At 38.4% G+C, this 72089-nt stretch overlaps 2 protein-coding genes across 2 annotated transcripts; both read right to left on the minus strand.

Annotated features, from left to right (window-relative positions):
• Window positions 1-16722: 16722 nt before the first annotated feature.
• On the minus strand, window positions 16723-19007 carry LOC139126851 (uncharacterized). The gene is made up of 2 exons (XM_070692781.1): window positions 18311-19007; window positions 16723-17739 (listed from the first exon to the last, which is right to left on the minus strand). Exons 1-2 carry the CDS (start codon window positions 18956-18958, stop codon window positions 17722-17724), a joined length of 666 nt encoding a protein of 221 aa, XP_070548882.1. The 5' UTR covers window positions 18959-19007; the 3' UTR covers window positions 16723-17721.
• Window positions 19008-21325: 2318 nt separating this feature from the next.
• Window positions 21326-27317, minus strand: LOC139126853 (uncharacterized). The gene is made up of 7 exons (XM_070692782.1): window positions 26573-27317; window positions 25294-25468; window positions 24167-24350; window positions 23148-23691; window positions 22656-22842; window positions 22078-22338; window positions 21326-21504 (listed from the first exon to the last, which is right to left on the minus strand). The coding sequence occupies exons 1-7, from the start codon at window positions 27011-27013 to the stop codon at window positions 21326-21328; spliced, it is 1971 nt and encodes a 656-aa protein (XP_070548883.1). The 5' UTR covers window positions 27014-27317.
• Window positions 27318-72089: the final 44772 nt, after the last annotated feature.

Below are 72089 nucleotides of genomic sequence, written 5' to 3' on the forward strand. Positions count from 1 at the left end.
TGTACCGGATGCGGGAATTAACATGAGCAACAGCTATTGCGAGTGATAGTGGCGTGATAGTCGCGCACAGTGGATCTTGACGGAGAAGTTCATCTTCCACTTCTTGGATCGCTCTGTCAACAACTGGGTTTTATTACGATTCTTGATGCGGCCTATCTCAACTGAAAGTCTGTGCTGCTTGAGTAGAGCATCATTACGGAGAGCAGTGAATCCTGGGGCAGGGTCGGTGCGGATGACGGCGGGGGGACCATCTAGTGGTCGCATCTCAATACACAGTCGCACAAGAGCATCAGGGAGTGAAGTATGGCGTTCATCCTCCACAAGGCAAGCTGTGGTGAAAGAGGTGACGCATTCACGAAGAACGAGGACAAGTTGGCGTTCTCTTTTGATAACATCAGCAGCGAAGGAAAATACCAACAACCTCAGGTGGATCCGTGGTAGACTGTTCGGCAAGTGATCGTGGAACCTTGCGCAGGGAGGCGCACTGGTGACATGATGAGCATACCTGCTGAATGGACCTATCTAAGTCAAGGGCATAGAAGTAGCGACGTATGATCTGTTTCATCTGATGACAAGATGGGTGGCTTAATCTGATGTGCATCGCTGTCAGGAAACCATCCAGAACCTGGCGCGGGATTACAATGCATTCACGGGAAGGTACAAATGGGTCAGAGCGTTTAACAACTAGTAATCCATCTTTTGCAATGGTCACAGTGTTTAAATAGCGCTTGATATCTTTGATGTCAGTCATCTTTTTGGATGGACGAGTTCCTTGGGTCAAGTGTGCATGCGTTCTGCGTAGATCGGAGCACTCTGACTGTAAGTCGTGCCATGCACCCCTATTTGTGAAAGGAAGTCGAGCATTGCCTGAGACAATATCCTGGATTGACAGGGATCTGACAGTGCTGTCCTCAATGCGTTCAACAAAGGAGCAAACCTGACAGGACGGAGTGGAGCATGGTTGTGCGTTGCGGCTGGCAAAGTCCGAAGGAATATTCTCAGTGCCTGAGAGATGGCGAACCGACGCTTGGTATCTGCTCGCAGCCGATAAGAATGTAGTCACTCGCGGACTGGCAGAAAACTCTCCACGGCATAACTTCTCATAGGCTTGCACGCAGGGCTTGCTGTCTGTGAGGACACAAGGCTTGTGGTGAGACTGGATAATGTATGGGCTGAAGTGCGTCACAGAGACAGCGATACAGAGGGCTTCGACTTCACATGGAAGCCATGTTGCCTGGCGTCCTCGTAATTTGGCGCTGAAGAAACCTGCAAGGTGTAGTTTGTTGTGACGGGAAATATACAGAGTAGAACCAATACCATGGCTTTTGACGGCTGCGTCAGTAACAATCCATAGTTGGTCAGACGGTCTGGGAAGTGCTATTGCCCGATTGGTTGACAACGCTGATTGCGCTACATGGAAGGAGTCATAGAGGGTATCAGTCCACAAAATGTTGTCAGCTGACTGGAGGCCGGCAGTTGCGTCTTCAAGTGGGGTGAGGAGTGAGGCACAACCTGGTATAACCCTTGCTAACACTTTATAGGCACCAATAAATGAGCGAAGACCGCGGACTGACTTCGGAGGTTGGCAAGACGACAGAGTTGCGATGCTATGCCGGCTTGCTGAGAGAGTGCCTTTGTGCCAAATCCAACCGAGTATTGTTGCAGTAGCGGGACATATGGTGGTCTTGGTAGCTGAAAGACATAGGTTGTTCAGGTGTAAGGCCTGTAATACATGCTTCCAGTTGACTAAAAGCTCTTCAACGGAATTAGCGCCACAGTAGAGGTCATCTGCTATCTTGGCTACGATGCCATCGGCAAGAAGGTCACCTAAAACTCGGCACATTAGCTCTTCCAGGGCTGTTTCGGAGCCTGGCATCCCCATGGCAGACCGTGTATACACTCGAACACCGCGAAATGGGGTGGCTACACCACAATGCTTAAGAGATTCGCGGGAAAGGGGGATCTGGTAGAATGCCTTGGTGAGGTCGGTGGCAATGATATACTCCCATTGTGCTATCTGGTTCAGTGTACTGTCCACACTAGGTAGTAACGATGGTTGTGGCTTACTATAGCGCCCTACATCTGCAAAGGCAGTGACAAGTCTCGAACCACCACTGGGTTTCTTGACGAGGAACGACGGGTTGATATATTCAACATTAACCTGGATATCCTCCGGGCGAGCAAAAACACCCATTTCCTCTAGCTCATCGAATTTTTGTTGCAACTCGATAAGCTTGTTGCGAGAGTATTGAGGAAGACGGCCCTTGCGTTGCGGCGGCTGGACTGGACCCATGTTGACGACCGCCTGAAATGGACCGGATGCGCCGTTATAACCTTGATACAAGGGTTGAAAACGTCATCAAAGTCCTGGTGTATCTTGCGAAACTCAGCTAGCTGGCTGTGCGAGAGTTGGTTATCCGGGTCTAGTCTGATGGAGGTAGAGTGGGTAACATCTGTGTGTGTGTTCCTTGGTTGGATAGGTGGACTGGTCACACTACAGTCATCTGTGGCTGGGATGAACACCGGGCGGATAGTGCAAAAGTGCTCACTGCGCTTAAGTGACTGAGGAGTACTGGACAAATTCGGTATGCGAATTTTCCCGGACAGACTTTGGTATACGTCTGGCAATGGCCATACTTCTTGTGTACCACGAGTCTGTGGGCTTCTATGAGGCTCAAGAGCAAAGGTTTCATCAGGTCGGTAAAAATCGCCAGTAATGTCCATTTCAATAAAGTCTCCTGGCCAGATAGTAGTGGGTTGGGTAGGAGCTCGTAAGACACAGGCACGACGAATGGTGTTGAGTGTAGTCTGAGGGTTTGAGCCATACGTGTAGGTCGAACCATCGCCGAGAGTAACTTGTCGTCTTGCAGGACGAATGCTGATGTCGTTAGCTTCCATAAACGGCGTACCTGCTAAAATGTCCACATCGAGGTTTTCGACAACAAGACCTTCGAACGTAAATTTGACACCATTGCGGGTTAGAAGAAACTTTGTCTCTGCAGTGACATTTAGGGGTGATGAACCGTCAGCTTGGTGGGCAGACTGGGAACTTGCTTTGGTTGGTACACCCAGTCGTCTGGCAGCAGCCAGGCATATCATATTACCTGTAGCACCACTATCAATGGTTAGTCGGGCTGTCTGATGGCCATAGAATACATCAAGATAAGGAGACTGACGAACCTGGACCCTCATGGCAGTTGGGGTGTCGCCAGATGGGGCGATGTCATTGTCCACTTCGTCAAGGCATCGGGTTGACAGTCAAACTCAGTATCGTCATCTATGATATTGACAATCTGCCTCGCCTTGGCCATATATTTACGGTCTTTGGCTGGTAAGAAGCTGCACTCGCTAAGAAAGTGGACATCAGGACGGCCTGCTTGTTTACATAGAGGACAGGAGCGGGACGATCGCTGGTCTCTGGAGCGTGTCCTTTGTTTGGCATGTCTATTGTGGTTGGCATCTTGGTGTCGTGAGGACGTGGTGCGCATCACAGCAGCATCCTCCATGGAACGGATTTCATCCAGAAGGGAAGTGAGGACTGAGATATTTCGGGTTTTATTGACGCTAGTGTGCGTGTGCGGAGCTCTGTTCCGTATCGTTGTTTTACAAGCCGTGGCAGGTCCTTATGGACCAACTGCAACCATGTCAATACAATATAGTTCTCAAGGGAAGGAGACAGCTCCTCATCGTCGACAATTTTCTCGCCGTTATGAGTAATGCCACAGTCCTTACGAAGCAGGTTGTCTTCGACAAATGCTGTCAAGCGTTGGAAAAGGTCCTCTGGGCGCTCGTCAGGTTCAAGATGAATGTCACAAAAGTCCAGAAGGTGTGCTCCAGTGGACTGAAAACCATAGTGGAGACGTATGGTTTGCCAGATATGGTCCACTGATGTTGACTTTCTAACTATAGTGTTACGGGAAATGATTGGGCAATAGTTAGCGATCTGACCTAGCATGAGTTCAAGAGCGTTGACCTTTTGTTGTGCTGTACGGCGTTTGGCAGCGGGGGTGTCTTCGCCATCGTCAATAAATCCTCTAAGAGGGGAAGACTTGGTTTTGGCTTTCCATGTGGCGCCCTCACTCAAGAACAGTTCAAAGTTAGGGTCTAGTGACAAAGTGTAGCTGAGATTTCGGCGCCAGCTCTCAAAGGAAGTAATGGTTTCTGACTTACTTAAGCACCATTGCTTTGGTGCGCGGTGAAGGTTCGCCATGTTGAGTGTAGCTTGAGAGTGTCCGAGCGTCCGTGATACCAAGTAATATTATAGTTACTATACTGACTGGTTGTCCACCTATACGTGAAGTCTGGACGGCTGCTGGTATGGGAAAGGTCTGTTCGAAAAGCTTCGTTATTTCGTAAATGGCGTATAGGTCCGTAAATCGCTGCCACCACGCCAATGAGGAGACAATCCCTGTTTAACCATCAGGTCAAGACCACAACCAGACACAGGATGTCGGAGATAAACGTCGAACTTTATTACGACTGGTACAAGACTAATACAACTACAACATGGCGATGCGGAGGGCGAGAGAGGAGAGCATGCGCAGAACAACTAGTCCAACAAAGTGCCCATCGCGAGAGGGCGATATAACAATGCAATAACACATAGTGGCGCTGTTTTTTGATTAATCACAAATGTAGTACCTTGAGTAAGTCATGTGTTTACTGTTGACTGTATATTGATGTGGTGTGCAGAAGCATCTGTATGTGGGCCTATTTTGAGAATTGAGAGATTTAAAATCTCAGTGCATCAGCAATGTGTACAGTCGTCAAATATTGCAGGTAAGAAGAGAAAGTTTTGTATTATTATAGCGATTATGGAATGTTAAAAATCAACTGAAGGACAGTGTTTGCTGTTGAAGTTAACCTGAGAAATATTTTTATCATAAGTGCTATATGTTTCTTGGTAAATACTGCTGTGTTAAGAAGGCATTGCTGATTTTTAGCAATTCTTCTAGAATGATGCTGAGTGTAAGGGGGATTTTTGAACAGGTGTGTTACATAAAAGACAAAGAAAGTGACAAATAAATTCAAATGAATTTTTGTAAGAAATTTAAGGTCAGAAGCTGTTGATTTTTTGTGAGGGTAACTGTCATTAAATGTGATGAATACTGTCGTAGTTGCCTTTTTTGTTGGAAATTGTGTGATAAGACATATAATGCTTTAGCATTGGAGTGTGAAAAGTGATCTTGAATTGCATTTATCATAAAGTAGTGTGTAGTATTAGAAATGTATGTATGGTAGGGACAACATGGTAGTTTCAGTATGTTTTTTGTATGTAATACGGCTAGTTTACAATCGGATTCGAACCCACAACATACAGCATCAGTCGCCTAGCGGAGAGGCCACAGAGAGAACCACTCGTAATTTGTTATTTGTAATTTGAATAATTTGTAAGTAACTTAAAAAAAATAGTGTCAAGGACAATGTTAATTGCTAATATCACACTAGGAATACACAAATCAAGTTTCAAACCAATCAGATGAGGAATTATACAGAGAAAGATTCATTTGAGAGAAAAGAGCAAAAACTTGACAAAAGACTGTACTTACGTAAATTTCAAGAATCCAAGTTTGAACAAACCAAAATGAATTTGTGTGTCAACTACTTGTATTATGGGTTTGATTGCTGTTTATAAGATATTGTGATGATGTGAAGATATATTAAATACACTATTGTACGGCTTTTATCCTGAATGTATCAGTATGTGTGAGAAATGTATTTGATATACTGGGAACGGTTTGAGTGATGTTGTGATGTTTCTGTGTACTATGATATTGAACAGTGTACTACAAAGTGAAATTGATGATTTGATAATTCTGTTGCTTTTTTCTGTGTACTATGATATTGAACAGTGTACTACAAAGTGAAATTGATGATTTGATAATTCTGTTGCTTTTTTTTGTCTTGCAGTTTTTGGAAACAAAAATTTGTCACGGTAAGTGTTGCTGATAGCTACAGCTCAGTCTCCTGCAGGCAAAGTGAGAAACGGGATGCAAATGTGTCAATTAAACCTTAAGATATTTTCAGTTTACATTGTGTCATTTTCATGTTAATTCAGCTGATTAATTGTAATAAATTGCATTGATTGTAAGGGCTTGAAAATGTATCTGTGGCTAGTATTACACTGAATGATGTAATGAACAGGACAGGCATGTTTATTTAGGCCATCGTTTAATCAGTAGAGGAAGATGCATTGGTATTGTTTGTCTCTTTGTCTGTGATAATAGTAAATGTGGATGATCACAGCAAAATAGTTGTAAGGAGTGTTTACACTATTGACTGCACATAGGCCTTAGTGTATTGCATGTAATTGTAACAGGGCTTGTTGCTGTTGACATAGATGAAATCAACTTCATATTTATTTTACCATGTTGATAACAGGCACTGATGAGCTGTTGCGCTTGTGCGGGGGAAAAATAATTCTCTGACAGGTGTTCAAAACGTTGGAGATAGAATGTTTTTCACATTTTTGTATGAAGTCTGTTAATGCATGCAATACATAATTTCATAATATCTGACACTGTGACCTACAGGTTTTGTATAATCACATTGTGTCAAATTTATATTTATTTTTGAGTATTTATGTGATCTCATGTACAAGATGTACATAAATTAGCTGAATCTGTCACATGTTATTCTTCACAGTACTGTTTGTACAGGTATGAACTACAGGTACAGTACATTTACAACTTAGTAGTTCTGTTCTGGGTGGGTTAGGATAAGGTGACTCTTACTTTCAAGGGCACTATGCTACTTTCCCATTAAATATGACTCTCTTAGCAATAGAGCAGGAATTTAGAGAACGGATATGCTGAATATCACACTGACACTGTGTTATCACTAGAATGACAGACAGCAAGCCCACTGTCAGCTCAGTGCATGTGCAGTGCTCCACTACTAAATAGGAACTGTTGAAGTACACTGCCCTGTTACCTGTGATGTCACACTAATACCCCTTTTCCTGCCAAGTCCATATTTCACCATCAGGTCAAGATGGTTAAAATTAATGAAACACAACACATTCCGTATGGTGTATTTTAACATAATACTGTACGTTTAAAGCTGTTGAAAACATAAATACTGTAAACTTGATTTTTTTTGGACTAAAGATGATATAACACACCAAGCCAAGCGGATGAAAATACGTCATGTTTTGGCTCAATACCACTTGACTTGGCTGACTAACTTGGCTGATGGGGAAGTAATAGTCTTAAAACTGTCTGGCAGAAAAAGGGATACATTTTATGTAGAGCAAATTCTGTTCACACTCACACAGACAGACACACACAGACAGACAGACACACACACACAGACACACACACACACCACACACACACACACACACACACACACACACACACACATACACATATGGGGATCCGTCTCAATCTGCCCTCCCCATCTGTTTCTTATTTTCATCAGGACGGGTTAACTTGTTGCTATGAACATGCATACAACTTATATTTCAATTGTGATTGCTTCATGAAAGATTGCATATTTCAGTACAATATCTATTTTAGTTGTGATTCCTTTTCCGTAAACATGGTCAATCCAACAGCTTCAGAAAATGGTATATCTACAGACACCTTAAAACCATATCTTGCATTAAGTTCACAAATGATGGTGATATCATATTTTCATTGGAATTATGAGTCACTTGACCATTTGCATATTTACCCTTTTTCTCTATCATACAAGGAAATGTTTCCCTGAAAACTTCTACTTTGTACAATACTAGTCTGTATACTACCCATATACCACATACAGCATATGTAGCACTAGCTCATCTTGTCCCCAAGGGCATCGTCCACCTGGTACTTGTACATGATAATGAAGGACTGTATAAGAGATATATTCATACCAGCTGGGACGTCGCCCAGGTTAACAAGGTCCCGACCAGCTACACGGGACACAGTAGCTCAAAATCCGTGTGTCCCTCGGATTATCCTTCGGGATGTTACTAAGACATCATACGTGCAATCAGAGGGCAATTTTTATCACAGAAATGGAGAAAGCTACCAGACAATTAAACCATGCAAATTGCTACTGACGGACTGTTTAAAGTCATCTCCAGCTTTTGATTATACAGGTTCTATCACAAAGTGTGGTATTAAAAACTGCAAAACTTGTAGTATGCTCATCACGCCAGAACAGTTCAGTAGTAGTTTGACAGGGAAGACCTATTCTACCAAATGTCTGGAACCTCTGAATTGCACAACCAAAAACGTAATCTATGGAATTGAGTGTTCATTGTGTGGGCTCATTTATGTTGGTGAAACAGGAAACAGCTTACGATCTAGAATGAACGGACATCGCAGTGGAGTGAATCGATCTTTGGATGTGCAACTTTATAAGCATTTTAACCAGGATGATCACTCCACTTTGTCTATGCGTGTCCGTATTCTTGAAAAAATATACCATCCAACCAACAGCCCCACACTTAGTTCACCATTCCGTAGACAGAGAGAATACCACTGGATTAGACAGTTAGGTGCCGCAGTGCCTTATGGTTGTAATGACAACATCAAAGATATAGGCAATCTCTCAAGTCCTGGTTGTTCAGAAGTGAATGTGATGGGCCTATTTGAGTCTTCTGTCCGTACAAGACGTAGTCATGGACATAGGCGTTACCATCGGCGTTACCAGCCTAAATTGGATACATCAGCTACCTCCAATTGCCATGACAAATTTCATGAACTGCTTCTTTTATTGCAGAAGCCTTTAGGTCTCCATCACATTCGTACTTCATTATATGCTCTTTCCATCAGGGACTTGAGAAGGTTGCATGTCTATGCATTGGGATTGTCTTTGACAGATCCGAACAAACAACCGTACAGACTGGTCAGTAGTATTGCTGACATTGCACTATACAGACTATACAAGCCTTTTCGTGCTGAACCTATGACTGATGATCATCGTCATTTCATACATCTTCCATTTACTAACAAAGGAATTGATGCCATTAATATCAGCAATATAATTCACAACAAAAAGGTTACATCAACTATACCTGCATACTTTAAGAACCAGTGTGTACCTATTCTGTCATATCAATACACCAAGACAATCTCCAATAAAATATTCAATTACAATAAGGCATTGCGGCACTTAAAAATTGATGAATTCTTTCAAACACCAGCATCCTGTGACTGCTCTACGTCTCCCTTCAAATATACTCCAGTTGGCCATGTCATCACTGGTGATCTGAACTTGGTTGAACATCACCACCTTCGTAAGATATTATCTTGTGGACCCAAGTTCAGAGAACCTCGCAGGATCACCTGGAACCATAATTTAAGATCATTATGGACTCTGTTGAAGAATATGCCAGGAAATGGGCTAAAAGGGAGGATGTAGAGCTGGACACACTGTCAGAATGGGTCAAATCTGTGGGGAAAATAGGTGTGGCCGTATTGGTCGACTAAGATCACATGTTTGCAGAAGACCCTATTCTGTATTTAAAGATCCTGATGCTGTTAAGTGTTTGAATGATATCCATGACAAATATGTTGTCGTCCCTGCTGATAAAGCTGCCAATAACACTGTATTTGTCTGTAAGAAGTATTATTTTGAAAGTATTATAGACGAACTTGGTGTAACTAAGACCTCCACCAACTCCACTTACAGACAATCAATGTTCAACAAATCTGAAATTTTGGCAAACTATACGTCATTCATGGATAATTTTAATATTACAACAAAGGATGACCATAATAAGTTGCCTAGCTTATACTGGATACCAAAGCTCCACAAAACACCTTACAAAGCTAGGTTTATTGTAGGATCTTCAAAATGTTCAACACGGAGTTATCAAAGATACTGACTTCTGTTCTTTGTACTGTTAAACGGGGACTTCAAGCATACTGTGATGTTGTCTTTTCTCGGAGTGGTATAAATCAAATGTGGATATTAAAAAATTCGAAGGAACTCTTGGGAAATTTGAAATCAAGATCTGTTTCAAAAATAACATCTATTAAAACTTTCGATTTTTCCACATTGTATACCACAATACCACATGATAAATTGAAAGAACGCTTGAAAAACATCATCAACCAAGGATTTTTTCTACAAAAAACGGTTCACGCCGTTACAAATATGTGGTATTAGGGTATAATTCTACATATTTTGTTACAAATATTACTAACGCTAAAGTGTTTTATACCGAGAAAGACATTATCAGTATGCTTGATTTCCTCATTGACAACATATTTGTTGAATTTGGAGGACACATTTTCCAACAGTGTATAGGAATTCCCATGGGCACTAACTGTGCTCCCTTACTTGCCGACTTATTTCTGTTCTCATACGAGGCAGAACCTTATCAAGCACTAAAAGGTCTCTGTAGCTCGTACTTTCAACCTTACATTTAGATACATAGACGATGTTATTTCATTGAATAACTCTGAATTCAGTAAATATCTCGCTATGATTTATCCTCCAGAATTGGAGATTAAAGAAACTACAGAAACGGCCTCTTCTGCTTCATATCTGGACATTTTACTTGAATTTGACTCTAATGGTCACCTTTCTACTAGGCTATATGACAAGAGAGATGATTTCAACTTTAGTATAATCAATTTTCCACCCCTCATCAGTAATATTCCACTCTCACCTGCTTATGGGGTATACATTTCCCAGCTTATTCGATATGCAAGAGCATGCAGTTCATATGGTGATTTTGTAGAGAGACATGGCCATCTCTCTTACAAACTGTTAAATCAAGGTTACACCAGAGCAAGACTTGTCTCTACATTCAAACACTTTTTTGGCAGGTATCGCAAGCTGGTAGATAAATACAATATCTCTCTTCGACAAATGATCACTGATGGCATCGGTGAAATGGGGCCTTAGTTAGTGACCACTACCTATCTGACTTACAGATTGATATATGGCGGGTGCCACATGTGGGGCAGGATGTGCTTACTATTTTCGAAACACCTGACATCACTTCTTGGTCTTTTGCCAGAGGTCCATATATCTTTCTTTCATGAATTTGACTTTGTTGTGTACCGTCTATTTACTGTCTGTTCTGTGCTGTTTTGTGTCTATGTTTACAACTATTGTCTTACAAATTTTGACCTAGTGTTATTGGATTATGGATTGGTATGATTGCGATTATTTTTCCATCACAAAGGTAATCAGCTAACATAACACCTTTGCATGCATTCAAATCTTCAGCCAAAGTGCATTGTGAAAACTAAAATAAGTTTGTATAACTTCGACACCTACACTGTCTGCATTTTTTACATATACATGGTCAATCAATGTTCCACTTTCTGTTGTTGCCTCTGAAACACACTGTGAAAAGCCTCTCTGCTCCATCAATTTCAGCACACATGAAGACACAAATATATTTTCATTGAAATCACCAATGATGATGTTGCCACCAGGTATCTTCTCAATCTCTATCACCAATTTCAACAGATTTCTCTTGAACACATCAGCTATATAAGACTTAGGTCTATATATAACAGCTACAGTCAATCTTATCTCTTTAACATAGAATGCAAGATATTCCAGATTTGTTATAGACAATTCCAAGATTTCAATACGTTGATCCACACTTGAATAAACGCCTACTCCACCATGAGCTTGCTGCTTCAATTCAGATGTCATTGGGTCAGATGTATCATAAGAAAGTTCTCTTGGCTTGTGGTAAAATGCAAAACCACTAAGTTGTAAGTCATTCTGCATATCTGCATTCCGTAGCCAAGTTTCTGTCAAACATATAAAATCAACTTTCATAAATCTATGGTCATCTCTCAGATCTTCGTAATGAGAGTACAGACCCTCTATGTTATGCAGCATTATAGTACATGAACAATCTATATTACAACTTCCTCCTGATGATGTCATGAACTTTGGCATATTGGACAAGGCAGCATCAATCTTGTCATTGCAGTATATAGCTGATTCTTGGAAATCAGTTATCGTAAGTCCACTTAGAGACTTTACTCGACTTAGGGCTACATAAGCTTGTACTGGTTGGAATATTTTGTCCAATGATACTACAGCTTCATCTACAGTTAATCCTTGCACTTTATGTACTGTACTAGCCCAAGCGAGCTTGAGTGGAAATTGACGCCGTATACTTCCACTGTTATTCACTTTGTCTTCCTCACACTTGATTGGCGTGCTTTTTTCTGGTATCATTGATAATGTCTCTGTATGACGGCGAAGTTTTGCACCAACCTTTTCATTGTCAAAACAAACATATACAGTAGATGGAAAACTCTCTCTGGATTTTACATGTATGTATGACACAATGCCAAAAACACCATTCACTAGACCATCAGACACATCAATATTCTTCGTCAACATCACATGAGCACCAACTGCCAGAGTAACAGTTTTTGCCAAATTGGTATTGTACACTTTACGATGTTGCCCACTCATTTTGACTAATTTCTTTGTTTTGGGATCTCTGCACAAATCCTGTGCATTAATACAAATTACATCTGACCTTAAAGAGTGAAGTTGTCTAATGTTACATTCATCAACTTTTTGGTTGGTTGCAAAAATATGAATTCCTTTACCCTCCTCACCAGTTTCACAATTTTGAAGCATAGTAACAACATGAGCATGTAAATCATTGGATTTCTGTCTTTTCTGATAACATTCAACGTTTCAGCAAATTCAGAGTCTTGCTGTCTCACTACTTTAGTCAGTTTAGCAATGGAAAAATAATCATTCCAAAGATCAACTCCTTCATTGTTCACATACAATGCCTTTCCCTTCACTGGTGGTAATTGGTAAAAATCACCCACACCAATCACTGCTACACCACCAAATGAAAACTGATCACCAGTCTGTTTAATTTGTCTCAATCTTCCATGAACATAGCCAAGTAGTTTCTTATCAACCATAGAAATTTCATCAACAATGAGAATTTGAAGACTGCCAAGCTTAGATCTTAATGTGTTAATCTTTTCTTCTCCGAGTGGTTGGTATGGCAGTTGTGCATCAATAGCTATTGAGAACGTACTGTGTATGGTATTAGCATTTATATTAAACGCAGCTACATCAGTTGGTGCTGTTAACAAAACTGATACATCATCTGGATTGGGTAGAATACGAGCCAGAATTCGTGATGCTTCATAGTAGACTGCTTTGACTAAATGAGATTATTTGACACCTCTGATGATGACATAATTCTGTACTCAGATACAAAACTAGCTAGACACATTCCATCAAATGTATCTCCATCTGGCCTGTTTCTATAACGATCTACAATGCTGGTCATCCAGATTTCGTCCTCATTAAGATCACCTTCTTCACTCTCATTTGTAGAATCTCAAGAGGTAAACTCATTTTGATAAAGTGCACTTTTCTCGATGCTTCTTTCAACCTCAAGTTGCACACTCTATACACAGCTTCTTGGGCACTCACTTCTCGATTATTAAGATATAAAAATCCCAATTGTCTAAGTGCTTTCTTGGCATATGCATTATCCTCTTTAGAAGCTTCCTTTTGTGCACGATCCAACAAATAAGAACATTTCTCTTTCAGCTTTGGATATGTAACTAATAATGTACACAATGCAACTATATGCATCAACAACAAATTGTATATCCATATTAGCATTCCAACATCGTAACAACTCCTTGTTGTATTGGTTTACCCACACATCACTTGATTCCCTTTTCAAGACCACACTCGTTTTCTTAGTTAATGCACTGCATGCCCTCTCAAACAAGTCTTGTGTAACCCCGATGTTAGTAAACAAAGATTCAACTGTTGAGAAAGTCTTCTCCGAATCTGAAAGTGCAGTTCAGATTTTGGAGAGAATTTTCTTTGCCTCTGCTTTACTTAGTACTTTTGGTGCTTGTTCTGATTCAACTTCGTCTACTTCATAGCATTCAATAGAACTTTCTGTACTACTGGAATTGATTCCACTGACTGCTTTATCAAAATCACTAACAGCCTTTCTTATGACTTCAGGCAACTGAGCATCAGTGTCAGGTCGAGCAATAAACGTTTTTTCAGAAGGTGGTCGGGGAAAGTTGAATCTACAATCAGTGCCATGTTTTCTACAAGATTTTGAATGCCGTGTGCTGTGTTTTTGAACACTGTTTACAATTTCATGAAGTTCTTCATCATATTCTGACGACAGCATTTCATAAGTCACATTTTTGTCAACAAATGAAGTAACATCAACCTCATCATCTTTGTCTACTTTTGGTGCATTCTTCACCCAAAACAGACAATGTGCATGTGGTGAACCACGTTGCTGGAACTCAACTCGATGAAAGTAATCTTCAATTTTACCAATAGGTTCTGCTGGTGACATTATTACTTGTGTCAAAAAGTAATGAAATCTTTGATCAAACATTCGAGCAGCTGTTACAGGGTTATCTCTTAACACAGCACATTTCTCTGACCAGTCCAGCTCTTCTGCTTTGCGACTATCACCTTGTGCTTCAAGAATACTATCAACCATCTCAGGCCATCTCATATCAGCAGATGAAAATGAGCAAAACCAGGTCGGAATACCTAGCTGCCTCACCATTGCAAACAGATCTTTCTGTGCACTTTGCCAAAAAGGTGGTGTTCCTCGGATTGGTTTCAGAAATTTGTAACCTTCATCATAATTTTAAATTTTCTTTAGTGATTGTTCATCTGTTAAAGTTGCAGCAGTTATATTTTCACTGCATGTTTTGCTAGACCCTTTCCGCATTGCTATAGACACATTTGACAACACTTGTTGCACCTCTGATAAACACTGAGCATAAAATATGAAGTCAGTGTTTCTCGCAAATCTGCTATCTACATTCATCAAACGGTTATGAAGATATCGAGCAAGAGTAATTCTCACTTCACGATTGTCAAGAAAAGTTGGTGATCCACTAGGGTACAATACAGGAAAAGACTTTGCTTCATTACTTTCATCAATTAACATTTCAACAGGATTATTTCCTTCTGCAGGAGCAACACAATAAATTTTGTCAAAATGCTGATCAAGAACTTCCTGAGCTATGTCAACAGGTTGAAGACATGTATACATGAACATTCCTTGCTGCTATTCACTATATTATATCATCCTCTGCGTCTGCATTCCCTGAATTATCCTGTGATTCTGTATTCTTAGCATTATCTCCTGATTTGCTATATTCAGCATTATCCTGTGATTCCATATTTCCAACATCATCCTGTGGTTCTGTCTTTTGTCCATCACTCTCATACTCTCATGACTTGTACCATCTTCGTCAGAAATACATTCATCTCCTTCATCAATTCTAGACAAGGGATTTCTCCAATCTTTATTGAAAGAAATACCTCTGTACCACTTATTGTTCATTGTTAGGTAATGAAGTGCACTTTTGATCTTCAAATCATTCACATATAGATATTCATAATGACCTTTATACCCGAGTTTCCGTTTCAATTTCACCCAAATCATTTGATCATCTGTCGCGGCAAAACATGTGTACCTTTCTCTAGGCTAGAAGAAACACAAACAACAGGTCCATGTACACCATTCTGACCATCTTTTGGTAGAGCTAACATTTTCATATATGGAATATGCAAAGCAGTCAAATGATGCTCTAGAGAATTTAAGCATTTCAATTCTTTTGGAATATTCATTACATGAAGATTATTAGCTGCAGCTTCTGCCGGCATATTCCCATTCAACAATTTACGATGACAGGTATAACATATCCACATTAATTTCTGTTGTTTCTGTCTCAAATATAAACAGTCACTATCATAGATATCTGTGCATTGGTGAAATTTAAGACACTTCTTTGCAATCTTTGCTACAAAGCCTCCTTTCTTCATATACATTTCTCTTTTACACTGTATTACTTGATTTTTGAAAAGTTGTCGATAGCAAACTGAACATACATAATTTGGACCATGGACTATTTCATTTCGAAACATAGTTATAACAGTTTCAATGTTCTTCTGTTTATTAGCTTTTGACTGTCGAGCGGCAAATACCCTTAATTTAGTATCATCCCTATAGCTTTCACTATCTTTATACTTTCCAATGTATCTTGCCTTCACCATCACCCTGTGACTCTCATTTTCCTGATATTTCTGAACACTTCGTGCCTTTACAGCTGCTCTATGACACTAATTCACTTCATACTTTTCAATACTTCTAGCTTTGACAGCTTCCCTGTGAGACTGATTGTGTCTATACTTTTCAATACTTTGTGATTTCACATCTTCCCTATGACTTTCATTGTTTGCATATTTCTGAATACTTCTTGCCTTAACATCCTCCCTATGAGACTCATTGTTTGCATATTTCTGAATACTATGTGACTTAACATCCTCCCTATGACAGCCATTGACTGCATATTTCTGAATACTTCGTGCCTTAACATCCTCCCTAAAACACTGATTATTTGCATATTTCTGAATACTTTGTGCCTTAACATCCTCCCTATGAGACTCATTGTTTGCATACTTCTGAATACTATATGACTTAACATCCTCCCTATGACATTCATTGTCCGCATATTTCTGAATACTTCGTGCCTTAACATCCTCTTTATGAATTGCATTCTTTTCATATTTCTCAATACTTTGTGCTCTCTTAGCTTGTTTATAACAGTCCTTGTCTGCATACATTTGTTTTGCTTGTGCTCTTTTATTGGCAGCATTGTCTATGTAGTGCCTATTCATAGCACTTTTCTTTTTTGCACGGTATTCAAAGTCTGTCCAATATCTCTGTTGTTGATTTTCTCGTTTTTGTTTCTTAATCAGAGAACTTTGATTAGTAACTGTACATCGTCGTTTCCGTTTCAAGACTCGATGTGCTATTGATCTACAAATCTCATCAACAGATACTACATTCTCTTCATACTTCAGTTGTTTTCCAGATCTTTTTCTGCCATCAACATGTTTTGGGTCTACTACTTCATTCACATCAGTTGATAAACTCCTCTTAACTTTACAGTGTTGAACGTTTCCCTTGACTTCAGTTGTATTCTTTGATGTATTCATCACATTATGGCCACATTCATACACTAAAACACCCGGAGGCTTGACACATTCAACAAATTCATAGTGAACTTCCATACAGTGTTTCAGAAATATTGATTTACCAGTAGTTTCACTGTTCTTATTAATCTGAGTGCTAGAATATTTCAACCATTTACCTCTACTAAAAGTGACAACATCTGATTTCAAAAGGTTTGCAGTTGCTAGTATCTCTACTTCAGCTGCCCAAATCTTGCATGCGAGATTTTACAAGGTAATCATCAACTGACTGATATCCGGATCTTAAATGAGAATAGAATACTGCGGAGTTCTCTTTAAGATACTTAACAATGGCCAATCGAGTTACATCGTGATTATTCTCTGTACCACACAATGCATATGATACAGCTCTAAAGAAACAATTTCAATACCTGGACCACTGTATAAATGTGTAACATTTTCATTCTTAATGCTTAGTTCACTGCAAAGCATTTCACACAATTCAAAATCCAAAGGGCAATATAACTGTGGTGTCTCTTCTATGCCAAGAACAACTACTTCATCATCACTGTTACTGTCTCCATTACTTACATTCGCAACACAGTCAGATTCAATATTCACAGTAATTCCAGTCACTTCAAACTGTTCATTTCTACCAATACCCATAGAAGTAGCTAAATTACAGCAATGTTCATACACTACCTCAATACTGCTCAATGGTATCAGGTGTAACCATGCCATTTGAGTCTCTTGAGTGACTGTCAAATGTATAGAAAATGTTTTCTTTCTTCAATACAGCAAATACAGCTGCTCCAAAACAAAACATGCATCATATTGAGTTAATGTCACTACTAAAGCATTGTACAAAGACATAACAAAACTGTCTACATTGACATCTTGACCTACTAGACTAGTGACAGATTCTCCAAGACTTGACTTAAACTTTGTGTCAAACAACTCAATAGCCTGTGGTAGTTCTGTGACTAAAAGATAAACATCCATCACTGTTGGGGATTGCTGCAAACAACCATACAATTCATTACCTGTTTGCAGTATTGTATCCATGTCGCATGTATTCCACATTTGCACATTTTTTATTTTACTGTACAGTGCAGAAACATAGCTATTAGCAACACACTGTCTCCCACTGTTCTCACCAAATTGAGCATGACTTTGGTTGAAACTGCCCGCACTAATCTGAGCATTCGATCTTTATCTTTACCTTGTCACTGTCAGTCATTTTATCAACTTTAATGTCACTTTCATTTACTCTCACTTCATAGTCAGTATTACTTGCAGTTTTCAATGCCATATTACTTATGTCTTGCTCTGTCTTATTTCCTTCCTTATATGAAATAGGTCTTTCCCTTGTACTTACATTGTTGATTATAAATAGCTTTTCCTCTCCTTGATCATTAGGCACTATCTTCCTGTCCAACGCAGCATCATCAAAGTTACTAACATCAGCAATGGCAATATCTCTTATGTGTTTGTCATCCTTCTTTGAATCCATAGCAAGTGTATAACAAGTGTCATTAGAATGTGCAGATAAACTATTGTCATTCATAACATCAATAATGACGTCATTTCCAGGTTCATTTTCAGCATCATTCATAGCTTTGCTACTTTGAATGTTATTTTCAAGTTCATTTGCCATGTCATTTGAGTCCCGAAGGACAACATTTCCAGAGCTATTTTCCAAGTTATTCTGGTCCCGAAGGACATCATTTTGGTCAAATAGGACACGTGGGCCCTGATTGACAATTGTAGTGGTTGGTGGGATGTGACCCGTGTAATCAGAGTCCCGAAGGATAACATTGCCAGAGTTATTTTCCAAGTAATTCAGATCCCGAAGGGCAGCATTGCCACATTCATTTTCATAGTTATTCAGGTCTCGAAGGACATCATTTTGGTCAAACAGGACACGTGGGCCCTGATTGACAATGCCAGTGGTTGGTGGGACACGACCCAAACCCAACCTCTTCTTCGGCGCATCACTCCTCTTCCAATTCTTCTTGCGAGGCATCTGAAAGATATTTCAACATAGTATTAGCATCACAACACACAACAAAGACCAATAACACTTATGCTTGATAAAGAATTTGAGCATTTAGCCACTTTTTTACACTTTTACCTCATTTAGATATTTTGACCCTGAAATGACAATTTTAACAAATTAACATCTTCAACATTGGGTGCACCTGTATACCAAATACTACAATTATTGGTGCTGCGGCGTTTTAAAATGTTCGTGTGGACAGACACACATTCATACATACCAAAACGGACAGCCCAACAAAGAGACTCCAACAACTCACCACACCACCTCTCATTTTTATATACAAACCTAAAATGTCACCAAAAAATGGTAGCCTTAGCTAGTGTCCACTTTGCTACAATGCACTGATTGGTTTGCAAATGCTACAACATGAAAACCAGATGTACACTGACAAGCTTAACATTATATTTATAAAAAAAATTTCTAATATTATATTCATAAACATTAAATTTTTCCAAGTGGATACTAAATTTACTATCTACTGAATATAAAAGAGACCACACACCCCTAGGCTTGGCATTAGGGTTTTCAAGTTAATGGCTACAATTTCTCAGTGTGGCTAATTTGGTCTTCTTGTTGTTAGCCACACACACTAAATGCTGGAACAATAAGTCATTGACAATAACAAAGTCCTCAGTTGTAATTGGAAATTTGCCTCTTGAAGTAACTAAAAACTGAAATTGATATGATGCACATGAAAATAGAAATGCGGGTAACAAAGCCCCATCTGTGACTGATGCCCATATTGGATTTGATTGTAAACAAGTGGAGAATAGTATATGTATGTGTGTGTGTGTGTGTGTGTGTGTGTGCGTTTGTGTACTAGTACTATCGAGACCATGTAGTAAGGAATTCACACGCCTATCGAGACCAGACTTGCGTAATAAAGCCAAAAGCCCTGGCTTTATAATGTTAGCCTTCCAATGGCCTAAGAACTGCCTAAATAGTGCTTACTAACGTTTTTATCGACTGGCCTCATTTTCTACGCACCGGGAAAATGAGTGTGAAATTTGGAGTGTGAGGTGCGTGCCTCGCCAGGATCTACGCACCCGTAGTTTGCCTGAACGAGCGCCACCATTCGACAACGGTGATGTCAACACGTCCGCCATATTGCTATACTGCTTGCAAGCGTACAGTTCGACACGTCTGGGATCTGCCTCTCTTGCGCTGTGTGGTGTGCTTGTGGGACACGTCGTAGGTCCAAAGAGCTTCTTTCATTACAGGTTAGTACAACCATCATATTTAACTTGAACTAATGTTGAAAATTTCGCCGATTTTGCTTTTTTAATTAAATATGTGCCACCAGCTCTCAACCAGCGATCGATGACTCCTGACCAGCGCGATCAAGTTTAGTAGGGGTAGGCCTACAATTTCGGTGAATAATTTGGTCAGAAAAATAACTGAGTTTATCTCATTTTTGTCCGTTATAGCAAAGTTTGATACCTGATGTGTATGTCTATATACGAGGAACGGTAACTTTTTGCAAAATTTTGGAAGTTCAGCCAATCAATTTATAGCATGCAAGACTGCTCGATGTTGCATGGTCATCATTTGAGCACAGTTCTATAGGACAATGTGCGCGACATTGGCACTTTGCATCAAAATGCAGACAACTTTGCTTCGGTTCATTCTGCGGCTATGTCTCAACTTGATGCAGGAGTTGCAAGCATTTTATATGCTTGCTTGCAGTGTTAATGTCGTCGGTTTCGATAGACACCAAGCCCAGTTTTCAACATTGTCATATTGCCAGTACAGTCTGAGTGTTTTGTCTAAATTTGCAGACAAATGCCGATTTGTATATGGTCGATGTAAACTCTGACTTAAGCAATTACCATGTTGGACTAAATCACATTTATTTCTATGCAATACACTGTACAACTCAACAGAGTTTTCAAACTAAAGTTGAACAGTATTACAGGGGTTTCGTTAAAAGCCGGCCACCGGTCATACGGCCGCCTGTTATTACCTGAAAATCGTGTAATTGTTGTGCTTCCTACAGAAATGAATAGCTAGTAACAAACAGCATGTCGCCAAAAGTTTATAATGACCTGTATCCTTAATGCTGAATTACTTGTTTTTCAACACTTTTGGGGTGTTTTCAACGAAAATTTTGTGTTCATTCGTTCGCATTTGTCGATCGCGCAATGCCTCGCTAAGCTTGAAGATGTAGGTACCGACAGTACCGCACGGAATCACAGGCGCTCCTTAGCTGGGTCGTCTGCTAAGTAGATCGATTTTCGGATCGATCTATTTAAAGATTGATTTCACACTCACATGCTACCTATCACACAATACACTACATACTTAAAATAGACATTATGATCATGTCATTTACTAGTACCTGCAGATCATCCCAAAGTATGAGAAACCAGTGTGCTTTGGTGCAAACATCAATACCAGACTGTGATATGCCTCCAAACCTGAGGTTTGAAACTGTGGCGATAATTTTTTGATGTCTTTGGCCAAGGTCTTGTTCATCAGGATTCCCTCCAATTTCACCGATGCCTTGGAATCTGCAAATACACCGAAACAGACCAATAGACAACATACCTGTTTTGAAATCACTGACATGCCTCTAATTCAATATTCTAAAGTCATTGCTGATGACACTGTCATCAAAGTTTAATGTTCTTGAGTATTTGGTACATTAGCCTTGTGACAATTTTTAGAAAGAATCTGTCCATTCATGACTGTTTAATTGCTATAGACATGAAAATTTGTAGCAAAATGGCTGCTTGGTTGCACTCTTGCCTTAAGTGCCAATTTCAAACAAAATTGGTCCAGGCACTTCTGAGTAATGGTTCTGAACAGATGAAAGAATTGACTGACAGAGTCCACTTCATAAGTCCCCCAACACTTTGTGGTGACTACAAACGAGATAACTGTTGATGATGCAATCCCCACCTGTTTAAGGGTGTTTATCAAAATTAATCAAATAACAAAAATGCAAACTTACATTGGTGGAGACTGTTATCAATGATGACTTGTCAAATGAAATGTAATGAATTTGAATGGATATGTTCCTCTGCACTTCATCCACAGTGACAATAAGAAATACATTACAACCATTGGCTAATCCAACTTACTTGGTGTCAACCACACTTTGTTCCTTTGGTTCTCATCCAGTGGGCCATGGGCACATTGATCAAACAGTGGATTGCTATGTCCAGTATGCTGATTTTGGATATGATACAAAACTGACTGCCATTTGGCCAAAATCAGTTCTCCATCTCCCTCTGGAGTACTTGCTGCAGACCAATACAGATGGTTGGTGATGGATTGCTTCCATAAAGCAACATCCTCGCAGTCTTTCAGAAGTGAAAGCTGGGTAAGCTTCTTGTTAATGGCTGTAAATAAGAAATGTATACAAAATCAAACATTTAACAATTCTGTATTGTGGTTATGTGCCAAATATGCCAAATATCTCTGTGGCTTTCCAAAACTGCACAACAGCTAGTGGTACATGTGTACATTTACATTATCTTTCAAGTCTTTGTAAGTATGCATAGCAAGAGGATAGCCATAAATGTCAGGTAGTACAAATCCTACTCTGTACACAATTAATTCAAACCCACTTTCTCGTCAGTACCAATTACTCTAATTGCTATTTATCACCAAAGACTCTCTGGTATAAAGAGGAGTGGCATAGCCGATATCTCTTTACCTTTGGCAACATGCCATACATCATAGAAGTGGGTGATTTCTGGACACTCTTCCCGTATCCACTTGCCATTCTGCCTGTGTCTATCAGTGATGAGTTTGTTGATGACAAGGTCTTCATCGTCAAAGTGTGCTACTGTCCTCTTGAGACCCTCAAACTCACACCAAGTAGAACTATTCACCTCATTACTCTGCAGATAAGACAATTGCAAAGTTATACTATTAGCAGAATTCACAGACTTGTATTTTGCTGAAATATAATTACTCATGTGACTAAACACAAACATCACAATTTGCATATATGTATAAAAAAATTCAGCAAAATAAATATACAATAACTACAAAAAAGAAACATTTAACTCTCGTCACATGGTGCAACTTCACATTACAACCACAGTGAACTACAGTAATGATGATTCAATAAGTTATACAGGGGTATTGCCCATTAGCAGCAGACATCACATGGAAAGATGTAAATATCTGCAAATATCTTTACCTGTACTAACTGGATGTCCAGCACTTTATTAATTCGCTGTTCTAATACGGTGTAGCTACCATACTTGGCACAATGTCCTGGACTATCTGACCGCCCATCTCCAGCAAGAATTAGGCCCTCTTCCTCCAACCGCAGCACATCAAACATCATGGCTTGTTCAACCTTCCAATGTTGGATGATGGTTGGTACCAAATACATCCACTGATGTCTGAAGTATGTGCCAAGGCTGATAGTTGAAATATTGAAAATTTTTAAGAGTCTTAGGGCTTGTGTTGGTAATGACCCTGAAAATAATATACTGGCAGACAGAATCAGGTTTCCAAGCGGCATTTGACCAATGTATGGTTGACTTGCCCATTTTCTTGCAAATGTACAGGCTGTACACAGTTGCTGCACATGTACAGCTGTACCTACAATATCTGTGATGACTCCCTGAGCAGCTGTACCACATAAAGGACAGTTTCTGAACAGTTCCAGGAGCTGGGATTCAAATATGATAAACTTTCTGTCCTTTTCCGGTGGATGCGGTGTCTTCAGTGGTGACCTACGAATGAACAAATATTCAAGATAAGAAAACAAAACTGCTTGGTCTTGTAAGTTGAGGAAATGGGGAGGTTTGGTAACGTAGGTTGATTTTTGCATGCGCTTGTAAGGTAATGATGTTTTCATCATTTGTAACTTGAACACCAATCTGCAAGTAACACATCTGGGATTGGCAGAGATTGATCAAGACATAGCTATATATCCAACCTGTACAGTATTCAATGTAGATTTTTCAAATGGTATAAACATGTCAAAGACACTCATATTGTGTCATTTAGCCAAATTGTTATTCAACACAGTGCGTGTGAATAGACAAGACAACATATAGTCAATGGTCTTATCAAATGTAACCTAAGACTCGCTAATATATTAAACAATCTAAATTACAAATTTAATCTGATTTGCAACTGACTGTATGGAAAAGGCATTGCAAAACAACAGAAACATGTATAATATATGCATCATGTAGTACATACTGTGAATGTGCTATGGCTTTGTCTTCTACATCATCATGATCACTTGGCATGTAGTCACTGTCATCTTGGTCTTCGTTAGTGGAATCACCATCAGCAACAGAACTATCACTTTCTCCAACAAAATCATCACCAATCAGTGTACATTGCACACCAATAGAATTTGTACACTTTGATACCTGTGTTCCTAAACAAACAAACAAACAAACAAACATGTTTATTGAGTGGCCAAAATGATACAAAAGAATCACAAGATTTACAAACAATATCACACAGAAAATTTCTAGGTTTGGCTCATCACAATTGCATCTATTATGTACATTGTTATTGCTGACAAAATCATTTTAATCCACACTAAAATTCATATGTTTAACAACAACAATGTACTTTACACATGCAAACTATATTCATAAAGAGAGTCCTGGGTATTTCAAAATGGACTACATAGGGAGCTGATCATGAAACGAAATGTACAGAGAAAAAGAAAAGATAAAAATTGTCAAAAATTACAGCAACTGTCTCTTCAACAAGTCTGAACTCAGTACTAATCACTGATATCTAGAATAAACTACAATGTGTCACAAAACCAGAGAGCAACATTTTCTTTCAGATGAGAGAGTCTGAAAAAAAAACCAATGTATAAAACAGTGGAGATCCAACGAAACAATAACCGGCAAGACAAATGAGATACACAAGTGTGATCATGATTTGCTCTTCATTCATTTCAGGCTAGTCAGAGCCTATATCCAGCTGATCATTACCCTCTGGAAGTAACCATCAACACTGAATTCAGATTATGCAGATTTTGTGACAGTGATAGCTTTCACAAACAAATTATTCACAGTATGAAATCAGGTATTGTATGACAACACCAAGACAAGCTCGAGCAAGACCAGTGCACCCTCTGACTACCAAGTTTACAAAAACTTTTGAGTCAAATTGAAAATTTGCTCATTTTTCTTTAGTCATCATGTATAATGTATAACTGAAAATTTTGTGTCACATAATTTTTACAAGTCATGACTCAAAAGATAGGCTTAGAGGACACACTGGGTAGGGCTGCAGGTATCATGACTTGCTTTTCATACATTTTCTGCTGCCGTTCTTTGTGGGGAAGCATTCAATCTTACCTTTACTTCTCCTGTTGGGTCTGAGATTAATCTGAACACCACAAGATACAGAACGATGTTCGTCAGGCACAGCAGACTCACAAGGAGTATCATCTGATATAGCTGTTTCACCCTGGATTTCTTTGAACTGTTGTGTTGTTTCTGAGATTTCCTCTTCAATGGAATCATTTAATAGCTGGAATGACAAGGAAATAAAGTTATAACTCAAGTCAGTTTTATTAAAGAAATTTTATAGCAACAGCAAGTGATGGAACACTTGATATCAGCAGATGTTTGACCAATCTTATGATACGGACGACATCATGTAACAAAAGTATGGTCAACAGCATGAGAGTTGATAAGAATTGTATTTGTCCCAAGACTATAAAATGACAAATCATGTCCTATAACTTTACATGTATCATAACTCAAAAAAAATGTTTTTTTCTCGGGATGACCTGTAAGCTGTACTGCCCTGACTGATCAGAACATTTCTCCATTTGAAAAAAAATTGACAATTCTGACAAAAATCATATAGGATTAGGTAAAAAGTTGAAAAATAATACATCAATTATATCATGGGATCCATCACGACACACAAATTATCCCTCACAAATTGGTATTACTTTTGGCCAAATCACAAAATGAAAAAAGCGACCTATCATATTTCTGAAACACATGCGTCGGGAAACATTTTTTTTATTTGGTTGGCCTGTATAAATTCTCGCCTTACGCAAGTGTGAGTATCGGATATACCACAGTAGTTCAATGTTTTTCTGACCTACTCCTCTGTTAGAAAGTATAAAAATAAAAAACACATGACGCCAAAACTGTGCTATATAACAACATATTCCCTCAGAAATCGCCAAAACTACACTTTAAAATCATGGAGCTATGCGCGCCCGGAAGATACACCTAGCTGCCGTACTAGTATTTGGTTCGGATTTCTTGGTTCTGAGATAATTTAGTGAATAAAATCATGGGCGGAGATCACTTCAGATTTTTTGGGTGGCTGACATGTTTATTTTTTATACCAGAACCGACGGAAGATGGGTTAATTTTCACAGATGGTGAAGGCAAAGATTGTCGGCTTCGTAACACTAACAGTGAAGTCGCGCCACCGCCATGCTTTTTACTTTGTACATGTACTAAGTTGTAGCTCCATGCGCTACAATTACCACCATCATTACAGGTACTGTGCTAAACCGGGAATTTGGTTTATATTGTATTATTGCTGGCAAAAACTGGTTCGAGGCATAAAGTATCAACAAGTCATAAGAAAAAGAACTAAAGTAATTACCCTAGCTACGATCAACTTATTCACAGCTGACCTCGGCCTCTTCGCTAGTGATGCTGGAGTGTTGCTGATGTCGTTATCTACATCTCTACGGCGACGATCGCTCCGTCCTGCAAATGCTGGTGACTGTTCAGAACAGCAAAGTGTCGCAGTCGCTTCAACTGAACTTGCAGGACATCTAACTGATGGAATGGCACCTTTCTTCAGGTTCAGTTTCTCTTTGAAGCCTGATTTCCACTGTTCATAGCCTTCAAAATCGTCAGGCGCGACAAAATGTGCACCGCACATCACTGCTGTATCACTGGCATGCTGCCAATCCTTTCTGGACAATCGCACAAAACGCTCCCACTTTTCTCTCAAAACTTTCTCTTTAGGGAAAAGATGGACACTAAATCCATCGAGGTTTGTGTTGCCACAACCACCGACGACGCATCTTTTCACCATGGTGCAATCACTATCAGCAGTGTCAATCACGTGTATCACTACCAGGAGAAGTTTACCTAGTACCTACTGCAATCTGCGCTTGCCGAATGCGATCCACGTGTGACGTCATGGCACGTGACCAATACGCGGCAAATACGAATCCAGGATTTTCTTGGGAGAGTGGATTATGCACCGATAAATTGATAAAATACAGTATGATAGCGGTCGCTACTCGAGTTTCGTCATGTTTTATTCGAAAGAAGGAATAATGTTTTACATAAATACATTACGTTCAGATGTACAAAAAACAGGCATTATCTGCTCTTTAACATAGGCCTCAATAAGACATTGCCATAGCTTTGCTGCATAGGTATAGGGGAAGTCAAAGGTAAATGAAAAATCAGAAAAATAATACTTTAAAATATTCTTCCAAAAATTGGCAAGACCAGTCACCTTGATATTTGGCATGAAGGAGCAAGGCTATATGGTCTAAAAAGTGAACCGAGCAGAATTTTGAATTATCACTTATTATGCAAATGAGCTCTATTTTTAAGTTTATTTTTAAAATGGCTGAAAGGTGACGTGACCCCAGATTATGGTCATTTGATCAAAAAATTTCTTGCGAGCAGTTTTACCTGACTGGCAAATTTGAAATCTGTAGGTGCAGCGGTGTTCGCGTGGTAGTTGCAGAAGCGCGAAAGAAGAACAAGGGGAGAAGAAGTATAAAAAACAGAACGATTACAAGAGGGTTTCGCACCCATGGTGTGGAAACCATAATAATAATAAACATAACGATTACAAGAGGGTTTCGAGACGAAAGGCTCGAAACCGTAATAATGAAAAACAGAACTATTACTAGAGGGCTTTGGGGGAACAGCAGTTCTTGGCACTGGTGATTTATAAAGAAGAGAATGTCAGCGACAACTGGGCGATCTGTGGATGCAACACAAATTTAACAGCAGAGTAAACGGATTACTCAAATAAAACCACAACAGAACATATAACAACAAAGCCGATTTTGCACACAGTCATCTGTTTTTTATTCCCAAAGTCAAATATTTGCTTCAATTAAAGGAAAAATGGCATAAAACAGTCATTTTAAAATTAAAAGTGACAATATTTAAAATTTTCTAACCCTAACCCTAACCCTAACCCTAACCAGTCTTCGCCATGCTTATGATCATGACGACAATGCTCATACCTATCTCGGGTAAGTTAGGCATTTAGTCGTCACCACTCTCCATGACAGCTAACATCTATGCAAGTTAGGCATTTAGCTTTGACATATCCATAAAAAGCGACAGTAACTTTATCTAGGTAAGTTAGGCATTAATCCTCACCATAGACTGGAAGATCAGTCGAAGAGAGGAGCGCAGGGAGCGTCTTCTAAATTTTCTAAATATTGGACAAGGATTTAATTATTCTAAGATAGAGACCTAGAGGTCGAGAAAAGTATCTAATCTAATCTATAATCAATGTGAACAACAAATGGGATTCAACTGTTAATCTCTTTCACAGTCCCCTCGACCGCTTCTTTCTCTCGGATCTTTTTCCATACGCCCTCAACGGACTTCCAAGTGATCGTGCTTCAAGGAATTGAGAGTTGGATGTCACACATTCAAAAGTTCAAACGAAGCTTGACAACGCCGTGGATTTTAGAGGTCATTTCTAAATATTGAACGACAATTAAATTATTCAAAGACAGAACCCTACTGTCGTTAAATTCTATCGGTCACCACATACCTAACTAACCAACATCTACATAGTTCTTATCTACTAAACTGTCCTATACCCTAACAAAAAGGCTAACTCTAACCCCAACCCTAACCATAACCACTGTCTTGTATAAATCGCTCAATCACAGTACCCTAGTATAAATCACTCAATAAAGGGTTGAATTGTACAAAAACCAAACAAGTAGAATCTGTCTTGTACAAATCACCTCAAATGTAGTTTATGTTGTACAATTCAACTAATTGGAGTTAGATTTGTAGAAATCGCTCAATTAGAGTGCTTCTTCTACAAATCGCTAAATTGGAGTTTTTCCTGCAAAAATCACTCAGTTGGAGTTAATCTTGTACAAATCACTCAATTACGGTTTGTCTTGTAAAAAGTGCTGAATTTGAGTTAGTCTTGCATAAATCACTCAATTGGAGTTTGTCTTGTACAAATCGCACAATTTGAGTTTTTCTTGCACAAATCACTCAATTAGACTTTGTCTTTTTACAAATTGCTCAATTGGAGTTTTTATGCACAAACCACTCAAATTTAGTTTATGTTGTTCAATTCAACGAATTGGAGTTAGATTTGTAAAAAAAGCTCAATTAGAGTGTGCGTTGTACTATTTACTCAATTTGGGTTTGTCTTGTAAAAATTGCTGAATTTGAGTTTGCCTCGTAAAAATTGCTGAATTTGAGTTAGTCTTGCATAAATCACACAATTAGAGTTTGTCTTGTACAAATCGCTCAATTGGAGTTTTTTCCACAAATCACTCAATTACAGTTTGTTTTGTACAAATCGCTCGATCAGCTTTTGTTTTGATACAAACCACTCGATTAGATTCTATTTTTAACAAATCACTGAAAAGGGGTTTCTCTTGTACAAATAACTCAATCGGAGTGTCTCTTCCAAAAGTAACTCAATTGGAATTTATCTTGTAAAAATTGATGAACTTAAGTTGGTCTAGCATAAATCACTCAAATTTTATCTTATCAAGAGTTTATCTTTAAGAAATTGCTCAATTGGAGTTTTTATGCACAAATCACTCAATTAGAGAAAGTCTTGTACAAATCACTCAATGAGGGTTTGTCTTGTAAAAATTGCTGTATTTGAGTTAGTCTTGCACAAATCACTCAATTAGAGTTTGTCTTGTACAAATCGCTCAATCGGAGTTTTTCTTGCACAAACCACTCAAATTTAGTTTATGTTGTTCAATTCGACTAATTGGAGTTAGATTTGTAGAAAACGCTCAATTAGAGTGTGCCTTGTACAAATCACTCAATTTGGGTTTGTCTTGTAAAAATTGCATAATTTGAGTTAGTCTTGCATAAATCACTCAATTGGAGTTAGTCTTGTACGAATCTATCAATTTGGAGTTTTTCCTGCACAAAACAATCAATTGGAGTTTGTCTAGTACAAATCGCTCAATCAGCTTTTGTTTTGATACAAACCACTGAATTAGATTTATGTTTAGTATCAATCACTCAAAAGCAGTTTCTGTTGTACAAATAACTCAATCGGAGTGTATCTTGCAAAAAGCACTCAATAAGATTTTTTCTTGTAAAAATTGCTGAATTTGAGTAAGTTCTGCATAAATCGCTCAATTGGAGTTTGTCTTGTACAAATCGCTCTATTGGAGATTTTCCCGCATAAATCACTCAATTAGAATTTGTCTTCTAAAAATTACTGAATTGAGGTTATTCTTTCGTAAATCACTCAATTGGAGTTTGTCTTGTACAAACCACTCAAATTTAGTTTATGTTGTTCATTTCAACTAATTGGAGTTAGATTACTAGAAAACGCTCAATTAGAGTGTGCCTAGTACAAATCACTCAATTTGGGTTTGTCTTGTAAAAATTGCTGAATTTGAGTTAGTCTTGCATAAATCACTCAATCGGAATAAGTCTTGTACAAATCTATCAATTCAGAGTTTTTCCTGCATAAATCACTCAATTGGAGTTTGTCTTGTACAAACCACTCAATTAGATTATGTTTTGAATCAATCACTCAAAAGCAGTTTCTGTTGTACAAATAATTCAATCGGATGTCTCTTGCAAAAATCACTCAATTGGAGTTTGCCTCGTAAAAATTGTTGAATTTGAGTTAGTCTTGCATAAATCACTCAATTGGAGTTTGTCTTGTACAAATGGCTCAATTGGAGTTTTTCACGCACAAATCACTCAATTAGAGTTTGTCTTGTAAAAATTACTGAATTTAGGTTATTCTTGCGTAAATCACTCAATTAGAGTTTGTCTTGTACAATTCACTCAAATTTAGTATATGTTGTACAATTCAACTAATTGGAGTTAGATTTGTAGAAATCGCTCAATTAGAGTGTGCCTTGTACAAATCACTCAATTGGAGTTTGTCCTGCAAAAATCACTCAGTTGGAGTTAGTCTTGTACAAATCACTCAATTAGACTTTGCTTTGTAAAATTTGTTGAATTTGAGTTACTCTTGTGTAAATCACTCAAATGGAGTTTTTCTTGTACAAATCGCTAAATCGGAGATTTTAGAGCACAAATCACTGAATTGGAGTTAGTCTTGAACAAATCACGCAATTAGAGTTTGTTTGCAATTTGTTGTCCTTTTGAATGATTTGTACAAAACAGAATCTAATTGAGTGGTTTGTATCAAAACATAAGCTGATTGAACGACTTGTACATAACAAAATCTAATTGAGTGATTTTTGCAAGGAAAACTCCAATTGAGCGACTTGTACTAGACAAACTCTAATTGAGTGATTTGTGCAAGAAAGAAAAACTCCAGTTGAGCGATTTGTACAAGACAAACTCCAATTGAGTGATTTATGCAAGAGACACTCCGATTGCGTTATTTGTACAACAGAAACTCCTATTGAGTGATTTGTAAAAAACAGAATCTAATTGAGTGGTTTGTATCAAAACAAAAGCTGATTGAGCGACTTGTACAAAACAAACTCGAATTCAGTGGTTTGTGCAAGAAAAACTCCAATTGAGCGATTTGTACAATACAAGCCTTTATTGAGTTGGAACTGTGATTGAGCGACTTGTACAAGACAGCGGTTAGGGTTAGGGTTAGGGTTAGGGTTAGCCTTTTTGTTAGGGTTAGGACAGTTGGGTAGATAGGAACTATGTAGATGTTGGTTAGTTAGGTAGGTGTTGACCGACTGAATTTAACGACAGTAATATGTTTTACAAGAGTTCTGTCTTTGAATGATTTAATTGTCGTTCAATATTTAGAAATGACCTGTGAAATCCACGGCGTTGTCAAGCTTCGTTTGAACTTTTGAATGTTTGATATGCCACTCTCAATTCCTTGAAGCACGATCACTTGGAAGTCCGTTGAGGGCGTATGGGAAAAGATCCGAGAAAGAAGCGATCGAGGGGACTGTGAAAGAGATTAACAGTTGAATCCCATTTGTTGTCCACATTGATTATAGATTAGATTAGATACTTTTCTCGACCTCTAGGTCTCTATCTTATAACAATTAAATCCTTGTCCAATATTTAGAAAATTTAGAAGACGCTCCCTGCGCTCCTCTCTTCGACTGATCTTCCAGTCTATGGTGAGGATTAATGCCTAACTTACCTAGATAAAGTTACTGTCGCTTTTTATGGATATGTCGAAGCTTAATGCCTAACTGGCATAGATATTAGCTGTCATGGAGAGTGGTGACGACTAAATGCCTAACTTACCCGAGATAGGTATGAGCATTGTCGTCATGATCATAAGCATGGCGAAGACTGGTTAGGGTTAGGGGTAGGGTTAGAAAATTTTAAATATTGGAACTTGTAGTTTTAAAATGACTGTTTTATTCCATTTTTCCTTTAATTGAAGCAAATATTTGACTTTGGAAACAAAAACACGACAGTCTTTCAGATGACTGTGTGCAAAATCGGCTTTGTTGCTATATGTTCTGTTGTGGTTTTATTTGAGTAATCCGTTTACTCTGTTGTTAAATTTGTGTTGCATCCACAGATCGCCCAGTTGTCGCTGACATTCTCTTCTTTATAAATCACCAGTGCCAAGAACTGCTGTTCCCCCAAAACCCTCTTAGTAATAGTTCTGTTTTTCATTATTACGGTTTCGAGACTCTCGGAACCCTCTTGTAATCATTGTTTATTATTATTAGGGTTTCGACACCATGGGTGCGAGACCCTCTCTTCCTGCAACTCATTTATCATACGCACATCTAATTCTGAGCCAGTTAAGAGAGCTAGAGGTCTGATTTTTGGTATATATGGACAACTTTGTAATACACTTTTTTTGACAAAATGTCTTGTGACCTCGATGACCTTTGACCTTCAAAATACGTATATGTCCACAACTAAGTAACCGCAAGTGCTACACCCTTCATATTTGCTATGATGGAGACCTTATGACACCGCATTGTGTACCTCATTACTTATGCACATATCTAATTCTGAGCCAATTAATAGAGCTAGAGGTCTGATTTTTGGTATATAGGGACAACCTAGCAATACACTTTTTTTGACAAAATGTCATGTGACCTCGATGACCTTGAATATACGTATATGTCTATAACTAAGTAACCAAAAGTGCTACAACCTTCATATTTGGTATGATGGGAGACCTTATGAAACCACATCCTGTATATCATTAATTATGGATATCTAATTCTGAGCCAGCCAATAGAGCTAGAAGTCTGATTTTTGGTATATAGGGATAACCTAGCAATACAATTTTTTGACGAAATGTCATGTGACCTCGATGACCTTTGACCTTAAATATTAGTAAGTATCCATAACTAAGTAACCACAAGTGCTACACCCTTCATATTTGGTATGATGGGAGATCTTAAGACAAAACTTCCTGTACCTCATTAATTATGTGCATATCTAATTCTGAGCCAGCTAATAGAGCTAGAGGTGTGATTTTTTGTATATATTGATAACCTAGCAATACAATTTTTTGACAAAATGTCATGTGACCTCGATGACCTTTGACCTTAAATATGAGTATATGTCCATAACTAAGTAACCATAAGTGCTACACCCTTCATATTTGGTATGATGGGAGACCTTATGACACCGCATCGTGTACCTCATTAATTATGCGCATATCTAATTCTGATTTTTGGTATATAGGGACAACTTAGCAATACACTTTTTTTGAAAAAATGTCATGTGACATCGATGACCTTTGACCTTGAATATACGTATATGTCCATAACTGAGTAACCACAAGTGCTACACCCTTCATATTTGGTATGATGGGAGACCTTATGAAACCACATCCTGTATATCATTAATTATGCGCATATCTAATTCTGAGCCAACCAATAGAACTAGAGGTCTGATTTTTGGTATATAGTCCGGGGTCAATTGTCACTCCGTGTGTTTTGAGTGAAGATTTTTGCCAACTTAGCTCGTTGATTTACTTAATGGCCAAGATTTTCAAAAAACATTGTTGTCATTTTTCTGACAACTGTGAAGGTCATTTCAAGGTCATTTTCTTAAAGTTACCAAAAATTATTTATTCTTAGCTATAAAAAAGATTTTTATGTCCAGTTTGCAACAAAATTATTTTTGGAAACATGCATTTTGTTATGGATTATTCCTTACAATCATTGAAACTTAAGTTTGTTGAAAAAAAACGGCTATTGCATTAAGAATATACAGAACTACTTTACCAAAGGTCAATTAAAGGTCAGTATGAAATTCATAATTTTACTATATTTTAAACATCACTTTTATTTTCCATATTTTAAACATCACATTGATTATCTTGTATACAATTTCAGATTCATAAAACTTATACAACAGTCTCAGGAAATCAGATGTCTAAGGGACCGGTCAGATTCTTTGGCGTTCGTTGGTAGTGAATTCAGGGGGTCACCCTGTTTTTGAAATGCCAAATAGGGAGTCGACACGGGGTCATACTTACCTAAATTGCATCTTGCGAGCAATAAATTTCATCATTGAGTTGCATTTTCCGAGTGCGTTTCAGGCACGTAACTTTGATAATAATAAGACATGTTTTTGATAGCTCCCCCCCACAAGTGCGAAACTTAAATATATCAGACAATATATATCAGAGATATATGTTTAAAGATTTTCAGCGTGCCATTTGGGTGCGTTACTTTAAAATATCAAACATATTTTTCAGCACGCCCTTCATCCGCATGACTTTCATATATCACATATCAGAGATATCTGGATGTTTAATATTTTTCGGCGCGCCCTTAGGGTGCAGTATTTTAATATATCAGAGAAATATCTTGGTGTCTGTAATTAAAAGTCAGTTTTGCAATGTGTACTAATCATTATGAAATCTGCAGTTCATATGAATAACATGACAACTTCCTGATACTTTTCTGTTTCCTCTATTCAGTTATAGAAAGCAACATGCACTAAAATTTCACAAATTTTACATTTGTCTTATAACAATTCTGGAGACCTGGTTATGCATAAAAGTGTGGAATATATTCACAGCTCATTCAAAATACTGTATTCAAACTTTAGAATTGACTTTAAAGGTCCTATATTACAACTAACATGACAACTACCTTTTATTTTACCTTTGTCGTGCACAGGGGGTCACCCTGTTTTCAAAAGTTGGAATAGGGAGGTCAGCCACTTTTTGACACCGGCAAAAATAATCCACCGCCCCCAGGCCGAAGACACTGACCGGTCCCTAACATTTCCTGTCAAAGGTCAATGACTTTTAATGCCATAACTCTAATCTGAAGAAAGGTTAGCTATAAAAGTAATGCGATCACACAATTCCATGTTCCCTATGTATTGCCAAATATTAGTCATGTACTTCTCCCAGGTTTAACACCGCTCCTTCAGGGAAAGAATTTTCCAACAAGGAAAAAAATTCGATGTCTGCAGCAAGCATGGTAGGATTGTCATTACCTACATTTGCAGATGCACTCTCACATAATGGGTGTAAGTCTGCATTTGTGTTTAAATTTCGCAAAACATTTTCAACGTTTTTGGTCCAACATCTTTTGTGATATTTAATATCAATGGCTCTAGCATCATTTGGATCTATTGCACCTCTGAGTCTGACTTTTAACAAGTTTGAATTCCCTTGGTTTACTGCTCTATGTAGTTTTCCCCCAGCATTGAATGGAGAGGACCCCCAAAAAAACTATATTGTTGACAGAAATAACACATGCTTTTGTCGTATGTACTAGCTGATGGTCTAGTGAAAGGAACTTTAGGTTCAGATGAACCAGCACTTTCCATGGTAGATGAGGCTTGAAGTTGCTTTACCTAATAATACAGAGCTATAACCTTGCTTTAATGCTTTTTCCATAGTGTAATTTTACTCTCTTGAGTCGACCTCTGTGGCAAGTATTTGCATAGTATTTCCTATGCCAGCTAGCACCATAATCTCGAAGGGAAAGGAGAATCATCATCACTGAGTCTTGAACTTATTTTTGGAAAGACACTATCACCAAATTCACCTCTCTGATGAACAAACTCCAGCGCTGTGTCATATGCATTTGGGTTTGACACAAGCTCACCACTTGCTTCCTGACGTATCAGGCATAAAGAGAACGTTCTGGAACAGACTTTAAGTCTGCAGTCTGTTTCAGAACGCCCTCTCCATACTGAAAATTTTGACAAAGTTACTTGCATGCAATGTCAGTTATGTGAAATATTTATATGTGAAACGCAACCACTAAATGTTGACTTTTCCGTGACAATAAAATATTTAGTATAGAGCCTTTGGATAACGGTTTCTGAGAAACTACTAACACCGTATGTGACTTATCTCATCGTCTTTAACCCTAAATAACCTACGGACTCCCTGTGTCTAAATAAAGGATCAACTCATTGTTAATGAATCATTTTTCATACTCGGCATCGATGTTTTGATAATGGGTGTCTTGGTTAGTACAACATTGTGTGTACTGCAGTTGAATTTCAAAAGACACAGGTAATAGCATATATTTCTCAGCGTGGCTGCGCAGAGGCTTAGTTTTGATGAATGGCTTCTAAATGTAGCCTATGTTTAGCAACGAGTCTCTAATCCCTGCTATTGTTACTAAGGAAACATCCAAATCGTTTTACATGACTTGGAGAGAAATGCGAGGAAAAGGGATGACTTACTCTTACTAAAAGTAAAGAATACACTGCTAGCTGCACAGTAATCCAGTGTACACTCATTCAATTCTTCACAGAGGTCTAGATTTTACAACCTTGCAGAGCTGGTAATACTGCAGACGGCTTACGGTAATTACGTTGAAATGCACGGAAATTGATAAAATAATGTCTATGATGTAGTTGTCAAGCACAGTGTATATCAGAAACTGATCTGTGTCATTATTTTTAACACAGTGCATAAGAAACGATGTAAAACTGCAACACAAGCAAATCCTTGTAACTGTATATAAATCCATATAAAACGGTAAAATAACAGATCCAATAATGCCTCAAACAAGGATTTTTAAATCTCTTATGAGCTGTTAAGTTCCCTTACACCAATGAAGGTATTATAAAGTAGTTTGGTCAATGATTATAGCCAATTTGTATGAACTACAATGCTTAATCAATAGAATTTGCTGAGCAATGAATGACCTTGAATTTGACCTTGACAAAGTGGAAAGAAAAAATGCCAACAATATTTTTTGGACTGTAAAGGTATTAAGGAACAAAATGATATATGTTGACAAGAGTCTTCATGAAATGCACACGGAAGCCAAAATCACGACAAATGACCCTATACTAATATAGGCATAACTTAGCGATATAATTTTTTTGAGAAAATATCAGGTGACCTCGATGACCTTGAAAATAACTAAGTAACCACAAGTGCTACACCCTTCATATTTGGTATGATGGGAGACCTTATCACAAAACACAATGTATCTCATCAATTATGTGCATATCTAGTTCTGAGAGAGCCAATAGAGCTAGAGGTATGATTTTTGGTATATAGGGATAACTTAGTGTAACAATTTTTTTGACAAAATGTCATGTGACCTCAATGACGTTTGACCTTAAATATGAGTATATGTATATAACTAAGTAACCACAAGTGCTGCACCCTTCATATTTGGTATGATGGGAGACCTTAAGATACAACATCCTGTACCTCATTAATTATGTGCATATCTAATTCTGAGCCAGCCAATAGAGCTCGAGGTCTGATTTTGGTATATAGGGATAACTTAGTGTAACAATATTTTTGACAAAATGTCATGTGACCTCGATGATCTTGAAAATACGTATATGTCCTCAACTAAGTAACCACAAGTGATACACCCTTTATATTTGGTATAATGGAAGACCTTATGACACCACATCGTGTACCTCGTTAATTATGCGCACATCTAATTCTGAGCCAGCCAATAGAGCTAGTGGTCTAATTTTTGGTTTATAGGCATAACTAAGCAATACAATTTTTTTTGACAAAATGTCATGTGACCTCGATGACCTTGAATATACGTATATGTCCTCAACTAAGTAACCACAAGTGATACACCCTTCATATTTGGTATGATGGAAGACCTTATGACACCACATCGTGTACCTTGTTAATTATGCGCACATCTAATTCTGAGCCAGCTAATAGAGCTAGAGGTCTGGTTTTTGGTATATAGGGACAACTTAGCAATACACTTTGTTTTGACAAAATGTCATGTGACCTCGATGAACTTTGACCTTGAATATACGTATATGTCCATAACTAAGTAACAGCAAGTGCTACACCCTTCATATTTGGTATGTTGGGAGACCTTATGACACTACATCCTGTACCTCATTAATTATGCGCATATCTAATTCTGAGCCAGCCAATAGAGCTAGAGGTCTAATTTTTGGATTATAGGCATAACTAAGCAATACATTTTTTTTGACAAAATGTCATGTGACCTCGATATAATAACTACGAACTTGTACTGACGGGCCTGGAAAAGCGAAATTCTAGCACTTTTTATGAACGCTGTGTGTTAGGAACGCACACAGGGAATGCACTGCGTACACTGCGTACGTACGCAGTGCTAGCGAGAGAGTTGCCGACATCGACGGTTATTTACGAAAAAAGAATAAAAGACTGGCATTTTTGGAAGCGATCGAGTAGCTGAGGTAGGCAGGGATACGACTTGGGCCCAAGAACGCTGAATTTCGGCAGTAATTTGGCATTTTACGTCAAGTCAAAAATGGATTTGAAGTCACCAACTCTACGTACGGGTCTTTGCAGGGCTGTGGTGAGCGGGGCTATTAGCTGTAGCGGAACACACAGCATCGTACGCAGGGCTACCTGCCCTGCTGCAGGGTTTGACGTCGTGTAAGTACGTGAACTGCTTTCATCAGAGGGAAACTGGGCATAGTTGTCATTTAAACGTCTATGAAGGAACAATTACAGTTTATCATGAACCAATACAAATAACATTGCCAATCTTAACCCCTGGCGCGACACCAAGGGCTGAGCCCTATATAATATTATGTCAGAAATATATAGAAATATTTTGATGTCTGTAAATTGAAAGTCTGTTTTACAAAGTGTACTGATCATAATGAAACCTGCAGCGCATATGAAGAGCATGATAAGTTCCTAATACTGTTCTGTTTTCCTCAATGCGAATTCAGCATTAGAAAGCAACATGCACTTGTATTTCACAATCAAGCGTCATACTTCTTGATCTCTGATAGGCACATTGGATCCAGTTTTATTTTAACCCTGGGAAATTTTAGCCCAGGATTTATTAACGGTACACAGTCCCGGATGTAGACTGGCCCCAGTCGCGCTTTCTCTTCAGTTGAGTCACTTGCTGACCAAGAGACATTCACTCCACGATCCACGAATAGCCTACCATTAGCACAACGGTTTGCCGATGTTTAGTCCTTCAATTTATTATGTTTTGATATGCCCACAGACTTGGAGAAGTCTATCCCTGATACTCTTACACTTACATACCCTTATAGGCAAACCTGGCGGTCACACCGTTATACGAGATACAACGTTTGCGACTCTAAAATCTGGCCAGAAAATATTTGGTACACTAGAAAGCACTAGGAAAAATTTAAAAAAAGACAATTTGTGAACACACCACCGCTAAGTTGATGAAAGACAGGAGGGTTTATTGCAAAAAGGAGAACGTAAACGCCAACAAAGTAAAGAATAAAGCACAGGATGAAACAGCAAAAATAAAGCAGTAAAGGGCATAGGACTAGTGCCCTCGCAGATCTCAAACTAAGTACTATCGAAACTTACAATACAAAACAGTCAAAAATAAAGTAGCAAACTAACCTACAATAAAATATGAGCAAAATATATGGGAGAGGGCCCCTTCAGTCAAGCAACCGAGCAACGGTCATTGGTGACCTTGGGGTCAAGGTCTGAATGACCTTGATGATGAATCCATCCTGAGAGGCCGCAATGTGGGAAAGGAGTGGGATTCCCGAGAAATGGGGGTCAGGATGGAATCCAAAGCCCAAACGAAGGAAGCATGACTGAAGTGACCCCCAAAAGGAGGGAAGAAATTGAGAATGATGTTAGTAAAGGGGGTTCTCGCACCCAGGGGAACACCGCGGTGGTGATACGGCTTGGGGGGAGGGGGTCCCGGGGGACAGGTAAACTGTGCGAGCCCGGGTGGAAACATGATGAATGGAGACGAGGTTCTCGCACCCAAGGGATCACCGCGGTGGTGATACGGCTTGGGGGGAGGGGGTCCCGGGGGACAGGTAAACTGTGCGAGCCCGGGTGGAAACATGATGAATGGAGACGAGGTTCTCGCACCCAAGGGATCACCGCGGTGGTGATACGGCTTGGGGGGAGGGGGTCCCAGGGGACAGGTAAACTGTGCGAGCCCGGGTGGAAACATGAAACGAAGACGAGGTTCTCGCGCCCAAGGGATCACCGCGGTGGTGATACGGCTTGGGGGGAGGGGGTCCCGGGGGACAGGTAAACTGTACGAGCCCGGGTGGAAACATTGAACGAAGACAAGGTTCTCGCGCCCAAGGGATCATCTTGGTAATGATACGGCTTGGGGGGAGGGGGTCCTGGGGGACAGGTAAACTGTGCGAGCCCAGGTGGAAACAACATGTATGAACGTTAGGTGACAGAACACAGACGCTGAACACGACGAGACATGTAATGTGTGAGTCATAATGCAATGGAATGAGGCTGACTTGTAATGACGACTAGGCAGCCGTTAAATGTTTGAGTGTGCACCCAGTGAGTCCAGAATTAAACAGGGTGGCGCCATGAGAATTAGGAGGCTAGCCGTTGAAAAGCATGACGCAAGGAAGTTTCTGATGTTCTTATGTAAAGTCGATAGCAGTTGCTGGACCATCTGCCTAATGTCTGGATCAAGTGGTCTGGAATTTGTGATGCTGCGGCTGAAGTGGCTGCTCCAATGCGGAAGGAATGGCCGGCGAAGAAATCCGGTCGAAGGCCGATACGTGATAAAACAGTCCGTAGAAATGTTGTGAACGTGTTGCGGTCTAAAGGTGTTCTTTCTGGCAGGAGGAAAAAGGGTTCGGATGCACTTGGACACATAGCTTGACGGACAGACATGAAACGAAGTAGTGTGGAAACCGGACAGATTGCGGTACCCGTGGGGAAGAGGCGCAGGTTGAAGCCGCGGCGAAATTGGTCAGTTTTTGATGACTTCAGTCGTACTGACAGACAGGAGACTCGTCCGTTGGATGCAGTGGTGGTAACGTCCGCGAAGCAGAGGTTATGCTGGGGGTCAAACTTATGGGTGGTGGATGTGAACTCGCTACAGCGTAGAAACCCGAAGAAGGCAAGGAGGAATGCCGATTGCAACAGAAGGTCTACATATGGGCCGAATACTCCTTCATTGAGGATGTTGCACATGCGCCGGAGAATGTCGGCTGTAATGGGGAGGCGTGGTCTTGTGCTTGAGCCTTGAACACGATGGATCCCCTTGAGAACATTCTTGAGGCGTAGGTGAGGTTGGCCGTATTCTTCATAATGTAATAGGAGCGTATTCCCGCTAGATACAGTTTGATAGTGGACAATTTCAGGTGAAGGAAGGTGGCACAGTGGGAAACAAAATAGACTAAAAGCTCTTCAGACACATCAGGCAGAGACGTTGAATTCGATGGAACGTCTGACAACGAGCAGAAAGTTTTCCATGCGCGAACCCCCGATGAATAGGAACCGATTGTCCTCTTGCTTAGTGAAGCTTGTTGGAAGATTGCCACAGCTTCGTTCAGTGGAACATTACTTCTGAGGGCACTTGGCAGGGGGCTGGATCCGCGTGTGGTGCCTCGTCCCGAAAGCGCTGCATCTGAAAACGAGACAGAGAGTCAGCAATAGTGTTCAACTTCCCAGGGATGTGTTCGGCATGAAACATGAAGTGATGTGTGGCTGCCAGAAGAACGAGGCGCCTCATTAATTTCATGATGATGGGTGACTTGGAGCGTCCTTTGTTGATGATGTGGACGGTAGCTGAATTGTCACAGTGGAACAGTATGCGTTTGCGCGCCCAGGGATGGCCCCACAGGAGAGCGGCAATGACAATAGGATACAGTTCTTGGAAGGCTATAGAAAGTGCAGGGTCGGAGTCTAAGCGCAAGTTGCTGTCCCAGCGTTCTTGGAACCAGTGGCCGATGAAGTAGCCACCGTGACCAATGCGCATCTGTTTAAAGTTCCATGTCTGATGCTGCTGTTGTACTTGTGTCGAGGAACATTGAAATGCCGTTCCAGCTCGCGAGAAAATGGTGCCACATTGTGAGATCGAGCCTGCTTTCTGATGAGATGGTGATGTGAAAGTCTAGTTTTTGTGTGGCCTTAGACAATTCAATAAGTCTAGAAATGAAAGTTCTTCCTGGAACCACGACGCGACAAGCAAATGTGAGGTGACCGAGTAGACTGAGAAGTTGTCTTTTCGTGCAGGATTTGCAATTTAGGAAAGAAGCGACGAGACCAAGTATTCTGTCGAGTTTCTCTTGTGGCAGGCGGGCTTGCATCTTTATGGTGTCTAATTCAATGCCGAGGTATTCAAGGCAGTTGGTGGGCCCGACGGTTTTGTGCGGTGCAATCGGGATAGCGAGACGACGGAATATCAAGGTCAGGAGGGCCATTGTTCGGTTGGCATCAAAGGATGGAGGGTCGACGGTGAGGAAATCGTCAAGGAGGTGGAAAATGGTGTCAATACCGTATACCTTCTCTGCTATCCAAGAGATGGCGGTTGAAAGTTGGTCGAAAATCTTTGGGCTAGAACGAGAGCCGAAGGGGAGACGTACGAAGAAGTAAAAACGGCCTTGCCACTGGATACCGTATAGATGCCATAGCGATGGATGGATAGGGATCAACTTGAAGGCATCAACAATGTCCGTTTTGCAGAGCCAAGAACCCTTTCCAAGTCTGAGAATAGAGGCAATGGCGTCATCCAATTTAACGTAAGATAGACTGAATTCTTCCTTGTCAATGAGTTCGTTAATGCTTGAAGTGACTGGGTCGTTACGTGGCGAGGATAGATCAACGATGAGACGTTTTTTCGCAGAATATTTCTTTTCGGCGAGACCGATAGGACTACAGCGGAAGTTAGCAAAGGGTGGCTGCTCAAACGGGCCGAGTAAATACCCTTTGCGTACTTCAGAATCTATTAGTTCTGAGACAGTTTGTGGCTGAGAGCGGGCTGAGAGTAAGTTACGGGGTGCATTGCGAACGCCTGTGTGGAAGCCATCTTGCAAGCCTGAAAGTAGAGCGTTGACAAAGTTCCGATCCGGATGAGGGGATAAATGTTCAATCAGACTTGCGATATTAATTGGAGTAGAGGCCTTCGATGGTAGTCAGTTTGTTGTGGGGTTATTGCTAGGGCATTTTCCTTGGGCTTTGCTGTGCTTATCTGAGAAACATTGAGAGCAGTAGTGCGCATATGTACAGTTTGCCTTGGTGCAGCCGCTGGAGGCATTGATATTATTGCATAGTTCTCTACCTTGATGGAATACACGAAGTCGTCCTTTTCTGTCTTGTGACGATGATCGAGAGGTCGCTGCTGAAGAAACCGGTTTCTTACTGCCTGGGGCCAGTTGAGGGCAGATTTCCGTAGCATGGGAAACGCTGCTGCAGAGGTTACACAATACCGCCCGTAGACCAGAAAAAATAGAGCAGAAGAGGTCGTTATCACGATGGGCCCAATCGACTTTGATATTGTGATTGAGAAGTAAAGCTGCCGCCCTCGCGGAAAAACGCCGGTGATACTCGTAAAATGCGAGGCCATTGAAACGGCTGGACATGCCCACGATTTGACGTTGATACGCATCCAACTCTCCGCGTCGGTTCGGGAAAACCTCGCACATAACGTTTTTATAGATGGAGAAGGCTAGGATGAATTCCTGGATAGTAAGCGAGCGGGCTACTCGCGAATCGTATAGCGGTTTTAGTGATAGGGCTTCGTCGCCGATGACGATGTGACGTTGGCCGTCGCTTGAACCATAGCCGGGGATGAGTAAACAGGCAAGATTCACATCCTTACCTGCTAGGATATCATGACGAATCGCAGGTGAAACCATTTTGATGTGTGGCAGGCTTTCTGAAGGCGTTCCACAGGTCCGTAGCAAGTTGTTGGACGACAATGTGGAGGGGATGACATCGACGTTGTTAGAACGTTGGGCGCCGCCATCTTGGATTGTGTTGTTTACGTTCTGGAGTGGAACTTCGGGAAGTGACGTCAGAGGGTTCATAGGTGACTCAGCGGCCGCTGGTCGAAGTTGCCGTTGCAGGATATTGGATATCGTGTTGACCGAGTCTTGCAGCTGCGTAAACATGGCAGTTGTTACATAACTATCTTCTTGGTGGTACTGTTGGCTTGCGCTGCCCACCGAAATGCTGGCCGAAGGAACCATTGCAGACAATGGAACTGTTGAAGGAGACCTGGGTCCGAACTCGGTTTGAATGCCAGGACCGTCATTTGCCTGAGGCCGATTAGAAGGATTGTGAGTAATACGTGTAGTACCATGGACGTGTTCCGTATTCGCAGTTATAGTATCCAACGTTGTACTTGCAGTGGAACGAGACAGGGAGCGAGTGGCCGGCCTGGTGTAAGGCTGCGCGCGGGGTCTTGAAGCTGGTTGAGCATTCGGACGCTGAGATTTTTTGGCTGTCTTCGGACGTCCTTTGGCTGGCATAGTTGTTCGACGGAAGGGATCGTAAGCGTATCCGGACGGAGAGTAATAGGCTGAGCTGGTATGGCATGAACTCAGCAGCTGAATGAATGAATGAATGAATGAATGAATGGGAGCGATGAGACAAAGGCTTGATATGTAGTGTCGTGTGCAAACGTGGCTGATTGGCTGGGAAGGATGATTGATAACAGTCATGGGTAGAAGAGCCGATTGGCTAAGGGGACGACAGTGAAGATGTAAGGAAGGCAGATAGCTAGGTGTAATCACAAAACACATCTGTGATAAAACACAGATTCCACTCTTAATTGCCTACCAGAGCAAAATAATTTGACCTTATAGCATTGATGTATCTTTTCACATTCATGCTTACTGATGGCTGGCTGTAGCGATTTACTCATACGGAAACAAAGACTTTAGTAGGTTCGCTTTTAGAGTATTTCAAATTACTTGTGCCATCAGCTACAGCAAAGTATTTTCAGTATTGTCGATTCTGTGTTCAGCATTTAATTTTACTCAGCATTTTAAACATTCCTTGATCGATTTTGAAAGGTATTCGATTCGCCAGATAATTGCTATGCACTCACCAGGGCACAGGCGACTTGATAGTAACTATGCGAAACTCCCACGATGCAAGTGAGAAGTTGTATCATAGGGTTTTCGTCAAGCCATAGACCCTCTGCACACAAACGACGATTGAAGCATTCGTGCACCAGAGTGTTCATAACATTATGCCATACACTTAATGTGTCCACGTCCCTGCCCTGCCAATGCTTGTTGCACACACAAACAAATAATTCCCTTTGTCTGTGTTGCACACTTCACCCTGACTGTACTGCACATGCATTGTGACCACAGAGTGCATACCGGGGGCCTTGGTTCGACCACTTAATATCGAAAAGGACACTAAATCATCTGGATAAACTGACCGATACATTCACATTTTTCAAATTGATAATGGTCTTCCCGTCTCAGCAGTCTCCAACTTTTGCCATGGTAGTCGGCTGAGGTCGAGTAAGACAGCAAACAAAGGTTGTTTCAATCACGGCTATCACGGTCATCTTTATTTCACGCAAAACTACTCAAGTTACTTTTTTGAGTGTAGACGTTCTTAAAAGTTGTAGAACGCACTAGAAGTGGAGTCTGTGCAGTCATGGATGTAAGGGTACAGGACGACCTGATAATCCCTTTCACACCCATTATTTTATCTTTGTCGACGCTGGCCTTTTCAGCTGTGGCATGGTTGCCATGATCAGGACGGCCAAGACACTCCATGGACGTATCTGTGGTACGTCCAGGGACACACACACACACACAAACTTCACTGATAATTTTCTATGTATCACAAAAATGTGACATTCCTTTTTCATCCATTGTGCGGTAGGGCTGACCATGGGCTGATAGCGATCCTGCAAATGTGATTTCGGGTGCAACTCCATGACAATGCGTTCAATCAACTTTTAAAAGAAAACAAGTTTACAAGAATTTGATGTAAATTGCAGACTTGAACAAAGTCTATTTTCAGTTAAACTTTCTAGCAACAGTGACTGAAGCAAGAAAACCGCTTTTGTTTATACATTCAAGGGGGTCCTCGTGATTGTTGTTAATGACATATGGCTATTTACACCTTGAGACAATGGAGCATGAATCAGAGCCCTGCATGACTTGCCATTGCCTGACCTATCACTATTTTCTTCATGACATACCGGTGCAAAATATAATGCAGGTCTCCTGGTTATGTGTCAAATAAGCAAGTTTGGTCGCAGGTCATAGCTTTTTTTCCACCAAGTCGAACTCGCAAGAGGGCAGACGTCTGTGTAGCCGACACGAACACAAACTGTCTGATACCGGCTACCAAATACTATCACAAGATAGGATGTCATCTACTGACTCCACACATTTGTAATTTGAATGAACGATGTGTGACGAAAAGGGAAGTATCCCATGTGTAACTGCTGTGGCGATATATGGCAACCTTTCTGATATGTTAATGACATATGGCTATTTACACCTTGAGACAATGGAGCAATGAATCAGAGCCCTGCATGACTTGCCATTGCCTGACCATGGAGGTAGTAGTACCTCCATGGCCTGACCTATCACTATTTTCGTCATGACTGCAGCAACATATACTGTGGTATACAAAACGCAAGCTTTATTTCAGTCGAAAGATAAAGAGACAGTTGCAAAATGATAAGAATTGAAGGAGGGGGATGTGTCTACTACAGTGCGGGGACTCCAAAGTGCAAACCCTAAGCCCTTCAAGATGGTTTTCAGATGGTTAGAGTGAACGTTAGAAATTGTAAGCCAAGGGAAGTGACTAGATGTTTCTCACTATACATCCAGCTATTCTGTAACAATATAGTCATTTCCAATTTGTAGAGACTGTAAGTTGTCATCCTCAGTGTTATTTTACAATATTTACCTCACACGTAAATTATGCAACTTTATTGGATTGCATAAAGGTGCATAATTATAGTGAGCCATTAACCCCTTTTATACAAGTGCATAAAGATGCATATAGGCACCACCACTGACACCATGTTTACACACCGTTATGCACTGCATAAAGGTGCGCACAGGAGCTGACCAACTTTATGCAAATTTATGCAATCCAATAAAGTTGCATAATTTGGCTTTTCATCCTGTGTATAGCTATGTACCGTCTCAAATTGTAACGAGGTCGAACAAAACCTGGTATCGATAAACGTAAACTTGCAGCTGGAGAGGGGTCAATTTGATCGGGGAAGGGGGTTTCAAGCTGATAAGCATAAAAGCAATCCATGTCTTGACTCAAATGATTGATCATGAAAGGCCATAGTCCTCTATCGTTAACGTTGTAGTTCTTGACGTACATTAAGTTTTGGAATTTTGTTTTATTTGTATGTGTATAGGATCTTTAGGAAAAAGCGTTTTTGACAATGCCAATGTCGATTGCAAAACGAATTTACAAGTAATAATATTTTTAAGGCGTTTCAACTTTTGCAACGCTTTCACTCAGCATAAAAAAGTGTTGTAGTAGTCATACTTTCAGCACCGTCCCACTGTGGGTGGAGGGACGGTGCTTTCAGTTACACTGGCAAGGCTAGTATCCGTCATAAGTACTTTTATGGATTCTCAAAATCTAGCCAGGTCTGTGTTTTTTAGACCGACAATGCATTGTGACACTAGAATCCATTAGTATCAAAAATGGATTTTGGCATGTATTCCCACAGCCTTAGGTTTGCTGGATATTTGGGGAATCCATTTTGTATTCCGGTGCTGGATTCTCAGTACTGGATATGATGGATACTCTAATGGATTCTGCTGTATACTGTAAGAATCCATCAAAATGGATATTGCTATAGGTCTATGGATACGGAACACTTCACATGGTGAAAGTCATTTCAGAACGGATGTAGGCCTATGTTGTCGAGTATCAGGAATAAGGGACATTATGCTCGGTAAGGTTTGGCAATGCTGACCGCTAAAAGTGGCGAGGACTACAAAGTCGGACGGCGGAATCAGTGACAGCTGTATCCGATAAAGAATAGACAATTTTCCGTACAGATGAGAGTGAATAAAGATGTCAGCGTCGGGACCAGGGTAGCTTATTGTGCGGTAAAACACTTACAAACTTCGGTACCCCAAGTACGGTTATTTGAATGTCAGATGGTGGCGATTGGACGACAGATGCACTCATTCAAATGCCACAAATTACACGTACTTAAAGTGCGACGATTGTAATTGCACTGAATCTGCTGGCAGAGACAGGTATGCCGTGAAAGATATTGAAAATTTCCCGAATAAGAAGCGCCATGATTGGAATCGATGTCAACGCGCAGCAGAACACAAGTGTGCCCGGAAAAGGGTGGTCATTTTCCATACCAAAGAATGTAGATCGGAATGACCGTCAGCGGACAGTTAGTGAAAGTTTTACCCGCAAAAAGGATTGACAATCTGCCGTCGTGAAATTGACTGGCTCTATGGGCGCAGCGTGTGACAAGTGCCCAATAAACAGCTGACTATCTTCCCTACCTAAAGTACGACAATTTCAATGGTCATATACAGGCAGAAGCCATCAGGTATGCCGCTGCAGTACTACCAATCGCCCGTTAGAAAAGTAAATAAAGACAAAAATGTACAAATTTTCTTTCCAAAAGTCATGTGAAATGCGAAGGAAGTTAAATGTGGGACAAGAAAAACTAAGAAAGGCAACATTAGCAATAAATAATAATAATAATAAATATAGCTGCAAAGCAGCAATGACCGGGTTTCGAGACATTTTGGTCAACAGAGTCAATAGAGAAATATATATGCAATAAGAGGAAGGGCTATGGTAGTGTTTGTGAAATCGAAGTCAAAGGTCATCGAGGTGATTTGCCATTTTGTTAAAAGAATTGAATGTCATAGTTATCCCTATCTACCGAAAATCAGACCTCAAGCTCCATTGGCTTGCAAAAAATTAGATATGTGCATAATTATTCAAGTACAGGATATGTTGTTAAAGGTGTCCCATCATACGAAATATAAAGGAGGTAGCCCTTGTGGTTACTGAGTTATAGACATATATGTATATTTGAGGTCCAAGGTCATCAAGTTCACGTGATATTTTGTCAAAAATATTATATTGAATGGTTATCCCTCTATACCAAAAATCAGACCCTATAGCTCCAATGGCTTGCCCTGGAATTGGATATGTGCATAGTTAATGAGGTAAGGGATGTGTCGTCATAAGGTCTCCCATCATACAAAATATGAAGGGTGTAGCACTTGTAGTTACTTAATTGTGAACAAATATGTATATTTGAGGTCAAAGGTCGTCGATGACACGTGATATTTTGTAAAAAACATTGTATCCAATTGTTATCCCTATGTATAAAAAATAAGATGTCTAGCTCTATCGGCTTGCTCAGAATTAGATGTGTGCATAATTATTGAGGTACAGGATGTGTCGTCATAAGGTCTCCCATCATACCAAATATGAAAGGTGTAGTACTTGTGGTTACTGAGTTATGAACAAATATGTATATTTGAGGTCAAAGGTCATTGAGGTCACATGACATTTTTAAAAAGAAATTGTATCCCATAGTTATACCCATATACCAAAAATCAGACCTCTTGCTTTATTGGCTTGCTCAGAATTAGATATGTGCATAATTAATGAGGTACAGGATATGACTTCATAAGTCGTCCCACCCTACCAAATATGAAGGGAGTGGTACTTGTGGTAACTAAGTTATGGATATATATGTATATTTGGGGTCAGAGTTCATCCAGGTCATGTGATATTTTTTTAAAGAAATTGTATCTCATAGTTATCCCTATATAGCAAAAATCAGACCTCCAGCCTTATTTATATGCCACGAACTAGATATATATGCATAATTAATAAGGTATAGGAAGTGGCTGGTCATGTGACATTTTGTTGAAAAACTTTGCTCCCATAGTTCGCGGTATGTACCAAAAATCAGACCTATAGCTGCAGTGGGAAACCCAGAATTAGATATGTGCATAATAAATGAGTGGCAGGAATATGCCAAGGTCAAAGTTCAAGTGGTATCCCAAACACTGTGCAGTGCAATTGGTCGCCTACTTGTCATTGTCGAATAGACGCTGGCATTCTCGGACTTTAACATATGCCAGAATAAGCCATTACCATAGCTTAGCTGCATAGGTATAGGGGAGGTCAAAGGTCAATGAAAAATCGGAAAAATAATACCTTAAAAATCTCCTTCTCAAAATGCCTATGACTTTGATATTTGGCATGAAGGAGCCTAGGCCCAAAGTCTACAAAAGTTGTTGAAAAAATTTCAATTGTTTAATTTTTATGCACATGAACGTTTATTTGAAAGTTTATTTTCAATATGACTGCAAGGTCACCTGACCAATTGTTATGGTAAAGAATCAAAAATTACTTGTGAGGAGTTTTACCTATGTGCCAAATTTAAGTCTCTAGTACAACAGTGTTCGCATGGCAGTTGCATGTAGAGGACGGAAGAAGAAAAAGAATAATAAATATAGCTGCAATGCAGCGATGAAGGGTTTCGAGAAAATGAGCATATGGTTACAATATATAACATTATAAAGAATGATATATTAACCTGTATTGTAAAGCAAATAATTAGGTGCATAATTGTTAAGGTTCAGAATATGGCATCATATTGTCTCTATCCTACCAAGTATAAACAATTCATCTCTTTTAGTTACTGATCTATTGGTAAAAACTTATTTTTGAGGTCAAAGGTCATCTAACATTTTGTCAAAAAAAATTGTATCCAATAGTTTTCCATATATAACAAAAATCAGACCTCTAGCTCTCTTTGCTTGCCCAGAATTAGATATGTGCATAATTAATGAGGAACATTTTGTGGCGTCATGAGGTCTCCCACCATACCAAATATGAAGGGTGTAGCCCTTGTTGTTACTGAAGTATTAACAACAATGTACATTTGAGGTCAAAAGTCATCGAGGTCATGTGACATTTCGTCAAAAAAAATGTATTCCATACTTTTCCCTATATTATTTATTTATTTATTTATTTATTTTTTATTTATTCAGCTTTGACATAAAGTCAGGATGAGTCGCACAGGTAACTAACACCTATACAAAAGCAACCCTCCACAAAAACACACATGTAACAAGTTACTATATACCAAAAATCAGACCTCAAGCTCATTTGGCTTGCAAAGAATTAAATATGTTCATAATTAATGAGGAACAGGATGTGTCGTCATAAGGTGTCCCATCATACCAAAGATGAAGGGTGTAGCCCTTGTCGTTACTGACTTATGGACATATATGTATATTCGAGGTCAAAGGTCATCGAGGTCATGTGACATTTTGTCAAAAAAAAGTGTATCCAATAGTCATCCCTATATACCAAAAATCAGAAATTCAGCTCTATTGGCTGGCTTAGAATTAGATATGTAGATAATAAATAAGGCAAAATATAGTTGGTCATGTGAGATCTTGTCAAAAAAGAAGAGTTTGCATTCCCAAAATTTTGGTGTGAAATGTTGTCCCCACTGTTCAATGTTCAATAGACAATAGCCCGTTAGGACTCTTACATAGGCCAGAATAAGCCTTTGCTATAGCATAGCTGCATAGGTATAGGGAGGTCAAAGGTCATAGAAATATCAAAAAAATTATACTTTAAAAATCTTCTCCTCAAAATCGGCAAGACCTGTGACCTTGATTTTTGGCATGAAGGAGCATGGCTATATGGTCTACAAAATGTCCTCGCGGAATTTTGATAGATGAATATTTATGCAAATGAGAGGGATTTAAAAGTTTAAATTTTAGATTGACGGCAGGTCATGTGACCTGTTGCCATGGTAACAAATACAAAAATATGGTTTTTGAGTTTTACCTTTGTGCCAAATTGGAAGTCATTTGGTATAACGGTGTTCAAATGGCAAGCATGAAAAGGTGGCAGAACAATAATTAATATAGCTGCAAAGCAGCAATGACCGGGTTTCGAGACATCTCGGTGCACAGGAATGGATAGGCAAAAAGACGGAAGGCTATGGTTGTATTTTTTAAACTGAGGTCAAAGGTCATCTAGGTCATGTGACATTTTGTCAAAAAAATTGTAACCCATAGTTATCCTTATATACCAATAATCAGACCTCTAGCTCTATTTGTTTGCCCAGAATTAGACATGTGCATAATAAATGACGTTCAGGAAGTGTGGTCCTATGGTGTCCCATTCCACCAAATATTAAGGGTATTGCATTTGGGGTTAAGGAGTAACGGACAAATATGTATATTTGAGGTCAAAGGTCATCAAGGTCACGTGATATCTTGTCAAAAAATTTTTATCCCTTAGCTATCCCTATATAAAGAAAATCAGACCTTTAGCTCTATTTGCTTGACCAGAATTGAATATGTGCATATTTAATGAGATACAAGATGTATCGTCATTAGGTGTCCCATCATACAAAACATGAAGGATGTTGCATTTATGGTTACTGATACACGATATGGTGTCATAAGGTTCCCATCATAAGAAATATTAAGGGTTTAGCACATGTGGTAACATAGTAATGGACATATACGTATTTTCAAGGTCAAAAGTCATCAAGGTCACATGACATTTAGTCAAAAATAATGTTATGCTAAGTTATCCCTATATACCAAAAATCAGACCTCTAGACCTATTGGCTGGCTCAGAATTAGATATGCACATAATTGATGAGGTACAGGATGTGGTTTCATAAGGTCTCCCATCATACTAATATGAAGGGTGTAGCACTTGTGGTTACTTAGTTATGGACATATACGTATATTCAAGGTCATCGTGGTCACATGATATTTTGTCAAAAAAATTGTATTACTAAGTTATGCCTCTATACCAAAAATCAGACCTCTAGCTCTATTGACTGGCTCAGAATTAGATATGTGCATAATTAATGATCTAAACGATATTTTGTCATAAGGTCTCCCATCATATTGAATATGAACGGTGTAGCACTTGTGGTTACTTAGTTATGGACATATACTCATATTTAAGGTCAAACTTCATCGAGGTGACATGACATTTTGTCAAAAAAAGTGTATTGCTAGGTTATCCCTATATACCAAAAATAAGACCTCTAGGTTTATTAACTGGCTCAGAATTAGATATGCGCATAATTAATGAGGTACACGATGTGGTATCATAAGGTCTCCCATCATACCAAATATGAAGGTGTAGCACTTATGGTTACTTAGTTATGGACATATACGTATATTCAAGGTCAAAGGTCATCTAGGTCACAAGACATTTCGTCAAAACAAAGTGTATTGCTAAGTTGTCCCTATATACAAAAAAAACAAGACCTCTAGCTCTATTAGCTGGCTCAGAATTAGATGTGCGCATAATTAACAAGGTACACGATGTGGTGTCATAAGGTCTTCCATCATACCAAATATGAAGGGTGTATCACTTGTGGTTACTTAGTTATGGATATATACCTATTTTCAAAGTCTAAGGTGATCGAGGTCACATGACATTTTGTCAAAAACATTGATATGCTAAGTTATCCTTATATACCAAAAATCAGACCACTAGCTCTATTGGCGGGCTCAGAATTAGATATGCACATAATTGATGAGGTACAGGGTGTTGTGTCATAAGGGCTCCCATTATACCAAATATGGAGGGTATAGCACTTGTGGATACTTAGTTATAAGTATATTCAAGGTCATCGAGGTTACATGACATTTTGTCAAAAAAATTGTATTACTAAGTTATGCCTATATAACAAAAATCAGACCTCTAGCTCTATTGGCTGGCTCAGAATTAGATATGTGCATAATTAATGAGCTAAACGATATTTTGTCATAAGGTCTCCCATCATATTAAATATGAACGGTGTAGCACTTGTGGTTACATAGCTATAGACATATACTCATATTTAAGGTCAAAGATAATTGAGGTCACAAGACATTTTGTCAAAAAAAGTGTATTGCTAAGTTATGATTATATACCAAAAATCAGACCTATAGCTCTATTGGCCGGCTCAGAATTAGATATGCGCATAATTAATGAGGTACATGAGGTGGTGTCATAAGGTCTCCCATCATACCAAATATGAAGGGTGTAGCACTTGTGGTTACTTAGTTATGGACATATACTCATATTTAAGGTGAAAGGTCATCGAGGTCACGCGACATTTTGAGTAAAAAATTGTATTGCTTGGTTGTCCGTATTTACCAAAAATCAGACCTCAAGCTCATTTGGCTTGCGAAGAATTAAATATGTCCATAATTAATGAGAAACAGGATGTGTCGTCATAAGTTGTCCTATCATACCAAAGATGAAGGGTGTAGCACTTGTGGTTACTTAGTTATGGACATATACGTATATTCAAGGTCATCGAGCTCACATGACATTTTGTCAAAAAAGTATTGCTAGGTTATGCCTTTATAGCAAAAATTAGACCTCTAGCTCTATTGGCTGGCTCAGAATTAGATATGCACATAATTAATGAGCTAAACGATATTTTGTCATAAGGTATCCCATCATATTAAATATGAACGGTGTAGCACTTTCGGTTATGTAGTTAAGGACATATACCTATTTTCAAAGTCTAAGGTTATCGAGATCACATGACATTTTGTCAAAAAAATTGTTATGCTAAGTTATCCCTATATACCAAAAATCAGACCTCTAGCTCTATTGGCTGGCTCAGAATTAGATATGCGCATAATTAATGAGGTACACGATGTGGTGTCATAAGGTCTCCCACCATACTTAATATGAAGGGGGTAGCATTTGTGGTCACATAGCTAGGGACATATACTCATATTTAAGGTCAAAGTTCATAGAGGTCACAAGACATTTTGTGTATTGCTAAGTTATGCCAAAATCAGACCTCTACCTCTATTGGCTGGCTCAGAATTAGATATGCGCATAATTAATGATTTACTTGAGGTGGTGTCATAAGGTCTCCCATCATACCAAATATGAAGGGTGTAGCACTTGTGGTTACTTAGTTATGGACATATACTCATATTTAAGGTGAAAGGTCATCGAGGTCACGCGACACTTTGTGTAAAAAATTGTATTGCTTGGTTGTCCCTATATACCAAAAATCAGACCTCAAGCTCATTTGGCTTGCCAAGAATTAAATATGTCCATAACTAATGAGGAACAGGATGTGTCGTCATAAGTTGTCCTATCATACCAAAGATGAAGGGTGTAGCACTTGTTCGTACTTAGTTATGGACATATACGTATATTAAAGGTCATCGAGCTCACATGACATTTTGTCAAAAAAGTGTATTGCTAGGATATGCCTTATTAGCAAAAATTAGACCTCTAGCTCTATTGGCTTGCTCAGACTTAGATATGCGCATAATTAATGAGGTACATGAGGTGGTGTCATAAGGTCTCCCATCATACCAAATATGAAAGGTGTAGCACTTGTGGTTACTTAGTTATGGACATATACGTATATTCAAGGAAGGTCAAAGGTCATCGAGGTCACATGACATTTTGTGAAAAAAAAATTGTGATGCTAAGTTATGCCCATATACCTAAAATCAGACCTGTAGCTCTATTGGCTTGCTCAGAATTAGATATGCGCATAATTAATGATGTAGGGTATGTTATGTCAGAAGGTCTCCCATCATACCAAATATGAAGGGTGTAGCACTTGTGGTTACTAAGTGATGGACATATACTCATATTTAAGGTGAAAGGTAATCGAGGTCACGCGACATTTTGTGTAAAAAATTGTATTGCTTGGTTGTCCCTATATACCAAAAATCAGACCTCAAGCTCATTTGGCTTGCCAAGAATTAAATATGTCCATAACTAATAAGGAACAGGATGTGTCGTCATAAGGTGTCCTATCATACCAAAGATGAAGGATGTAGCACTTGTGGTTACTTAGTTATGGACATATACGTATATTCAAGGTCATCGAGCTCACATGACATTTTGTCAAAATGGCTGACATTCAAAATGGCTGAAAGGTGACGTGACCCCAGATTATGGTCATTTGATCAAAACATTTCTTGCGAGCAGTTTTACCTGACTTGAAAGCTTGAAGTCTGTAGGTGCAGCGGTGTTCGCGTGGTAGTTGCAGAATTGCGACAGAAGAAGAAGAAGAAGAAGATTTTTTGATTTTTCAAATAAACGTTTATTACTAAAATTAGTCTCCTGTACAGACAAGTACATATCAAAACAATTCAAATTTTGAGACAAAAAGCAAAAATGAAATCTGACAAATGCTTTATAGCAAATGATGGTCAATTACTGAAAATACTAAACAAAATTGGACTGTAAAAAATCAGCAAAAACTGCGAAATGACTATGAAACTGATGCTGGAGCGAGACGGAGAGAATTGGTGAAAGGGCAAACAGGTAGCTATATCACTTGCAACATGGGGAAGGAAACCAATTAAATCTGAAAAAAAGCACAATTTTGTTAAAGAAGAAGAAGTATAAGAAACAGAACGATTACAAGAGGGTTTCGTACCCATGGTGTCGAAACCCTAATAATAATAAACATAACGATTACAAGAGGGTTTCGAGACTTTCTTCTCGAAACCCTAATAATAAAAAACAGAACTATTACTAGAGGGTTTGGGGGGATAGCTGTTCTTGGCACTGGTGATTTATACATAAGAGAATGTCAGCGACAACTGGGCGATCTGTGGATGCAACACAAATTTAACAACAGAGTAAACGGACTACTCAAATAAAACCACAACATTTTAACAAGAAAGCCGATTTTGCACACAGTCATCTGCTTTTTTATTCTCAAAATCAAATATTTGCTTCATTTAAAGGAAAAATGGAATAAAACAGTCATTTTAAAACTAAAAGTGACAATATTTAAAATTTTCTAACCCTGACCCTAACCCTAACCCTAACCAGTCTTCGCCATGCTTATGATCATGCATTCTCGCAGGCCAGAGCGATTATTTCCGCTCCGGTGACCTTCGCAAAAATCAAGCTCTGGCATATAACGCCGGAGAACTGCGGAGTATGAATGGGGGTTAATTAATATTCATGAGAACATATCATCAGAATTAGCCAATCACGAATACGTTTTACAAAGTCATGTCGGGTCGTAAGCTCCTCATTGTCTGTGTGTACACAATCGAGCTTTCAGGGCCTGAGATCCTCTGGTTCTGTTGCACCTCTTCCGATATATGTTGCATTAAATCCGACAGCTTTCAAAATTTTGACTGTTTTTCTGTCATGATCGAGAGCAACGGCGACACCATGTGAATACTATGGCTTCGATAGGTACACAGACTACGGCCATCAACGAACCCTACCCGGTCCCACTGCAAGGTCGTCCCGGTACACTCAGTGTGACTATTTTCGGACGATCTCGGTTCGGACATTCAAAGACATGCTGTTCGTTGTACTCACTTTGCTCCGTATTGATAGCGTTTTACAATTCATGATACCGCATATTAAGTCAGGTGACGCTGCTGTCCCGTTTTGAATAGTTAGTTTCTCGGTAGAAGCTATTTCGGGCGCTATAAAACTTCGCGAAGTTAACACACCGTACGATCTAAAGCAACACACAGAGACAGCCAATATCCGATGTAAGCACCATACACGTCGAAATATAGTTGCGTCGTCCATGGGTTGAACGTAACTAATTTATCACAAAATCTTTACAAACAGTTTTCTCAACACATCGAATTGAAAAACGAGGGTTTGAAGTTTCAAAATATCAATATCTAGCCCCTATAATCACATTCCAAATACGACGTCCGATTACTACGCACTCACCATGGAGTCAACAATTTGGCAACTTTGACCCCCCAAATACCACTTCCGTCCTGTTAACAGTTTTAGGATAAACACAATAAAGTTTCGAAGGGTATGGTAATAAGATTTCGTACTGCTCGTTATTTGTGAAACGGCTTTGGGCGAAATTCACCATACCCTGTCCGAAAATTGTCACCAGGTCACACTGAGCGAGTGTACGCATAAGCTTATACGTGTTCGTACCCAGCTGAACTGCAAACCCATGGAACAGACTAAACCTCTCTTGATTTGATTCCGTTGTAAGCGTAACTTTTGTGATGAATTAATGAAACATAATCGGACTTGAACAACTACGCAATTTCCCGAGATCTGTGATTTCGGCAGTGTTGAGACGATCGGGAGCCTAGCGTACATTTGTGATTTGTATCGCGGAGCACCAGCTCGAATGAAAGGGCCCAATATACCATTCATACGTTTCTAGCTCCATGTATACCCACAGCACGATAAGAAAGCTTTCAGTGTGAACCTTAATGAAGAGATCGATACATAAACGTTTATACATAACTTGTGGTAAAGTAAATTTATGATCAATAGTTTTGACCAACGGGTTTTACACAGCGGTGTTGTTCTACGTCTGGTTCGGACACTGTGCATAGCGAGGCGTGGGGCCAGCTGCTCCAGTTATGCGATACCCTTCGATATAACGCCCGTGAAACACGATGGGCCGGACGGCCTGCCAGGCCATGCCTGGTAGCATACAGACTTGCCACCGCTGGTCCTTGTGCAAAGAAACCCATCTTTCCTTGTAAAATAATTATCAATGGCGTCTTTTGGTGTGAATAGAGCGGTTGAGTCCAAAAACATTAAACATTTACACATTGCGCGCTCTTCGTCGACAGTGAACGCTGTGTGCTGGTAAGCACCAAGATCAGCTCTGTAACGGGCAATCTGATTGGCTCGTAGGTTTTTCCTCGACTATCATAGAGCCTTGCAGCAATGCGTGAACGCTAAAACGTGGCCAGTGATACCACGGCCTTTTCGGCGTTGGGTGATAAGACTCGCCGAAGAGGGCGTGGTTTACGACGATGATGATCATGACGCCAATGCTCATACCTATCTCGGGTAAGTTAGGCATTTAGTCGTCACCACTCTCCATGACAGCTAATATCTATGCCAGTTAGGCATTTAGCTTTGAGATATCCATAAAAGCGACAGTAGCTTTATCTAGGTAAGTTAGGCATTAATGCTCATCATAGACTGGAAAATCAGTCGAAGAGAAGAGCGCATGGAGCATCTTCTAAATTTTCTAAATATTGGACAAGGATTTAATTATTCTAAGATAGAGACCTAAAGATCGAAAAAAGTATCTAATCTAATCTATAATCAATGTGAACAACAAATGGGATTCAACTGTTAATCTCTTTCACAGTCACCTCGACCGCTTCTTTCTCTCGGATCTTTTTCCATACGCCCTCAACGGACTTCCAAGTGATTGTGCTTGAAGGAATTGAGAGTGGGATGTCAAACATTCAAAAGTTCAAACGAAGCTTGAAAACGCCGTTGATTTTAGAGGTCATTCCTAAATATTGAACGACAATTAAATTATTCGAAGACAGACCCCTACTGTCGTTAAATTCTATCGGTCACCTCATACCTAACCAACATCTACATAGTTCCTATCTACCCAACTGTCCTTAACCCTAACAAAAAAGCTAACCCTAACTGTAATTCTTAACCCTAAATGCTATCTTGTATAAATCGCTAAATCACAGTTTCCCTAGTATAAATCACTTAATAAAGGGTTGTATTGTACAATAACCTTACAAGTAGATTTTGTCTTGTACAAATCAACTCAAATGTAGTTTATGTTGTACAATTCAACTAATTGGAGTTAGATTTGTAGACATCGCTCAATTAGAGTGCGTCTTCTACAAATACCTAAATTGGAGTTTTTCCTGCCAAAATCATTCAGTTGGAGTAAGTCTTGTGCAAATCACTCAATTAGGGTTTGTCATGTAAAAAGTGCTGAATTTCAGTTAGTCTTGCATAAATCACTCAATTGGAGTATTTCTTTCACAAATCACTCAATCGGAGTTTGTTTTGTACAAATCGCTTGATAAGCTTTTGTTTTGATAAAAACCACTAAATTACATTTTGTTTTCCAGAAATCACTCAAAAGCAAATTGTGTTGTACAAATAACTCAATCGGAGTGTCTCTTTTAAAAATCACTCAATTAGAGTTAGTCTTGTACAAATCACTGATTTAACGTTTGTTTTGTAAAAATTGCTAAATTTGAGTTAGTCTTGCATAAATCGCTCAATTGGAGTTTTTCTTGCATAAATCACTCAATTAGAGATTGTCTTGTACCAATCGCTCGATCAGCTTTTGTTTTGATACAAACCACTCAATTGTATTCTGGTTTCAACAAAAACCAAAAAGGAGTTTTTATTGTACAAACTCAGTCTCTTGAAAAAATCACTCAATTGGAGTTTCTTTCTTAAAAATTGATGAATTTGCGTTAGTCTAGCATAAATCACTAAATTGGAGTTAATCTTGCAAAAATTGCTGAATTTGACTTAGTCTTGTAACATATGCTGAATTTGAGTTAGTCTTGCATAAATCACTCAATTGGAGTTTGTCTTGTAAAAATGGCCCAAACGGAGTTTTTCCCGCACAAATCATTCAATTTGAGTTAGTCTTGTACAAGTCACTCAATTAGAGTTGGTCTTGTAAAAATTGCTGAATTTCGGTCTTGCATAATTCACAAAGAGTTTGTCTTGTACGAATCATTCAATTGGAGTTTTTCTTGCACAAATCACTCAATTAGAGTCTGTTTTGTACAAATCGCTCGATCAGCTTTTGTTTTGATACAAACCACTCGATTAGATTCTGTTTTGTAAAAATCACTCAAAAGGAGTTTCTGTTGTACAAATAACTCAATCGGAGTGTCTCTTGCAAAAATCACTCGATAAGAGTTTTTTTGTAAAAATTGATGTATTTGAGTTAGTCTTGCATAAATCACTCAATTGGAGTTTGTCTTGTACAAATCGCACAATTTTAGTTTTTCTTGCACAAATCACTCAGAGTTTGTCTTGTACAAATCGCTCGATCAGCTTTTGTTTCAATACAAGCCACTCAATTAGATTCTGTTTTGTACAAAAAACCCAAACGTTTTTATTGTTCAAATAACTCAATCGGAGTGTCTCTTGAAAAAATCATTCAATTGGAGTTTGTTTTTTAAAAATTGATGAATTTGCGTAAGTCTTTCATAAATCACTCAACTGGAGTAATCTTGCAAAAATTGCTGAATTTCATTTAGTCTTGTAAAAGTTGCTGAATTCGAGTAAGTCTTGCGTAAATCACTCAATTGGAGTTTGTCTTGTTCAAATCGCTCAATTTTATTTTTTTCTGCACAAATCACTCAATTGGAGTTTGTCTTGTACAAATCGCACAATTTCAGTTTTTCTTGCACAAATCACTCAATTAGACTTTGTCTTGTACCAATCGCTCGATCAGCTTTTGTTTTAATACAAACCACTCAATTATAATCTGTTTTGTACAAAAACCCAAAAGGAGTTTTTATTGTTCAAATAACTCAACCGGAGTGTCTCTTGAAAAAAGTCACTCAATTGGAGTTTCTTTCCTATAAATTGATGAATTAGCCTTAGTCTAGCATAAATCACTCAATTGGAGTTAGTCTTGTACGAATCGCACAATTTAAGTTTTTCTTGCACAAATCACTTAATAAGAGTTAGTTAGTACAAGTCGCTCAAACATCTTATGTTTTGATGCAAACTGAAATTGTGCGATTTGTACAAGACAAACTCTAATTGAGTGATTTGTGCAGAAAAAAATAAATCTCCTATTTTAGATTTGAAACAAAAGCTGATCGAGCGATTTGTACAAGACAAACTGTAATTGAGTGATTTGTGCAAGAAAAACTAAAATTGTGCGATTTGTACAAGACAAACTCCAATTGAGTGATTTATGCAAGACTAACTCAAATTCATCAATTTTTACGAAAAAAATCCAATTGAGTGATTTTTGCAAGAGACACTCCGTTTGAGTTATTTTTACAACAGAAATTCCTTTTGGGTGATTTGTACAAAACAGGATTCTAATTGAGTGGTTTGTATTAAAACAAAAGCTGATCGAGCGATTGGTACAAAACAAAGTCTGAGTGATTTGTACAAGAAAAACTGAAATTTGTACAGTTTGTTTTGATACAAACCACTCAATCAGATTCTGTTTTGTACAAATCACTCAAAAGGAGTTTCTGTTGCATAAATCACCCAATCGGAGTAAGTCTTGTACAAAATGCTCAATTGGAGTTTTTCTTGCATAAATCACTCAATTGGAGTTTGTTTTATACAAATCGGTCAATTAGCTTTTGTTTTGATACAAACCGCTCCATTAGATTATCCTTTGTACAAATCACTAAAAAAGGAGTTTCTGTTGTATAAATAACTCAATCGGAGTGTCTCTTGCAAAAATCTCCTATTTTAGATTTTTTCTTGTAAAAATTCCTGAATTTCATTGAGTTTTTATGCACAAATCACTCAATTAGAGTTAGTCTTGAACAAATCACTCAATTGGAGTTTGTTTTCGTGAAAATTGATTAATTTGAGTTAGTCTTAGCATAAATCACTCAGTGGGAGTTTATCTTCTAAATCGCTCAATTGGAGTTTTTATGCACAAACCACTCAAATTTAGTTTATGTTGTTGAATTCAACTTATTGGATTTAGATTTGTAGAAAACGCTATATTAGAGTGTGCCTTGAAGAAATCACTCAATTTGGGTTTGTCTTGTAAAAATTGCTGAATTTGACTTAGTCTTGCATAAATCACTCAATTGGAATGTCTTGTACAAATCTATCAATTCAGAGTTTTTCCTGCATAAAATCACTCAATTGGAGTTTGTCTTGTACACACCACTCAATTAGATAATGTTTTGAATCAATCGCTCAAAACCAGTGAACAAATAATTCAATATGATGTCTCTTGCAAAATTCACTCAATAAGAGTTTGCCTCGAAAAATATCTGAATTGTCTTGCACACAATTAGAGTTTGTCTTGTACAAATCGCTCAATTGGAGTTTATCTTGCACAAATCACTCAATTACAGTTTGTTTTGTACAAATCGCTCGATTAGCTTTTATTCGATACAAACCACTCGATTAGATTCTGTTTTGTACAAATCACTCAAAAGGACTTTCTGTTGTACAAATAACTCAATTGGAGTGTCTCTTGCACTAATCACTAAATTGGAGTTTTTTCGTAAAAATTGATGAATTTGAGTTAGTCTTGCACAAATCACTCAACTGAAGTTTATATTGTAAAAATTGCTGAATTTATTCTTGCACAAATCACTCAATTAGTGTTTGTTTTGTACAAATCGCTCGACCAGCCTTTTTTTTGATACAAAACCACCCACTTAAATTCTGTTTTGTACAAATCACTCAATTAGACTTTGTGTTGTGAAAATTGCTGAATTAGAGTTTTTCTAGCACAAATCACTCCATCGGAGTTTGTTTTGTACAATCGCTCAATTGGAGTTAGTCTTGAACAAATTATCTATCAGAGTTTGTCTTGTAAAAATAGCTGAATATCATTTAGTCTTCCATAAATCACTCAATTAGATTATGTATGTACTCAATCGGAGTCTTTCTTGCTGAAATCACTTTTTGCATTTTTTCTCGTAAAAATATAATTGGAGTTATTCTTCTTCAAATCACTCATTTAGAGTTTGTTTTGTAAAAATGCTGAATTTGAGTTAGTCTTGCATAAATCACTCAATTGGAGTTTGTCTTGTACAAATCGCCGAATTGGAGTTTTTGCTGCACAAGTCGTTTAATTGGAGTTAGTATTGTACAAATCACTCAATTCGAGTTTGTCTTGTAAAAATTGTTGAATTTGAGTTAGTCTTGGATAAATCGCTCAATTTGAGTTTTTCTTGCATGAATCACTCAATTGGAGTTAGCCTTGAACAAATCACTCAATTAGGGGTTGTCTTGTAAAAATTGCTGAATTTGAGTTAAGTTAGTCTTTGATAAATCATTCAATGGGAGTACTTTTTCACAAATCACTCAATTAAAGATTGTTCTGAACAAATCACTAGATCAGCTTTTGTTTTGATACAAGCCACTCAATTAGATTCTGTTTTGTACAAATCAACCAAAAGGAGTTCCTGTTGTACAAATAACTCAATCACAATTCTCTTGCAAAAATCACTCAATTCGAGTTTTTTTTCGTAAAAATTGATGAATTTGAGTTAGTCAGTCAACAGGAGTTTATCTTGTAAAAATTGCTGAATTTAACTTATTCTTGCATAAATCACTCAATTGGAGTTTGTCTTATACAAATCGCTCACTGGAGTTTTTCTTGCACAAATCGATCAATTCAAGTTCTTCTTGCATAAATCACTCCATTAGAGTTTGTTTTGTACAAATCGCTCGGTCAGCTTTTGTTTTGATACAAACAAGTCAAATAGATTCTATTTTGTAAAAATCACTCAATTAGAGTTTGTCTTGTAAAAATCGCTGAATTTTAGTTTTTGCTGCACAAATCGTTTAATTGGAGTTAGTATTGTACAAATCACTCAATTCGAGTTTGTCTTGTAAAAATTGGTGAATTTGAGTTAGTCTTGGATAAATCACTCAATTTGAGTTTGTCTTGTACAAATCGCTCAATTTGAGTTAGTCTTGGATAAATCGCTCAATTTGAGTTTTCCATGCACAAATCACTCAATTAGAGTTTGTTTTGTACAAATCGCTCGATCAGCTTTTGTTTTGATACAAACTAGGCAATAAGATTCTGTCTTGTACAAATCACTTAATTAGACTTTGTCTTGTAAAAATTGCTGAATTTAAGTAAGTCTTGCATAAATCACTCAATTGGAGTTTGTCTTGTACAAATCGCTCAATTGGAGTTTTTGCTGCACAAATCGTTTAATTGGAGTTAGTCTTTTACAAATCACTCAAAGTCGTTTGTCTTGTAAAAATTGCTGAATTTCATTTAGTCTTGCATAAATTACTCAATTAGATTCTGTATTGTACAAATCACTCAAACGGAGTTTCTGTTGTACAAATAACTCAGAGTGTCTCTTGCAGAAATCACTCTTTGCAGTTTTTCTCGTAAAAATATATTTGGAGTGTTTCTTGTACAAATACTCAATTCGAGTTTGTCTTGTAAAAAATGCTGAATTACATTGTCTTGCATAAATTACTCAATTAGATTCTGTATTGTACAAATCACTCAAACGGAGTTTCTGTTGTACAAAGAACTCAATCAGAGTGTGTCTTGCAGAAATCACTCTTTGCAGTTTTTGTCGTAAAAATATATTTGGAGTATTTCTTGTACAAATCACTCAATTTGAGTTTGTCTTGTAAAAAATGCTGAATTTGAGTTAGTCTTGCATGAATCACTCAATTTGAGTTTGTCTTGTACAAATCGCTCAATTGGAGTTTGTCTTGTAAAAATTGCTGAATTTCATTTAGTCTTGCTTAATTACTCAGAGTTTGTTTTGTACAAATCACTCGATCAGCTTTTGTTTTGATACAAAACCTTACAATTAGATTCTGTTTTGTACAAATCACCCAAAAGGAGTTTCTGTTGTACTAATAACTCAATCGGAGTGTTTCTTGCAAAAATCACTCAATTGGAATTTTTGTCATAAAAATTGAACTTGAGTTAGTCTTGAATAAATCACTCAACTGGTCTTTGTCTTGTAGAAGCTACTGAATTTGCATAAATTACTCAATTGGAGTCTGTCTTATACAAATCGCTCATTTGGAGTTTTTCTTGCACAAAACACTCAATTAGAGTTTGTCTTGTACAAATCGCTCAATTAGAGTTTGTCTTGTAAAAATTGCTGAATTTGAGTTGTCTTGTATAAATCACTCAATTGGAATTTGTCTTGTTTTAATCGCTCAATTGGAGTTTTTCTTGCATAAATCACTCAATTAGAGTTTGTCTTGTACAAATCACCCGATTTGGGTTTGTCTTGTAAAAAGCACTCAATAAGAGTTTTTCTTGTAGATTTTGCTGAATTCGAGTTAGTTTTGCATAAATCGCTCAACTGGAGTTTGTCTTGTACAAATCGCTCAATTGGAGTTTTTCTTGCACAAAACACTCAATTAGAGTTTGTCTTGTACAAATTGCTTAATTAGGGTTTGTCTTGTAAAAATTGCTGAATTTGAGTAAGTCTTGTATAAATCATTCAATTGGAATTTGTCTTGTACAAATCGCTCAATTTGAGTTTGTCTTGTATAAATCATTCAATTGGAATTTGTCTTGTACAAATCACCTATTAGGGTTTGTCTTGTAAAAAGCACTCACTAAGAGTTTTTCTTGTAGAAATTGCTGAATTCGAGTTAGTTTTGCATAAATCGCTCAATTAAAGTTTTTGTACAAATCGCTAAATAGGAGTTAGTCTTTGATTAATCATTCAATTGGAGTACTTTTTCACAAATCACTCAATTTAAGAATGTTCTGTACAAATCACTCGATCAGCTTTTGTTTTGATACAAACCACTCAATTAGATTCTGTTTTGTACAAATCACCCAAAAGGAGTTCCTGTTGTACAAATTACTCAATCATAATTCTCTTGCAAAAAATCACTCAATTGGAGTTTTTTTCGTAAAAATTGATGAATTTGAGTTAGTCAGTGAACAGGAGTTTTTCTTGTAAAAATTCCTGAATTTAACTTATTCTTGCAAAAATCACTCAATTGGAGTTTGTCTTGTACAAATCGCTCAATTTGAGTTTTCCATGCACAAATCGCTCAATTAGGGTTTTTGTTGTACAAATCGCTCAATTCGAGTTCTTCTTGCATAAATCACTCAATTAGAGTTTGTCTTGTAAAAATTGCTGAATTTCATTTAGTCTTGCATAATTTACTCAATTAGATTCTGTATTGTACAAATCACTCAAACGGAGTTTCTGTTGTACAAATAACTAAGAGTGTCTCTTGCAGAAATCACTCTTTGCAGTTTTTCTCGTAAAAATATATTTTGAGTGTTTCTTGTACAAATCACTCAATTTGAGTTTGTCTTGTAAAAAATGCTGAATTTGAGTTAGTCTTGCATAAATCACTCAATTTGAGTTTGTCTTGTACAAATCGCTCAATTGGAGTTTGTCTTGTAAAAATTGCTGAATTTCATTTAGTCTTGCTTAAATTACTCAGAGTTTGTTTTGTACAAATCACTCGATCAGCTTTTGTTTTGATACAAAACCTTACAATTAGATTCTGTTTTGTACAAATCACCCAAAAGGAGTTTCTGTTGTACTAATAACTCAATCGGAGTGTTTCTTGCAAAAATCACTCAATTGGAATTTTTATCATAAAAATTGATGAACTTGAGTTAGTCTTGAATAAATCACTCAACTGGTCTTTGTCTTGTAGAAGCTGCTGAATTTGCGTTAGTCTTGCATAAATTACTCAATTGGAGTCTGTCTTATACAAATCGCTTAATTGGAGTTTTTCTTGCACAAAACACTCAATTAGAGTTTGTCTTGTACAAATCGCTCAATTAGAGTTTGTCTTGTAAAAATTGCTGAATTTGAGTTGTCTTGTATAAATCACTCAATTGGAATTTGTCTTGTTTTAATCGCTCAATTGGAGTTTTTCTTGCATAAATCACTCAATTAGAGTTTGTCTTGTACAAATCACCTATTAGGGTTTGTCTTGTAAAAAGCACTCAATAAGAGTTTTTCTTGTAGAAATTGCTGAATTCGAGTTAGTTTTGCAAACCGATTGGGTGTGTCTTGTAAAAAGCACTCAATAAGAGTTTTTCTTGTAGATTTTGCTGAATTCGAGTTAGTTTTGCATAAATCGCTCAACTGGAGTTTGTCTTGCACAAAACACTCAATTAGTTTGTCTTGTACAAATTGCTTAATTAGGGTTTGTCTTGTAAAAATTGCTGAATTTGAGTAAGTCTTGTATAAATCATTCAATTGGAATTTGTCTTGCATAAATTACTCAATTAGAGTTTGTCTTATACAAATCACCTATTAGGGTTTGTCTTGTAAAAAGCACTCACTAAGAGTTTTTCTTGTAGAAATTGCTGAATTCGAGTTAGTTTTGCATAAATCGCTCAATTAAAGTTTGTCTTGTACAAATCGCTAAATAGGAGTTATATTCTTGCACAAATCACTCAATTAGAGTTTGTCTTGTACAAATCACCCGATTAGGGTTTGTCTTGTAAAAAGCACTCAATAAGAGTTTTTCTTGTAGAAATTGCTGAATTCGAGTTAGTCTTGTATAAATCATTCAATTGAAATTTGTCTTGTATGCATCGGTCAATTAGAGTTTTTCCAGCACAAATCATTGAATTGGATTTAGTCTTGTACAAATCACTCATTGAGAGTTTGTCTTGTAAAAAGCACTCAATAAGAGTTTTTCTTGTAGAAATTGCTGAATTCGAGTTAGTTTTGCATAAATCGCTCAATTAAAGTTTGTCTTGTACAAATCGCTAAATAGGAGTTATATTCTTGCACAAATCACTCAATTAGAGTTTGTCTTGTACAAATCACCCGATTAGGGTTTGTCTTGTAAAAAGCACTCAATAAGAGTTTTTCTTGTAGAAATTGCTGAATTCGAGTTAGTCTTGTATAAATCATTCAATTGAAATTTGTCTTGTATGCATCGCTCAATTAGAGTTTTTCCAGCACAAATCATTGAATTGGAGTTTGTCTTGTACAAATCACCCGATTAGGGTTTGTCTTGTACAAATCACTCAATGAGAGTTTGTCTTGTAAAAATGGCTGAATTTGACTTAGTCTTGCTCAAATCACTCAATTGTGTTGTACAAATCGCTCAATTGGAGTTTGTTTGCAATTTGTTGCCATTTTGAGTGATTTGTACAAAACAGAATCTAATTGAGTGGTTTGTATCAAAACATAAGCTGATTGATCGACTTGTACATAACAAAATCTAATTGAGTGATTTGTGCAAAGAAAACTCCGATTGAGCGATTTGTACAATACAAGCCTTTATTGAGTGGGAACTGTGATGAGCGATTTGTACAAGACAGCGGTTAGTGTTAGGGTTAGGGTTAGCCTTTTTGTAAGGACAATTGGGTAGATTGGAACTACTGTCGCTTTTTATGGATATGTCGAAGCTTAATGCCTAACTTGCATAGATATTAGCTGTCATGGGAGAGGTGACGACTAAATGCCTAACTTACCCGAGATAGGCATGAGCATTGGCGGTTAGGGTCTGATTTTTGGAATATAGGGATAACTTAGTAATACAATTTTTTTCACAAAATGTCATGTGACATGTGACATGTGTCATGTGTAGCTTTGCATTACAGTTTTGTTTACAAGATGTCATGTGGCCTCGATGATCTTTCACCTTCAATATAGGTATATGTCCATAACTAAGTAACCACAAGTGCTACACGCTTCATATATGGTATGATGGGAGACCTTATGACACCACATCCTGTACCTCATTAATTATGCGCATATCTAATTCTGAGCCAGCTTATAGAGCTAGAGATCTGATTTTTGGTCTATAGGGATAACTTACCAATACAATTTTTTTGACAAATAGTCATGTGACCTCGATGACCTTTGACCTTGAATATACGTATATGTCCACAACTAACTAACCAAAAGTGCTACACCCTTCATATATGGTATGATGGGAGACCTTATGACACCACATCCTGAATCTCATTAATTATGCGCATATCTAATTTTGAGCCAGCTTAATAGAGCTATAGGTCTGATTTTTGGTATATACGGATAGCTTAGTATTACAATTTTTTTGACAAAATGTCATGTGACCTCGATGACCTTTGACCTTGAATATACGTATATGTCCACAACTCAGTAACCACAAGTGCTAAAGCCTTCATATTTGGTATGATGGGACACCTTATGACACCACAACATATACCTCATTAATTATGTGCATATCTTATTTTGAGCCAGCCAATAGTGCTAGAGATCTGATTTTTGGTATATCAGGATAGCTTACACCTTTCAAAATTAATAGGATATTAGATCTTAAAATGTCACATATTGTACCTCTTTAATAATGCACATATGTATTTTTTGGCTGGCCACTAGAGCTAAGACGTCTGATCTTTGGTATACTGGCATAAGTATTTGATAGAAATTTTTTGCTAAAATGTCAGGTTAAAAGGATGACTTTTAGAACTATTTTAACAAATGTGCCCATGACTTATTAGGCAGGTGCAAATCTTATTCTTCTTTTTCTCTAATGCTGCCACATGTGTCAAAACCCGGTCATCGCTGCATGCAGCTATATTTATTCGTCTCGAAACCCTCTTGTAATCGTTATGTTTATTATTATTATTATCATTGTTCCGCCACCTTCACATGCTTACCATTCGAACACCGTTACCAATTTGGCACATAGGTTCTGACCCAGCTAATAGAGGTAGAGGTCTGATTTTTGGTATATAGGCATAACTTAGCAATACAATTTTTTTGACAAAATGTCATGTAACCTCGATGATTTTTGACCTAAAAAATACGTTTTGCCAATAAATCAGTAGCCATAAGAGATATATTGTTTATACATGTTAGGATAGAGACAATATGATACCATATTCTGAACCTTCACAATACAGGTTAATATCTTATTTTTTATAATATTATAACTATGTAACCATTTGCTTATTTTCTCGAAACCCTTCATTGCTGCTTTGCAGCTATATTTAGGGTTTCGAGACTTTCGTCTCGAAACACTCTTGTAATCGTTATGCTTTTTATTATTATTATTATTATTGTTCCGCCACCTTTTCATGCTTGCCATTTGAACACCGTTATACCAAATGACTTCTAATTTGGCAGATTGGTAAAACTCAAAGACAATATTCGTTACCATGGCAACAGGTCAATTGACCTGCCGTCAATCTTAAATTTAAACTTTTAAATGCCTCTCATTTGCATAAATATTCATCTATCAAAATTCTGCCAGGTCATTTTGTAAACCATATAGACATGCTCCTTTATGCCAAAAATCAAGGTCACAGGTCTTGCCGATTTTAAGAAGATTTTTAAAGTTATTTTTTCAGATTTTTCTGTGACCTTTGACCTTCCAAATACCTATGCAGCTATGCTATAGCAAAGGCTTATTCTGGCCTACGTAATAGTCCTAACTGGCCAGTGTCTATTGAACATTGACCAGTGGGGGACCATATTTCACACCAAAATTTTGGGGATGCAAACTGTCCTTTTTTGACAAGATGTCACATGACCAACTATATTTTGCCTTATTTATTATGCACATATTTAGTTCTAGGCAAGCCAATAGAGCTGGAGGTCTGGTTTTTGGTATATGTGGATAACTTAGCAATACAATTTTTTTGACAAAATGTCATGTGACCTCCATGACCTTTGACCTTGAATATACGTATATGTCCATAACTAAGTAACCACAAGTGCTACAACCTTCATATTTGGTATGGTGGGAGACCTTGTGACACCACATCCCGTACCTTATTAATTATGCGCATATCTAATTCTGACCCAGCTAATAGAGCTAGAGGTCTGATTTTTGGTATATGGGCATAATTTAGCAATAGAATTTTTTTTGACAAAATATCATGTGACCTCGATGACCTTTGACCTTGAATATACGTATATGTCCATAAGTCAGTAAACACAAGTGCTACACCCTTCATCTTTGGTATGATGGGAGAATTTATGACACCACATCCTTTACCTTATTAATTATGCACATGTCTTATTCTGAGCCAGCCGATCGAGCTAAAGGTCCGATTTTTGGTTTATAGGGATAGCTTAGCAATACAATTTTTTTGTCAAAATGTCATGTGACCTCATGGGGGACCATATTTCACACTTAAACTTTGGGGATGCAAACTATCCTTTTTTTGACAAAATTTCACATGACCAACTATATTTTGCCTTCTTTATAATGCACATATCTAATTCACGGCAAGCAAATAGAGCTGGAGGTCTGATTTTTGGTATATAGGGATGACTATTTGATACAATTTTTTGACAAAATGTCACATGACCTCCATGACCTTAGACCTCAAATATACATATTGTCCATTACTGAGTAACCACAAGAGCTTTTATGATAGGACACCTAATGATAACAAATCCTTTAC

This window comes from Ptychodera flava, unplaced genomic scaffold (assembly GCF_041260155.1).
Source record: "Ptychodera flava strain L36383 unplaced genomic scaffold, AS_Pfla_20210202 Scaffold_138__1_contigs__length_134090_pilon, whole genome shotgun sequence".
NCBI lineage: Eukaryota > Metazoa > Hemichordata > Enteropneusta > Ptychoderidae > Ptychodera > Ptychodera flava.

What these genes read in the sequence shown, in the direction of transcription:
- LOC139126851 (XM_070692781.1), bottom strand. Translation starts at nt 18,958, where the DNA reads ATGCCTCGCAAGAAGAATTGGAAGAGGAGTGATGCGCCGAAGAAGAGG.
- LOC139126853 (XM_070692782.1), bottom strand. Translation starts at nt 27,013, where the DNA reads ATGGTGAAAAGATGCGTCGTCGGTGGTTGTGGCAACACAAACCTCGAT. An exon ending in AAAGCCATAGCACATTCACA is followed by an intron (nt 23,692 to 24,166) that starts GTATGTACTACA and finishes GTTCATTCGTAG; the next exon opens with GTCACCACTGAAGACACCGC. An exon ending in TGGACATCCAGTTAGTACAG is followed by an intron (nt 22,843 to 23,147) that starts GTAAAGATATTT and finishes TCTTATCTGCAG; the next exon opens with AGTAATGAGGTGAATAGTTC.